The sequence below is a fragment of the Adiantum capillus-veneris genome, chromosome 26 (assembly GCF_014529385.1).
Source record: "Adiantum capillus-veneris isolate H3 chromosome 26, ASM1452938v2, whole genome shotgun sequence".
Classification (NCBI taxonomy): Eukaryota; Viridiplantae; Streptophyta; class Polypodiopsida; order Polypodiales; family Pteridaceae; genus Adiantum; species Adiantum capillus-veneris.
Genome location: NC_140956.1, coordinates 90481731 through 90553819, shown reverse-complemented (window position 1 = coordinate 90553819; position 72089 = coordinate 90481731).

Here is a 72089-nt window from a genome sequence, read left to right as displayed (position 1 = left end):
CAACAGCCACCTTTAGGTCTTCTAAACAACAATGCATTGCTGCATTTGACTAAAAATAGCATAATATCACAATTAACCCCAATGGCCACTCGAGCTTCATCCCACAGCAGCAAGCTCACTTTCGCAGGGGTTGTAGCAACACGCCCAAAGCAAGACAACATTGTCGGCCTCCAAAATGAAGTCGGAAAGCTTCACAAGGAGAATGAAGAGCTCAAGCAAAGACTTGCTGCCATCGAGATATGGCTTGCTGCAATGGAAAACTACAAGAAAGAAGATATGGAAGTCAAGTTCAACAAATCAAAGACGGAAGTGGAGACCATACTCACAAAGGAGGTCAAAAATCAAGTACACGAGGTAATCTTTCGCAAGGTCGAAGGCGGTGTGGAATCCACGCTACGCGAGCGACAACGACAAGAGGACATCTCCCTCAATGTTCATATCAGCGGGCTCCCAAGTGACTAGAAAGGGGAGGGAGATCACAAGTTTCACGAGTGCTTTGCCCGTATCCGAGTAGTAACCCCCTTGGTACAATGAGATCTAGCAACAATCACCTTTCTTACACATGAGCATCGCACCAATCATGCAATCCTCACTTTCAAGACCAAGGCGGATCGAATCAAACTCCTTGAGCAATTAAGGCTTCTCAAGGATACTAAAATTTGGTTTGCAGAAGATCTCACACCCACCCAACTCAAACAAAAAAAGGCAAAACTTCGGAAGATGCGAGATGCACGCTCAACAGGGAAATGGGCAGTCTATCGAGGAGGTAAAGCCATCATCCAAGAGTTTCGAACTCCCAAGCCGGCTCCCTCCTCACCTTCCCCTTATTAGTTTTGTTCATTTTAACTTTCCTTTTGACACCTCTTTGGACCCTCAATCCTTGACTGAGATGTTGTTGGAATTAGGGTTGCAGAGAAACACACACAGCTTGGAGAAGACGAAGGAAGCTCAAGGCACACAATAGAGAGTGTGTTACTTAGTGTGCAATGGAAAGATAGATAGCCCTAGAGTGATGGGCGTATATACAATGCATGGGGGAAAAAACCTCCTAAAGAGGGAAAAAATGCCCCGGCGGTCCTAGTGTGTTCACACACATCACTACCACATGTATATGGTAACAAATCCCCCCTGGAGTGATGCGCTGAACGAGAGCTGGCACATGAGTAAAGGGAAGTGCCATGCCCTGAGGACAGGATCAGTCCACAAAGGGGAGTAAGCCCAAAGCTTTGCGGAAAGCTTCAAGCTTCTCACGAGACAATGCCTTTGTGAAAAGATCTGCAAGGTTGTCCTGTGTTGGCACATAAGCCAAGCTGATCTCTCCTGCTGAGAGCCTCTCCCTGACATAGTGGTAATGCACCTCAATGTGCTTTGTGCGAGCATGAAAAACTGGGTTCCTCGCAACTGCCAATGCGCTCTGACTGTCAGTGTAGATAGTGTTGGCAGTGTCCTGTCCAACACCCAAGTCAGCCATAAGGCGTCTGAGCCATACACACTCAACCGTAGCTGTGAAGACTGCCCTGTACTCAGCCTCACAACTCGAAGTGGCCACAGTAGGTTGCTTCTTGCTCAACCATGATATATATGAACTGCCAAGCATGAAACAAAAACCACTTGTGGATACTCGCGTGTAAAAACAACCAGCCCAATCTGAGTCCGAAAAAGCATGTAAGTCTGGCGGCAATGATCCCCCCTTGGGATAAAACAAGCCAAGATGTAAAGTGCCACTAAGGTAGCGGAAAATCCTCTTGACAGCCTGCCAATGCTTAGACCCTGGGCTATGCATAAATCTGCTGACCTGCGAGACTGCAAACTGAATATCTGGCCTCGTGTTGCATACATAAATGAGGCAGCCAACAGCAGTTTGGTAAAGAGTGACATCAGCAGGATCGCCAACATCATGTAGACTCAACTTCAAACCTGTTTCCATGGGAGTGGCAATAGGTTTGCAATCCTCAAGTCCAAACTTACATAGCAATGTCTCTATGTAACTTTTCTGACACAAGGCAATACCACCATCACACTGCTTAAACTGTATACCCAAGTAATGATGCAACAACCCCAAATCTTTCATCTTGAAAGTAGCATTCAAATCAGCCTTAAATTCAGCAATATGTCTCTCATTTGGTCCAGTGATCAGCAAATCATCAACATAAAGAACCACAATGAGAAATACATCATCCTCACGCTTTACATACAATGTGCTTTCTGTTGGACTGTTACGAAAGCCTCGTTTAACCAAATGAGTGTCAGCTTTCTCATACCAAGCACGAGGAGATTGCTTCAACCCATACAAAGCCTTCTTACATTTGCACACTTTGTCCTCTTGTCCTTTTATGACAAAACCGCGAGGTTGCGTTACATAAACTTCCTCAAATATGTCACCATTCAAGAAAGCAGTAACAATGTCTGATTGATGTACATCCCAACCAAAATGAGCTGCCAATGCACATAGAAAACGTACAGTAGTCATACGACAAGTGGGAGCAAAAGTCTCTTCATAATCTATGCCTTTTTGTTGTGCATAACCCTTTGCAACAAGTCGAGCCTTATGGCGATCGATCTCACCATCCGGCTTGCGTTTCAACTTGTAAACCCACTTCGTACCAATGGCCTTTTTGCCAGGAGGCAAATCACATAAAGTCCATGTGTCATTCTCTATAAGTGCATCATATTCTGATTTCATGGCAGCAATCCAATTTTTTGAATTCTGTGCTTCATCAAAAGACAGAGGCTCCTCAACATCTTGTAAACTAGACACAGCCAAAGCATAACAATCTGATGCATAAGATGCATGGCGAGAGCCTGAACGAGTACGACTAGACAAAGGTGCATCCAATTTACTGTCACGCAAAGTGTGCACCAGCCATTTTGGCATACCTCTAGCCTGCTCATTTTCAGCCCTTTCCTCATCAAGTACATCATGTACATCTGCATCAGTAATAGGCTGTTCTAAAACATTTTCAGAAACCCCCATAGGCTGTACATTTGCCTCATTGGAACTTACATTCGTATTTCCACCACTGAAAAGAGGCAACAAAGTGTCATAAATGTCCTGTGAGCTTACATTACTGTCTCTAGTACATGACAGCAAGGGCTGAACAGAATCTTCCACAAACACTACATCCCGTGAAACCAGAATACGTTTTGTTTGCGGATGATACAACCTGTAACCTTTGCTTTCAGCACTATAACCAACAAAAATACATTTGACAGCCTTATCATCCAATTTTCTGCGCTGCACTTGTGGCACCAAAGCATATGCCAAACAGCCAAAAACACGCATGTGCTCAATAGAAGGTTTTCTATCATGCCATGCTTCATATGGAGTAATAGACTGCAAAGCTTTCGTAGGACACCTGTTAAGTACATAAGTGGCACACATGATGGCCTCAAGCCAAAAAGAATGCGGCAAAGCTTGACTTTTGACCATACATCGTGCCATTTCCGTTAGTGACCTGTTTTTCCTCTCAGCAACACCATTTTGCTGAGGTGTATAAGGCACTGTACATTGGTGTTTTATCCCACGACAAGCCAGAAATGCATTAAATTCATGAGACATATACTCCCCCCCTCGATAAGAACGGAGGGTGTCCATAGTACATTTTGAGACATTTTCAACCATAGCCAAAAATTGTTTGAAGCACATAAAAACTTCGGACTTTGCTTTAAGCGGAAATACCCATGCATGCCTGGAGTAATCATCAATGAAAGTCACGAAGTACAGGTAATTGCCCAAGGACGGAGTTTGCATGGGCCCACAAACATCACTATGCACAAGCTGCAACCTGCATGTGGCCCTAACTGAACCATCCTTTGGAAACTTAGAACGCTGCATTTTACCTAGAATACAGCCTTCACAAACATGTTTGACAGGTGCTTCAAGAGGCGGCAAAGAAGCAACCATATCAGATTTCTGCAAACGCAGCAAACTGGCAAAATTCAGATGACCAAAACGTGCATGCCAAAGTTTTGCATCTGAAATAGCCCTTGAATCTGCAACAGCATTTGCAAAATTTTGTCCACACTTGTCATACAAAGTGAGCTTATACAGCCCACGGCACAAAAGCCCAGATGCAACAATTTCATCACCAAAACTGAGATCATGAATTGTACATCTGTCATCCACAAATTTGACTACAAGTCCAAGTCTAGCAAGTGCGGATACAGACAAGAGATTCTTCTTGATCCCAGGTACATAAAGTGCATCAACAAGTGTGAAGGAACTGCCATTAGCAGCAGTGAGCACAATCTTTCCAACTCCCTGAACTGGATAAGAGGCGTTGTTGGCACAAGTGACTGAATTCCCATGAGGGACAGACTCGAGAGAGGTAAACAATTCACGATGTGAGGTAATGTGCTTTGTAGCACCACTGTCGAAATACCACACATGTGAATCTGCAGCAAATGACAAGCATGCATCATGGACAGCAGGATTGTAAGTGCACTCTGCGCTAAAAGCCCATTCTCCATCAACATCAGCATCACAATCTCCTTTCACAGAAGACTCAACAATGGCTGCATTTGTAGTGGAACCAGCATTTGCAGTGGAACCACCCTCTTTCTTCTTAGCCTCTTTGGCCTTCAACTTAGGACACGACTTGATCAAGTGATCATTGGCTTTACAATAATGGCAACGCATCTTCTTTTTGCCCTTATCACCAGAATTGCCAGACGAAGTGCTGCCAGCAGAAGCATTAGGAACAGAATTTTTGCCACTCGCAGCAGAACCATAAGAAGTGGCTTCATTACTGTTACCACCTTTTCTTTGAGAAGCAATAAAAGCCTGTTCAACTGCACGCTGCCTAGTCCTGTTTTTTCTAGAAAGTGACTATTGCAATAGCAATGTGCATAATGCATCAAACTTGACAACTTCAGGATTTCCTTGGGTCATGAGTCTCCAAGTAGTAGCAAAAGTCTGGTAGGAATCTGGTAAGGCATCAAGAACAGTCTGCACAAGGGAACTATCTGAAATGACTTCACCTGCAGAAATGAGTTGCTCATTGATATCCTTGACACTAGCAAGGAAAGTGTCCATATCATCTTCCTCATGCATAATCTTCGACTCTAGCTCTTTACGCAGCAAAGCAATTTTAGCCTCATTGCGGCTTGCATAAAGACCTGCTAGAATATCCCAAGCCTGTTTTGCAGATTTTGCTGAACGGATGTGAGGAATAATGGTGCGCTTCACAGACAACGCAATCAATGCATGAGCCTGTGCATCCTTAACATCCCAACGAGCTTGTTCTGCCGTAGGCAAAACAACTCTAACAGCTACAATCCTTGCAGCAAGACCTGCAACATCCTCAATATCGCCTACATCTTCAGAACCAGGACGTACATCAATGCCCTGCACAATGTTCCAGACACCTTTTGACACAAGAACATGTTGCATCATATAAGCCCACATAGGGTAGTTGTCCCCATCCAACCTGTCCTCAGCAGCAAACATCTTGAACACATCTGTGTTGTTGTTGTCAGCCATGGTAAATGCTGCACCTGATGTGATAACTGCCCGAAAATAGGAGAAATGGAGCGGGAACAACTTGTGCTATATAGCACAAACCGTAGAAGACTATAAGGCACCTATTATGCAGGAAACGGAACTGACAGAAAATCTGCACAAAATGACGAAATAGCCTGTGCAGTACTGCCCGTAGTGGAAACGGAGGCCGAAATGAGCCCAAATCAAAATTCTGAGCAGACCAAGCTCTTCGAGCAGTCCCAAAATATTTGTCGACCTGCGAACGCTTGCCAAAGCTCACTGAAATCGGAGAAAGTGAGCAGGCGTGAGCTGGAGCAGCTGGCGACTAAGCCCGGGAGGACGTGACCTGCTCTGATACCAATTGTTGGAATTATGGTTGCAGAGAAACACACACAGCTTGGAGAAGACGAAGGAAGCTCAAGGCACACAATAGAGAGTGTGTTACTTAGTGTGCAATGGAAAGATAGATAGCCCTAGAGTGATGGGCGTATATACAATGCACGGGGGAAAAAACCTCCTAAAGAGGGAAAAAATGCCCCGGCGGTCCTAGTGTGTTCACACACGTCACTACCACATGTATATGGTAACAGATGTATCTCACGATCCTCCTGTTTAGAAGAACTCCTTTGTAATATTCTGATTTCGGTCCCATGGGTCATATGTGACCTCCACAGACGATAATTCAATCTATCAATCTATCTCTCTATCTCTCTCTGTTTCTCTCTATGCGTGTGTGTGTGTGTCTGCACATGTATGTATGCATGCATTTGTGTGTGTGTGTGTGTGTGTGTGGGGTGCTTACACACTTGAGCTAGCGTTGTGAGCTTTGTCGTGGGAGTAGCAAATCATTGAAGCTCTCTCTCTCTCTCTCTCTCTCTCTCTCTCTCTCTCTCACACACACACACACACACACACACACACACACACACACACACACACACACACACACACATGCGCGCGTGCACACACACACAACAAAGTTGTGGGAGGAGCAAATGGCTCCCCACGGTTTCTTGCAAAATAAAATTTGAACTTATCGGCATCACTTATGCGACATCATCACTTAAGTGATGAAAGAGAGTTTGCAAATCTTGTTACAAGCGTCACAAAATTTGTGTCACTTAAGCAATACAATTTGTGATGCTGTTAGCAACACTTTTACGTTTTTGGTGGAAAATTATTGGGTGTTGTCCACACGTTGCTTATGTGATACCTGCTAATTTTTACAAGCATTACTACAAGCAAAGGCTACTTGTAGTGTCCTCTCAACCTTGAGGCGAATGAGAAGGTGATTGGACATTAAAGAGGCTAATGTCATCATCACTCATGAAGTATGCATATTCACACAAACCACCTAAGCAAGGGGACCAGGGAACATTCTTGCTTTATAGACCTGTTAACCTCAAAAGAGCCCACAATTTTGTCATTAAACAGGAGCTCTGATTGGCTGCCAACGCCTAGTGTGCGTATGAGGTGACAAAGGCAAGGCCCAAGGCCCAGAGCTCCCATGACTTCTTCTATATAAGACCATTCTATTCTATCATAGGCTTTGTCGAGGTCCTGCTGCAGCAAGATTCCCTCTTGCTTGGCGAAGGATGCATACTCTATTCCTACCATTGCTGCCAAGATATTGTCATATATAGATCTCCCTTTCATAAACCCTGTTGATGGGGAGAGATGATCCTATTCAGGAGGGGGGCAAGTCTAAGAGCTATCACCTTGGAAATAATTTTGTATGCTACTGAAATCATCGTAATGGGACACCAATGTTTAAGTTGAGAGTAGCAGATCTGTTTGAGGATGGGCTTGAAAAGCCCTCTCTTAACACTTGCATCCCATGACTCTTTGGAAACAGCTTGATTGGCCATCCGTGTGACTGGGCCCTTGAGATCATCCCAAAATTCATTGAAGAATTCAGCCGTTAGTCCATCCCAACCGGGGACTTTTCATTGCCAAAAGCTTTTACTGCCATTGAACATTCCTCCTTAGAGAAGGCCTTTTCCATGCAGTTGGCTTCCTCCTAGGGAACCTTCTTTTCAACACTCCCAAGCACTATAGAGAGTAATTCAAGCACTAGGTTTATTCTTTCTTGGTGATGCTTCTAAAGAGAGGGTCTTTGAATAGGTGTGTCCCTGTAACCAGAAGCTTTTTCTCCCCTCTCAGGGATTGCCCTCCCCCTTTATCTTTCTTGAGTTGTAAGTGTAATGGCATGTGATCGGAGAGGCTTTTTGTTGAGATTACCTTCATCTCTAGCGTCGATGAAATCCAGTTGGCTTGATGAGAGCAGTAGCATTTGTCCAGTGGAGAGGCAGCGCGGGCATACTGAAGGCTTGTGTAGGTGAATCCAAGCACGCTGGTCCAGGCGCCCACTTCCCACAAGTCTATCATAGCCCATTTCTCACATAAGCTCAACCATTTAGACTTTTCTGAGCCAGCCAGTATACTAGCAAAGCCTGTTCTGTCCTTGCTTTTCTCAACTATATTGAAATCTCCAACCATCAACCACTCCCCTTCGATCGGAGTATCCTTGAGCTGCATCCACAGTTTAGCTCTATGCTTTGCATTGCAAGGGCCGTAAACATTTACTATGGTGATAGGTTGATTGTCCCAACTGATTCTAACCCCAAAGACTTGTCCGGAGGGGTGGTTTAGAACCATCTTTGGCTCCAAATCATTGTCAACAATGAACAAGACACCACTAAAACCATCACTTCCTTCCCCATAAAAGGTAAGTTTTTTTTCTACAGCCTGTTTTCTATTGCTATGAGAATCCAAATGGTGCTCTTGGATGGTCCAGCAATTGACTGCATTTCTTTCTTTACTACTTCCCAGAAGAGAGTGCCCTTCTTCCGGGTTTTTAATCCCTTCATGTTCCAAGATTGAATAGAGAGAGTATCCATCATTGCGAAAGGGGGACAAATTCTTCTGCCTCCAAGAACTCTTCGACAGAGTTCCCATTCAGGTTGTCCTCTTCCATTGGCTCCTTTTCTGCTGGAATCTGCATGGTATCCAGCTTGGAAGTGAAAAGGTCCTCTTGATTCGTCTTCCCCAAAACTTTGAATATGTTGTCATATAGGAAAGGAGGCTTTGGAAAATCCGGCAGGAGACCTTTGATTTGTCCCAAGGCCCTAGCCTGCGCTTTGAATCATTTACGTGAAATATGAGATACTTGTTGCCAACCCTCATATTTTGACCTAAGAGTTGGAGACATCATGATATTCTGGATTACTGGGGTGGCCATTCTTTGCTCAGCGGTGGATGAAAAGCGGTAGCTTTGGATAGTCTTGCCCTTACCCCGGTTGCCATGATCTTGTTTCTCCACCTCTTTATTTGAGTTGACTTTATTTTGACCACCCTCTACCTTGCCAAGATTTTCAGTAGGCTTCTTTGTTGGATCTACTGTATTTGTGCCACCTTGTGGGGTAGCCTATAATTTGCTTCTCTCCATCACGTGGTCTGTAGGCTTTAGCACCTCAGTGGGACATGCCCTCACATAATGCCCAAATTTGTTGCATTTGAAGCATGCCCTGAAGAAGGTGTTAAAGTTCAGAAGAATGATCTTTAGTCTTGCCCCAACATTGACCACCAAGTTCTTTGACTGTGGCTTTCACAGATCCCACCAGATACAGACCTTGTTTGCTGCTACACCCGAGGCTCTGGCACATGGGACAAAAAGTGGATCACCAAGCGAACCTGCGAGGTCCTTCAAGTTCTTTCTAAGCCATACGGGGAGGTTGAAAAACTCCACCCATACTGGACAGAGATCCTTGAATGCCTCGTTACATTCAACAAAGGGTCCCAAGGGAGCACGCATACCGGCGCATGATTGAAGGACAACAAGATTTTTGCCAAAACCCTCTCAACCATTGCATTGTCGTTGAATTGAATTGACACCAATCCTTTTGCTATATATTGGGTGAACATTATCGAGCTGTGCTGATTCAAGACCAGTGGGTTGCAGAGCCAGTACTGAGCTCAATTCTATTGGGAACTCTCCCCATAAACCCAAAGACCAGAGTGGAATTTGCAACCTCCACAAATTGTCTTTTCACAATGGCAGGGGGAACAACCACCATAACGGCATCTTCCACCTTGACATGCTAGGGGAGCGCCTTCTTGAGTGCTTGGAAAGCTCTATCCTCTTTGGCCACTTCAGTAGCATCCTCCTGCATCACCGAATCTTTGTTCGGCGACCTTTTGTTCAATGATAATGCATAGAGGATTGACACTAGGTCTTTTTCCACCGCTATCATCGGAGCTCGATTTTGCAAAGTTGATAGCCTTCAGAGCGTTGGGCTACTCTTTGCTTGCCACTGCTTTGGTGAAGGATGACTTAGAGGATCTCGCCATGGCGTGGTGAAAGGCCTCACCGACACCCTCCCTTCTATTCAAAACTTAAACCAAATACAAAAAGTAGGTTGCTCACACAACCAACACTTTTGCTTTGCCAAAAAGTAAATAAAATGGAAGCCTGAGAAGAAGCTTTGAAAAAACGATTATTTACTTTAGATCTTGTTGCTAAAGCAATTAGTAAATGGGCTACTCTTCTAAGTGATTATTAACTATGAGCGTGCAGCACATGAAGATGGCGATGGCGATGGCGATTGTCCTTTGCTTTAATGCCAAGCTAATCAAGCTTTGGGGTTTGACACACATGTGCCGATAAGCTCAAGCAGGGGAGCACGAACGGAGGTGAAACCCAGGTGATGCCACACTCAAGCAGTGAAGCTGAGGGTGATGCCTACAAAATGAACCTTCCTCACCCAGCGAGAGCAGTCACTCTTCACCAACCCGACAGAGCGCTCCCAAGGCCGAAACCCCTACTCACCTAGCTCACCATCGCTCTGTTTCTTCACCTAGCTCGTTGTTAAAGTTGATTTGCTTCCATTTCCTCGCAGCAACACTAGAAGGAAAAAAGTTCTTCTCACCTTCATAAAAAGGTTGGGCTAGTTGTCATCTTCTCCATTTTTCTATATGGGATGTCACTATTGATAATTAGCTATAGTTGCCTTATCATAGCTTTGGAGAATGATCTTATTTAATAATGAAGTATCGAAGATATATTTGGCACTACCTTATCCATGCATAGAGAACATTTGCACATGTTGCCATAGAGCGAAACTTTGCTTCTAATTAACTGCAACAACGTGTCAGTCACATATTAGTAACATTTAAAAGGCTATAACTTCTTTCCATTCACAAGGCTTTTAAGTCCCTTAGAGACACTTGTCTAGCACCTAAAATTGAACGACCTTCACCCTTGGGATACTAAAGCCTTTAGCAAGCCAAAAGGTATGGTTTTGAATACTTTTGAGGGATAATGGTATTTTGTATTTCCTAAGGTTTAAATTCTCAGCTTCTCTTGGTAGTCAAAGCTAAATGCTATTGGTTATGTCTATGATTCCCATGGTTCACATGAATGGATGAGATGAACATAGCTGATGTAAATATGCACACAAGTTACCTAAAAGCATCTTCTCGGATCATGCATTGACTCTACGGAGAGTCTCAAAAAATTCTTTTCCATCACCTCACACAATTCCTTTTGGTGAGTCTTTCAAATTTTATTTTTTCAAATTTGAGCTAATTTTTAAAAAACATTTCACTATTTTACTCATAATCTAAGCACGGTTCTTCCTTTTCCTCTTTCTCTCAAGTGGTAGTTTTGAATTTCAAAGTGATGATTGTAAGTCGAGACACACTTTTCATGAACATTGTCAATGTCAAGGCTTGTTGTCAAAGATAGATTTTGTACATCCAAATTCCATGGAATGTTGTCATTCCTGTCCTATGGGATGCCTCTTTCCCCTCCTTTGAAGCAAATGTAAACTTTTTTTTCTATTTTAAAGTATTTTCTGCCATTTTAAAAAAAAGACATCAATTGTAAGTTCACCACCTCTCCTTCACAAACTATTTTTGAGTTTGAGAACCTTCACGAATCACATGAATAATTTAGATTCCAATATAGCCATGGCTTGTCAACATGTGTTTTCAAGGCTATAAAAAGCAAGGGTGAAGGTTCACATTGGAATTTCGGCATTCTAAAACATTTAAACTGAAAGGAAAATCAAGTGACGGATCTATGTAAAGTTATGAAATGAAAGGACCCAAGTGTACAATTGACAAATTGAAGCTTAAAGACGACTAATATGTGACCCGCGTGTTGTTGCGGTCAAGAAAAGCATGGTTATTGGATCTCTCTCTCTCTCTCTCTCTCACACACACACACACACACACACACACACACACACACACACACACATACAAAGTCATATATAGGTAGGTGTGTGTGTATCTAGGTGCCCACATGTGAGGAGAATGAACTTGTAGTGCTCGGAATCACTCTAGAAAGATAACAATGTCTCTCTCTCTCTCTCTCTCTCTCTCTCTCTCTCTCTCTCTCTCTCTCACACACACACACACACACACACACACACACACACACACACCAATGTCCCTTTTTGGATTGTTCCTATGTTGCTAAAGTATATGTTTCTCTCTCTCTCTCTCTCTCTCTCTCTCTCTCTCTCTCTCTCTCTCTCTCACACACACACACACACACACACACATGTCTTGGGATAGATGTAAAACATCTATAGCTTCTTCAAATATGTGAAGCTAAAGTAGTCGGCGGCAATGGCTCCTAGGAGTTAAAACAACATTGCTAGCCATAGAAGATACCCAAATGCATCCAATGCTAACATGCTTTGCATCCTGCATTCCCAATTAAGGTCTTTTCGTATTCACCATTGCAAGAAAAGGACCCATTTTAACTTTTTTCTTCAATTACTACATCACCATTATAACTTGTAGCTCTCAATACGTCAGTCCCCTACAATGCTCTAATGTACATGGAAGTGCCATCGCTACTGATGGAGGGGTACGAGAGAGCATGGAGAAGAACGCGTTCCCTAAGTTTGGACAATGGAATGGGCTCCTACATCTCTCTCTCTCTCTCTCTCTCTCTCTCTCTCATACACACACACAAAGTCTGTTCGAGTTGTGTCTACAACTGCTCCCACCTAAGCCATTAGCTCTTTACTCTCTTGCTACCAGAATAAACTCCTAGTGGATCAAGCAAACCCATGCACACCTATTGCCTTGAGCATCCATCTTCTACTACCAAGCACTTCCGACCAATGGACAATGATTGTCTCTTGTTCACCTCTACATGATCATTAGTAGCTATCTCGATCAAGGTCTTGGTCTTGGTTCCGATGACCACCTCACTCTTTCTCTTTCTCTGTCTACTTGCTAGTGGCAGAGTGCTCTCTCTCTCTCTCTCTCTCTCTCTCTCTCTCTCTTTCCGTCTCTCTCTCTCTCTCTCTCTCTCTCTCTCTATATATATATATATATATATATATATATATATATATATATATATATCAACATGTCAACACCCACACACATCAACACCCACCCACACACACACACACATACACACACATAGCCTGACAATAGGTTGTCAGGCAAACAATTTTAACTATTTGCAAGTCATTGAAAAAGGATGCAATCGCATAGAATATGAACTAATTTACTCAATTTTCAAAGGCTCTTTAATGTGTCTACGGTAAGGAGGAAGACCCAATAGGGACTCAACAACTCCATTTCGGCGTTTATCCAACAGGCCATGCAAATCAACCAAAAAACAATGCGTGAAGGCCCTCTCCTTTAATTTTTCAAACCGCATTATACATAGCATAGATAATGGACTATTGAATAATAAACAAAAATCTATTATGTACCCCAATGCTCAAGAATAACCTAAGTTTAGTATAATCCCACCTAATAATTTTCTCAACTACATCAAATGCACCTTGGCGACCCTTGCCCACGTGAAATAAGGAAAGGGCTTGGAAGAGAGAGAGAGAGAGAGAGAGAGAGAGAGAGAGAGAGAGAGAGAGACCCTTTTCTGGCTACCCAATCCACTCTTTTTCGAGACCCTTTTCTGGCTACCCAATCCACTCTTTTTCTTTCTTTGCCTTGGTCTCTCTCTCTCTCTCTCTCTCTCTCTCTCTCTCTCTCAAAAAACGTAGCCCTTTTTTGACCTAGTAGACAGCAGTCCACTCTTTTGATCATAACTTCTTCATCCGAACTCCGATTTAAGTGATCTATAGCCTCAATCGAAGAGCACAAAGTCCTCTACGCATTGATGTAAAGATAGAAATTTTCAGAGTTATGGAAGGCGTTTTTGTAGCAGCATTTTCGAAGTGATCAGGTTCAACAAAATTGATTCTCATCTCCTATTTTACATACAATGTCTTCCGGCACTCGCAAGGGTTCTTATTCTTCAACAAGGTCCACAAACATTGTGGAAAATGATCCAAAATCTCCTAAGTGTGGAGATAGCAACACAACCACCCAACCAACGACATCGGAAACCATGATCATGGCGTACTTGGTATCATTGCAAGAGACCGTAAACAAACAAGGCGAAGACTTACGAGCACTTGCAATGGAGAATGGCACACTAAGGGTACTTGTGGTTGAGAATGAGAATCTCAAGAGGACACTTGAGATGCAAACAACACGTTTGATGAAACTTGAAGAGGAAGTCAAGGAATGTAAACGCTCTCTTGTGGACTTGAATGCTTTGAAGGAGCGGATGAGCAAAGTAGAGCATGACCATGTATTGAAAGAGGTTTGACACTATGAGCCCTGATGTATGCGACATGAAAAATGTATGCACAAACAAGTCTTGGGCTGATGTATGTGGTAGCAATGTGGTTTCTAATTCCTCACTCATGCAAGCTATGGTTCAAACAAAGAATGTTGAGAATGTGGATGTGGAGGAGTTGAAGGAACGGGAGCGACGTTCCAAGAACATTGTTATTCGTGGAATTCCCGAAGAGAAGTTAGAGACACCTCCTTCTCTTGCCATTGTTATTGAAGATTTCTTCAAAACCCACTTTGGCATGTCCGGAGTTATGGTCTATGGAGCACATAGAGTGGGGAAGCAAGGAGCTCCTCGCTCGGGAGAACGGTCAATTGTATGCACCATGCCGGATGAGACCAAGAGGAAGATTATCCTTGATAATAGTTGGATCTATTTGAGGGATACAAAATGTTTTGTATGTGAAGATCCCACTATTAAGCAACAAAATATGCGTCGCAAGGCATATGAGGAAAAGAATAATAAAAACAAGGAGATCTCTCATGAAGAAAATGTGCCCAAGGAGGAGGCAAGTCTCTCAAGAAAATAGGGATGCGTGACCTATGAGACCGAGTTACAATTGAAAATATGCTTTTGGAATTGTAATGGATACCCATGGAATGCGGGGGTTGGCATTGATGAACTAATAAGCAAAGCCGATGTTGTACTTCTTGTTGAAACTTGGGAGCATGATACACAAAGGATTAACGGCTTGGAGGATTACAATGTACATTCATTGATGTGGTCAAAGAATCTCAAGCAACGAAGAGGACAAGGAGGGTTAGCATGTATGGTTAAGAAAGGATTGGAAGATTTTGTATCAATTGTGAAAGATGACAAGTACAAACGTTATGTATGGCTGAAAATTATGACACCAAAAAGAGCACCCATTTTTGTAGCCGGTTGCTACATTCCTCATCATGATTCTCCCTTTTATGCTTGCATGGATAGAGATCAACCATTTTCTGATTTGGAAGAGGACATTGCTTATTTCAAAGGTGAAGGTGATGTTATTGTATTTGGGGATATGAATGCTCGCACAAAAACATTGCAACATGATACTCAACAATTTGATATGCCATAAATTTCAAGGGAGTTGGAGGAAGTTCTCTTGTATGATCGTACTTCAATGGATGAGAAAGAGCCGGATCGCTATGGAAAGTTACTTTTACACATGTGTAATAGCACGGGTATGCTCATTGCCAATGGTGTATCTTTGTGGAGTGGAACCAATGGATTTACATGTAGGAGACATAATGGGGATAGTGTGATTGACTATATGTTACTCTCTGAAGCCATCATGTATCGCATAAAGAGTTTTATGTTTGGTCAATGGACCCCGGAATCCGACCATCGCACCTTATGTATTGACCTTTCATGTGGAGAAGCAACTAAGCATGATAATCTCAGCCAAAGGAAAGAGAAGTTATCACTATGTATGGATTTCAAACGGGCACCAATGTACATTGAAATGGTTGAGCAAAAATTATGGATGACAAAGCTTCAATGTGATGCACCATTGGAAACTAAATGGGAAGCTTTCAAGAAAGCTATTTGTTCTTGTGCGGAAGAATGCTTTGCCATAAAGCATCTCCATGGTATCAACAAAGATAGATCACGCAAAAGGTGGTTTGATAAAGAATGTCAAGATGCTCGAAAGTCCTTGATAAAGCTTGATGCAACTATGGACAAAGACAACTATCAAAGTCATTTGCATACATACAAGGCATTGATTCAAAAGAAGAGAAGAAGATGGGAAGTAAAGCAACAAGAATTTCAAGTCCAAGAAAAGGCACATGCATGTGGAAGATTTTGGAGAAACTTGAGAGGCAAGTGGGTTAAGAATTTTGGTAACTTGAGTCTAGTGGATATGTACACACATTGTAGGCAATTATATGAGCAAGTAAATACTGAAAAAATGCCATTTTATGGTTCACTCCCATGTATGCCGTCTTTTTTTACTATTGAGGATGTATGCGGTGGGCTTGAAAAGTTGGCCACTCGCAAAGCGGGAGATCTTCAAGGTATCAAGCCGGAGATGATCAAATGGATGGGAGATTTTACCCATGAGTGGATGTGTGATATGTTCAACCTTGCACTTCAACATGGTATGCCTTATGATTGGAGTACTAATTGGGTTAAGCCTTTGCATAAAGGAGGGGATGTAAAGAATGTAAGCAATTACCGGACTATAATGATTGGGTCTCTTATGGCAAAGTTGTTTGGGTGCATAATGGAGATGAAATCGAGTGATTGGGCTGAAGAGAATGACAAGCGTGCAAAGGGACAAGCGGGTTTTCGTCGATGCCATAGCACCATTGGTCATCTTGTCACTCTTCGTGTTCTCATGGAGGAAAGTCGGTTGAAAGGCAAGCGATTGTATTGTTGTTTTGTGGACGTTAAGAAAGCCTTTGATATGATTCCACGTAACAATTTGTGGAGAAGGATGGAAGAACTCCAAGTGCCAAGTGAGTTTATGCTTGCGGTTTCTCGAATCTATGAGAAGGTGATTTGTCAATTGCGCATGGGAAGAGAAATTTCAGAAATTTTTGTAAGCACTATTGGGGTTAAACAAGGATGTCCATTGTCACCAACTCTCTTTGGTCTATGCATCGATCAATTGGAACAAATGATACTTGACTTTATGCAAGAAGAAGGCATTGAAGAGGTCACTATTTGCAATGCGGTAATCATGCTTTTGTTGTATGCGGATGATGTAGTGCTTCTAGCACACACTTTAGAAGATACACAAAAGCTTATGGTTGTCCTTGAGAACTTTTGCTTGCATAGTGGGCTGACTGTAAATGAATCCAAAACAAAGGTTATGCTTGTGAAAACCAACCATAAGGAGAAGCCATGCATTGTGTACAACAACGAGACACTTGAAGTTGTTGAGAGCTTTAAGTACCTTGGCCTTGAGGTTCCATCCAATCACAAGTGGCATGAATGTGCTATGCGTCATTTGGAAGCGGGAAAGAGAGCATATTATGCATTTGAGAACATGTGTAATGCGGGAAACATCAAGTGTTGGGTTCTCAAGAAGTATCTTTTTGATGCATTGGTGACACCGGTTCTTCTTTATGGAGTTGAAGTGTGGGGCAGGAGCATCTCAAAGTCTACTTGGAAAGAGTTTGAGAATGTCCAAAAGCATTTTCTTACAAACTTTCTCCAAGTTAAGACACAAACACCATATATGCTCCTACTTCTTGAGTCGGGATCTCTTCCAATTGAGGTTATGGGCATGGAAAGGGTTGTGGAGTACATGATAAAGATGCGTCAAAACCCCTCACATCGACTTCCTACAATTGCATGGGAAGCAAGCAAAAAAGTTCAAAAGACACATAAAAGCAAGATCTTGAGCACGGGATGGATGCAAGACATAAAGAAGTGGTTTGGGAGATGGGATGCATTACACTTGCTACATGATGCTTCAATTGACTCTCAAGTGAATGAAGCTTTTCTACAACGCCAATGTATTACGGCTTGGGAGAAATCCAATGGGTCACGCTTCATACATTACACCACCTATATTGCCCCCAACTACAAAACCATGTTCTTCGCTGAGAGAGGAAACCGTACTCACACTTACATGCTTGAGCCTATTCCCTTGTCCGCGATATGAACTATTGCAGCAATTCGGCTTAGCTCCCATTTACTTCGATGCGAGATAGGGCGTTGGGGCAATGGAGAAGAGTCAAATTGATTGTGCACATTATGCTCACTGCAAGTTCGAGAGTGTGAGTACCACACACTACTAGAGTGCTCAGCTTTTGATCACATCCGAACTTTCTTCTCTCACATTTTCAGCCATAACTTAGACCTACACACTTTCCTCTCCCAGCCAAAGTGTGGGCTCTCCATTGCGACTCTCATCACTACAATTTTGGAGCATCGAGAGTCACTCATTAGCCATACACATACTACATCACATGTAACTTTGGTCCCATAGGTCATATTTGACCTCCGAGGACGATAATAAAATCTCTCTCTCTCTCTCTCTCTCTCTCTCTCTCTCTCTCTCTCTCTCTCTCCAAGATTTAATTTCAATGTTAGGACCCCCACAACAATTGGAGGGAAAAGCTTCGGTTTAGTATAATCCGATCTAAAATTTTGAGATTTATCTCTAATTGCGAATGGCTTTTATCAAGGAAGAGGAAGCGTCTTGTCGAGAAGAAGAACTCAATAGAAATATAGTGTACTTGCAAAAATGTTCGGGTATGTTTTGGGTCATAGTGTGCATATGTTGTATTGGTTGGAGACCCTTGTGCAAAGGATATGCCGAGGTCTACATGTATTCTCTTTTAGTTAATTCCAATCAAGCTCTTAAGAGCTTTTAAAAGAAAAAAGACTACAAAGGTTAGAGAACATAAATTAAAGTTTAATGGATCTAAAAAGTGCAGAGAAGTTTAGTGCAAAAACCTTCAAATATAGTAAATTTTCCTCTAAAATGTTTGAAAAGAGGTATGGTATAGCCAAATGCTTGAAAAATCCTCAATTTAATGTAATCCCACATGCAGATTTTGAAATTTATCTATAAATTATAGATTTGAAGGTGAGGAAACCTACAAAGTATAGAGAAATTGAGTGTAAAAGCCTTCAAATATCATCAAGTTGCCCCTAAAATTTCCCATATGCAAGTTTTCTAAGTTTTCAAGAGAAGGAGAAAGCAGTATCCCTCAACATGATTTAAGGTGGGTCCTTGGGATACTTAAGCCTTTAGTAGGCCAAAAAGTATGGCCTTGAATACTTTTGAGGGCTAATGGTGATCTGCATTTCCTAAGGTTATTATGTATCAGCTTCTCTTGGTAATCAAAGCTAAATGCTATTGGTATGATTGTAAGTTGAGACACATTTTCACGAACATTGTCAATGTCAAGGTTTGTTGTGAAAGATAGATTTTGTACATCCAAATTCCATGGACTGTTCTCATTCATGTCTTATGGGATGCCTCTTTCCCCTCCTTCCAAGAAAATGTAACCTTTTTTTCCATTTTAGAGTACTTTTTGTCATTAAAAAAAAAAGACATCGATTGTAAGTTCACCACCTCTCCTTCACAAACTATTTATCAATTTGAGAACCTTCACGAATCACATGAATCATTTAGATTCCAATATAGCCATAGCTTGTCAACATGTGTTTTCAAGGCTATAAAAAGCAAGGGTGAAGGTTCGCATTGGAATTTCGGCATTCTAAAACATTTAAACTGAAAGGAAAATCAAGTGACGGATCTATGTAAAGTTATGAAATTAGAGGACCGAAGTGTACAATTGACAAATTGAAACTTAAAGAAGACTAATATGTGACTCGCGCGTTGCTGGGGTGCAAGAAAGCATGGTTATTGATCTCTCTCTCTCTCTCTCTCACACACACACACACACACACACACACACACACACACACACACACGAAGTTATATACAGGTAGGTGTGTGTGTATCTAGGTGCCCACATGTGAGGAGAATGAAACTGTAGTGCTTGGAATCACTCTAAGAAGATAACAATGTCTCTCTCTCTCTCTCTCTCTCTCACACACACACACACACACACAGAGAGACCAATTTCCTTTTTGGGTTGTTTCCATGTTGTTTAAAATTTTGCTCTCTCTCTCTCTCTCTCTCTCTCTCACACACACACACACACACACACACACACACACACACACACACACACATGCCTTGGGATAGATGTAAAACATCTATAGATTCTCCAGATATGTGAAGCTAAAGTAGTCAGCGACAATGGCTCCTAGGAGTTAAAACAACATTGCTAGCCATAGAAGATACCCAAATGCATCCAATGCTAAGATGCTCTGCATCCTTCATTCCCAATTATGGTCTTTTCGTATTCACCATTGCAAGAAAAGGACCCATTTTAACTTTTTGCTTCAATTACTACATCACCATCATAACTTGCAGATAAATATCTCTCAATACGTCAGTCCCCTACAACGCTCTAATGTACATGGAAGTGCCATTGCTATTGATGGAGGGGTGAGAGAGAGCATGGAGAAGAATGTGTTCCCTAAGTTTGGACAATGGAATGGGCTCCTACATCTCTCTCTCTCTCTCTCTCATACACACACAGACACACACACACACACACACACACACACACACACACACACACACACACACACACAGTCTGTTCGAGTTGTGTCTACAACTGCTCCCACCTAAGCCATTAACTCTTTACTCTCTTGCTACCAGAATAAACTCCTAGTGGATCAAGCAAACCCATGCACACCTATTGCCTTGAGCATCCATCTTCTACTACCAAGCACTTCCCACCAATGGACAATGATTGTCTCTTGTTCGCCTCTACATGATCATTAGTAGCTATCTCGATCAAGGTCTTGGTCTTGGTTCTGATGACCCACCTCACTCTTTCTCTTTCTCTGTCTACTTGCTAGTGGCAGAGTGCTCTCTCTCTCTCTCTCTCTCTCTCTATATATATATATATATATATATATATATATATATATATATATATATATATCAACACATCAACACCCACACACCCACACACCCACACATAGCCTGACAATAGGTTGTCACGCAAACAATTTTGACTATTTGCAAGTCATTGAAAAAGGATGCACTGGCATAGAATATGAACTAATTTACTCAATTTTCAAAGGCTCTTGAATGTGTCTATGGTAAGGAGGACGACCCAACAAGGACTCAACAACTCCATTTCGGTGTTGATCCAACAGGCCATGCAAATCAACCAAAAAACAACGCGTGGAGGCCCTCTCCTTTAATTTTTCAAACCACATTATACAGAGCATAGATAATGGACTATTGAATAATAACAAAAATCTATTATGTATCCCAGTGCTCAAGAATAACCTAAGTTTAGTATAATCCCACGTAATAATTTTGTCAACTACATTTAATGCACCTTGGAGGCCCTTGCCCACGTGACATAAGGAAAGGGCTTGGAAGGTGGAAAGAGAGAGAGAGAGAGAGAGAGAGAGAGAGAGAGAGAGAGAGTGGATTGGGTAGCCAGAAAGAGTGGCTTGGAAGGTGGAGAGAGAGAGAGAGAGAGAGAGAGAGAGAGAGAGAGAGAAAGAGTGGATTGAGTGGCTTGGAAGGTGGAAAGAGAGAGAGAGAGAGACCCTTTTCTGGCTACCCAATCCACTCTCTCTCTCTCTCTCTCTCTCTCTCTCTCTCTCTCTCTCTCCATCCATAGGAAGAGCCACACACCCGTAAGATTTAATTTCAATGTTAGGACACCCACAACAATTGGAGGAAAAAGCTTAGGTTTAGTATAATCCGATCTAAAATTTTGAGATTTATCTCTAATTGCGAATGGCTTTTATCAAGCAAGAGGAAACGTTTTGTCGAGAAGAAGAATTCGATAGAAATATAGTGTACTTGCAAAAATATTCGGGTATGTTTTGGGTCATAGTGTGCATATGTTATATTGGTTGGAGACCCCTGTGCAAAGGATATGCCGAGGTCTGCATGTATTCTTTTTTAGTTAATTCCAATCAAGCTCTTAAGAGCTTTTTAAAAAAAAAAGACTACAAAAGTTAGAGAACATAAATTAAAGTTTAATGGATCTAAAAAGTATAGTAAATTCTTAATTTTAGTGTAATATAGTAAATTTTCCTCTCAAATGTTTGAAAAGAGATATGATATAGCCAAATGCTTGAAAAATTCTTAATTTTAGTGTAATCTCACATGCAAATTTTGAAATTTATCTTTAAATTATAGATTTGAAGGTGAGAAACCTACAAAGTATAAAAAAGTTGAGTATAAAAGCCTTAAAATATAATCAAGTTGCCCTAAACTTTCTCTTATGCAAGTTTTTTAAGTTTTCGGGAGAATGCAGTATGCCTCAACATGATTTAGGGATACTACCGCCTTTAGAGGCCAAAAAGTATGGCCTTGAATACTTTTGAGGGCTAACGGTGATGTGCATTTCCTAAGGTTATTATGTCTCAGCTTCTCTTGGTAGTCATGTGTGTGATTCACATGAATGGATGAGATGAACATAGCTGATGTAAATATGCACACAAGTTACCTAAAAGCATCTTCTTGGATCGTCAATTGAGTCTATTGAGAGTCTGAAAAAATCTTTTCCATTACCTTACACAATTCCTTTTGATGAGTGTTCGGAAAAAATGTGTCTGAGATTAATATTGTGTCGTTTTCAATTCCAAAATGCCCGTTCAGGGCAAAGGGGAAAGGAGAAATTCCACCCCAAACTAGAGAAAAATAACTTAATTTTTTAAAATTTCCTCCTTGCAAATTCAAGAAAGGGAATTTTGTGGGGGAGGGAATCCGGCTCCCCCCTGCCACATGGCATTATTTCCTTGCTCAAGCCAGTGTGCCTTGCAACGTGCGAACGAGAGCAGGCCGGTGACAGGCTCATGCCTTGAGTGCGAACCAGAGACACACACTCACACACACACACACACACACACACACACACACACACTGAGCGAACGCAAAGAGAGAGAAACAAAGCGAGAGAGTGAAAGAGCCAGGCTGAGGCCGTCGACAGTGCCCTCTGAGACAGAACAATAGAGAGAGTTCCGGCTTGAGGCTCTAAGCACTGCACAGAATACAGAGAGAGCGGCGAGATATCCAAGAGCTACGTGCTCAGGCCCTGAGTGCGTGCGTGCACGAGAGAGAGAGAGAGAGAGAGAGAGAGAGTCCGGTGAATAGCGAACCTCAGGAGTTAGATCTATGCTCGAAAAAAACCTAGGCTTAGTGTAATACCACCTACAAAATTGATGGTAGGTAATGAAAACTATAAAATTTAAAGAAATTTAATGTACTTTAGTGTAAAAACCTTCAAATTTAGTCATTTTACCTCTAAACTTTCTCATATGTAGGTTTGCCAAGCTTTTGGAAAAAAGTTTTTTTTAAGAGCACAAGTCAAGATGCGAACACAAAGAGGGATAATGAGAGAGAGTCAACAGCGGTTCCCTAGGTTTATGCGAGTTGTGTACGAATGTCGAGAGCGAGGGAGAAAAAACTTGAAGAAGAGAGAGAGAGAGAGAGAGAGAGAGAGAGAGAGAGATGTACGGGTCGGGCCAAGCGTGCGGCCTCAGGCCTAGACAGTGTTCGAGAAAAATGTGTCTCAGCTTAATATCGTGTTGTTTTCAATTCCAAAAATGCATGTTCAAGGCAAAGGGAAAAGGAGAAATTCCACCCCAAGATAGAGAAAAATAACCTAATTTTTTAAAATTTCCTCTTCGTAAATTCAAGAAAGGGAATTTTGTATGTTTAGGAGAATGCTTTTTCTTTTTTGAATTTCCTCTTAGCAAATTCAAGAAAGAGAATTTTGTATGTTTGGAAAAACTGTTTTTCTCGAACACTAGGCTCGGGCAAGGGGAAAAGGAGAAACTCCATCCCGAAATAGAGAAAAGTAGTGAAAAAATTTGAGAAAAGAACCTAATTGCTTAAAATTTCCTCTTTGCAAATTCAACAAAGGGAATTTTCGATGTTTAGGAAAATGGTTTTGCTTGAATATTGGGCCCGGGCAATGGGAAAAGGAGAAATTCCACCCCCAAATAGAGATTAATAACCTAATCTTTTAAAATTTCCCCTTTGCAAATCAAGAAAGGGAATTTTGTATGTTTGGAAAAATGGTTTTTCTTTTTTTAAATTTCCTCTTCGCAAATTCAAGAAAGGAAATTTTGTATGTTTGGAAAAATGGTTTTTCTTGAACACTGTGCCCGAACAAAGGGAAAGGGAGAAATTCCACAACAAAATGGAGAAAAATAGTGACGGAACGGGACAATTACATGGCCTCATGCTCGGGCAGTGTTCGGGAAAAATGTGTTTCAGCGTAATATCGTGTCGTTTGCAATTCCAAAAATGCATGTTGAGGGCAAGGGGAAAAGGAGAAATTCCTGCCCAAACTAGAGAAAAATAACCTAATTTTTTAAATTTCCATTTTGTATGTATGGAAAAATGGTTTTCCTCGAACATTAGGCCCGGGCAAGGGGAAAAGGAGAAATTCCATCCCAAAATAGAAAAAAATAGTGTAAAATTTCCTCTTCGCAAATTCAAGAAAGGGAATTTGAATGGTTGGGAAAATGGTTTTCCTCAAACACTTGGCCTGGGCAAGGGGAAAAGGATAAATTCCACCTCAAAATAGAGAAAAATAGTATAAAAGTTTCAAAAAATAACATTATTTTTTTTAAAAAAATCTTTGCAAATTCAAGAAAGGGATTTTTGTTTGTTTGGAAAAATGGTAACATTGGGCTAGGGAAAGGGGAAAAATTGAAATTCAACCCCAAAATAGAGAAAAATAGTGACGGGTCAAGACAATCCCGCGGCCTCAGGCACGGGCAGTGTTTGGAAAAAATGTGTCTGAGCTTAATATCGTGTCGTTTTCAATTCCAAAATGCCTGTTGAGGGCAAGGGGGAAAGGAGAAATTCCACCCCAAAATAGAGAAAAATAACCTAATTTTTTAAAATTTCCTCTTTGCAAATTCAAGAAAGGGAATTTTGTATGTTTGGCGAAATGGTTTTTCTCAAACATTGGGCCCGGGCAAGGGGAAAAGGAGAAATTCCAAACCAAAATAGAGAAAAATCTATACTATTATAAAGGGGGAGGGACCCCCTCCCCCCCCTTCTCCCCTACACGTCGTTACCTCTGTGTGTGTGTGTGTGTGTGTGTGTGTGTGTGTGTGTGTGTGTGTGTGTCGATGACCCTCGTAGTCGTGGGCGTCTGGATCTCCCAAGCTCAGTGGCCCTGTCAGTTAGTGTACCTATGGTACAGGTGGACTCTAAAGTCTACTGTGATTCATGCTCATTTGAATGCCGGGTATGCATTGTGAAAGAAATCAGTGATCTCCCTCTATGAGTGTCTCCTTCTGTATGGTCTCCTCAAGTGGCTCTCCCTATGTTTGCGAACTCCAATAAAAATAGCCCAAGGCATGTATGATTCTGGTATCTCATAACTTTGGCCAGTGGTCTTAAACCCTCTCTGAATAGGCAGTGGAAGCAAGGGGTTTGAGGGTAAGAGGGACCATGCCGCCACCGAAGGTGGCACCGTTTTACTAGTCCCACCTAATGATTTTCTCAACTACAACTAATGCACCTTGGAGGCCCTTGCCCACGTGACATAAGGAAAGGGCTTGGAAGGGGGAGAGAGAGAGAGAGAAAGAGAGAGAGAGAGAGAGAGAGAAAGGCAAAGAAAGAAAGCGAGTGGATTGGGTAGCCAAAAAAGGGTCTCTCTCTCTCTCTCTCTCTCTCTCTCTCTCTCTCTCTCCATAGGAAGGGCCACACACCCGTAAGATTTAATTTGAATGCTAGGACACCCACAATAATTGGAGGGAAAAACTTAGGTTGAGTATAATCCGATCTAAAATTTTGAGATTTATCTCTAATTGCGAATGGCTTTTATCAAGCAAGAGGAAGCATCTTGTCAAGAAGAAGAACTCAATAGAAATATAGTGTACTTGCAAAAATGTTCGGGTATGTTTTGGGTCACAGTGTGCATATGTTGTATTGGTTAGAGACCCCTTTGCAAAGGATATGCCGAGGTCTCCATGTATTCTTTTTTAGTTAATTCCAATCAAGCTCCTAAGATCTTTTTTTAATAAAATAAACTTAAAAGGTTAGAGAACATAAATTAAGGTTTAGAGGATCTACAAAGTGCGAAGAAGTTTAGTGCAAAAACCTTCAAATATAGTAAATTTTCCTCTAAAATGTTCGAAAAGAGATATGGTATAGCCAAATGCTTGAAAAATCCTCAATTTAATGTAATCCCACATGCAGATTTTGAAATTTATCTCTAAATTATAGATTTGAAGGTGAGGAAACCTACAGAGTATAGAGAAATTAAGTGTAAAAGCCTTCAAATATAATCAAGTTGCCCCTAAAATTTCCCATATGCAAGTTTTCTAAGTTTCAAGAGAAGGAGAAAGCAGTATCCCTCAACATGATTTAAGGTGGGTCCTTGGGATACTAAAGCCTTTAGTAGGCCAAAAAGTATGGCCTTGAATACTTTTGAGGGCTAATGGCGATCTGCATTTCCTAAGGTTATTATGTATCAGCTTCTCTTGGTAATCAAAGCTAAATGCTATTGGTCATGTCTGTGATTCACATGGTTCACATGAATGGATGAGATGAACATAGCTGATGTAAATATGCACACAAGTTACCTAAAAGCATCTTCTTGGATCATGCATTGAGTCGATTGAGAGTCTGAGAAAATTATTTTCCATCACCTTACACAATTCCTTTTGGTGAGTCTTCCAAATTTTACTTTTCAAAATTGAGTTAATTTTTAAAAACATTTCACTATTTTTCACATAATCTAAGCCCGGTTCTTCCTTTTCCTCTTTCTCTCAAGTGGTAGTTTTGAATTGCAGAGCTATGATTGTAAGTTGAGACACACTTTTCACGAACATTGTCAATGTCAAGGCTTGTTGTGAAAGATAGATTTTGTACATCCAAATTCCATGGACTGTTCTCATTCATGTCTTATGGGATGCCTCTTCCCCCTCCTTCCAAGAAAATGTAACCTTTTTTTCCATTTTAGAGTACTTTCTGTCATTAAAAAAAAAAGACATCGATTGTAAGTTCACCACCTCTCCTTCACAAACTATTTATCAATTTGAGAACCTTCACGAATCACATGAATCATTTAGATTCCAATATAGCCATAGCTTGTCAACATGTTTTCATGGCTATAAAAAGCAAGGGTGAAGGTTCGCATTGGAATTTCGGCATTCTAAAACATTTAAACTGAAAGGAAAATCAAGTGACGGATCTATGTAAAGTTATGAAATGAGAGGACCCAAGTGTACAATTGACAAATTGAAGCTTAAAGAAGACTAATATATGACCCGTGCGTTGCTGCAGCCAAGAAAAGCATGGTTATTGGATCTCTCTCTCTCTCTCTCTCTCTCTCTCGCACTCTCTCTCTCTCTCTCTCACACACACACACACACACACACGAAGTCATATATAGGTAGGTGTGTGTGTATCTAGGTGCCCACATGTGAGGAGAATAAAATTGTAGTGCTTGGAATCACTCTAGGAAGATATCTCTCTCTCTCTCTCTCTCTCTCTCTCTCTCACACACACACACACACACACACACACACACACACACACACACACGCACGCACGCACGCACGCATGCGCGCGTGCGCACACACACACACACACACACCCACACACACACACACACCAATGTCCCTTTTTGGATTGTTCCTATGTTGTTTAAAATTATGTTCTCTCTCTCTCTCTCACACTCACACACACACACACACACACACATGCCTTGGGATAGATGTAAAACATCTATTGATTCTCCAAATATGTGAAGCTAAAGTAGTCAACGGAAATGGCTCCTAGGAGTTAAAACCAGATACCCAAATGCATCCAATCCTAAGATGCTCTGCATCCTGCATTCCCAATTAAGGTCTTTTCGTATTCACCATTGCAAGAAAAGGACCCATTTTAACTTTTTGCTTCAATTACTACATCACCATCATAACTTGCAGATAAATATCTCTCAATATGTCAGTCCCCTACAATGCTCTAATGTACATGGAAGTGCCATCGCTACTGATGGAGGGGTGAGAGAGAGCATGGAGAAGAATGCGTCTTTTAAGTTTGGACAATGGAATGGGCTCCTACATCTCTCTCTCTCTCTCTCTCTCTCTCTCTCATACACACACACACACACACACAGTCTGTTCGAGTTGTGGATACAACTTCTCCCACCTAAGCCATTAGCTCTTTACTCTCTTGCTACCAGAATAGACTCCTAGTGGATCAAGCAAACCCATGCACACCTATTGCCTTGAATCCATCTTCTACTACCAAGCACTTCCCACCAATGGACAATGACTATCCCTTGTTCGCCTGTACATGATCATTAGTAGCTATCTCGATCAAGGTCTTGGTCTTGGTCCCGATGACCCACCTCACTCTTTCTCTTTCTCTGTCTACTTGCTAGTGACAGAGTGCTCTCTCTCTCTCTCTCTCTCTCTCTCTCTCTCTCTCTCTATATATATATATATATATATATATCACACACACACATCAACACCCACACACACACACATAGGCTGACAGTAGGTTGTCAGGCAAACAATCTTGACTATTTGCAAGTCATTGAAACAGGATGGAATCGCATAGAATCTGAACTAATTTACTCAATTTTCAAAGGCTCTTAAATGTGTCTATGGTAAGGAGGATGACCCAACAGGGAGTCAACAACCCCATTTCGGTGTTGATCCAATAGGCCATGCAAATCAACCAAAAAACAACGCGTGGAGGCCCTCTCCTTTAATTTTTCAAACCCCATTATACAGAGCATAGATAATGGAATATTGAATAATAACAAAATTCTATAATGTACCACAGTGCTCAAGAATAACCTAAGTTTAGTATAGTCTATACTAAGGATAATGGGGGAGGGAATTCCGGCTCCCCCTTGCCACATGGCATTATTTCCTTGCCTAGGCCAGTGTGCCCTGCAACGTGCGAACGAGAGCGGGCTGGTGACAGGCTCAGGCCTTGAGTGAGAACCAGAGAGAGAGAGAGAGAGAGAGAGAGAGAGAGAGAGAGAGAGAGAGAGAGAGAGAGAGAGAGAGAGAGAGAGAGAGTGAACGCAAAGAGAGAGAAACAGAGCGAGAGAGTGAAAGAGCCAGGCTGAGGCCGTTGTGCGCATCTATCGCATGTGTCAATGCAAGGAACTTGCCAATACACTGTGTGCAAGCCACAAATGGCTCCAAGCACACAACTAGCATAAACTAGTAAGCTCAAAAATGACGATGGTGTGTCACTTACCGCTCTACGCTTCCTGTCATGGAGGATTCCTTGCCATGAAGAAGAAGGAGCCGCTGCTGCGCAACGCTCAACCGCTTCACCACCATGGTGCTGTCGTCGCAATGCTCGATCACACGCTCTCTCTCTCAGGCATACACACACACACACAAGGAGATGGAGAAGAAGAAGATGGAGATGGAGCAAGAGCATTCTTCAATTACACACACGAAAGTATGGAGTGAGTATTAGGTTTAGTTGACTTTTATATGAGCTCGCCCCATTCACACTTGGGTGCCCCGTCTTAGCGATCACTCTTACCCTTTTTCTATTGGACCGACAAGCCCGGTACCTTGACTTTACCAAATAAATAATACGGCCTCCGTCTTAGGTGATAGGAATGTGCGTGAGGGTTAACATGCCCCCCTTCCTGATGTAGATTCCGTCCTCGGAAGCTATTGAGTTGAAGCTCGCTCGTCGAGGTGGGAGAGCATTTGAGATGAATGTCCTTAGCCTTCTTCAATCACTGCAAAATCAACAACATTGGCACAATAATTGCATTCTCATATACATTTTAAAATCATATGCAGTTGTAGGCAGACAATTTGATTGGTAACAAAATTTTAAACCATTTGTCAGCAATAAACATTAAATTGCAATATAATCAACCCATAAACAGTTGTAAAGGTGGAAAATTAAACAAGTTCGGGGTCGCTAATTTACCGATCGAAAGGCACTAAAGGTCGACTATTAATACCATGGGTAAGCTTCTGAATTTTCTTTGGTCAATTAAGTTGTTTAATCGCTAGAGCCATGTATTTCATGTCCGAGGGCTGACTAGAGTCTATACTTAGAAGGCCTTGTAGTTAAGCTACGATAAAAGGAATTGTCATGAAATCATCGCCTAACTTGTTTCCTTTTCTTTGACCCCCCAAAGTCTTTTCACATTGTTCCAATTTTGATGTGTGTGCTTATTTTGTATTCCTTGGGTTTTTTGATTTTCAAGGAAAAGCGCCCACACTGGGAACCTCTAGGGCTCTAGTACCATAGGTGATACATGTGAGTGAAGTACCTAATCAAGCTGAGATTTCTCTTCCAGCTTAAGATTTTACATTGTGGCACTTTGATTTTTTTTTTTGTTAGTTTTCAGCATTTTAATTTTGTAACTTTGGGGGGGTCATATAACACTGTTACACCTCCCCAAACTCATCACACTAGTAAACTCCCTTTAGAATACTTAAGCTAAATGTTAATAGGGACTAAGCCCACTAGAAAGCCCTAGTAAATTTCACACAATGCTGCTTAAATCGGATTAAGAACCTAAGTAACCATTGATTATTAGGAAGTCATTCCCCATGGTATTAAGAGAATATCTCTAACACCAAGCTTGGTCAAACTAGCTTAGTCGGACTGCTTGATTTTTAAACCTAGACAAGCGACTACGACAAAAATTACATTGAATTTAATGCTTGATACTAAGCAAATGCGTTGGATATTATGCTACCAATCACAAGTAAAGCAGACAAACATGGATGCAAAAAGATAAGGGGAAATGCTAATGGACAAGAAACACCTGTTTGTATTGATGGTCGCACTTGATTTGAAGTGTGAACGAGAGAAAGGTTCCATGAAGGTCCAAATCCTAACAACAGCAACACGTTCCTGTACACACTATGAAATACAAAGAATACCTCTAGGAGGCACAACATTGGGAAAAGGTACCAACACTTATTGAACACAATTAAAAAACATAAGGAATCCTAACCTAATTATTTGCACCCCCCCTAGAGAGTCAAGGGAACAGGATATTGTAGAGATTGGGGGGAAACCCTAAGGCTAAACTCCTATCCTCATCGTTGAGAAAAACAAATTCATCATCCATGAGACCATATGTGCCATCCGTGTACTCATGTGAATCTTCTTCTCCATCAGAGGCACCCATGTTTACTAAGAAGGTCACTAGACGCCTATAGTCATCTTGGTCAAAAGGGTACGCTTGTGCAATGGAAGCAACATTCTCTACTAAGTATGGATCAGTCGTGGTCAAGAGACGTATCAGCCATTCTAACTCCTCAAAATTCCTCTCACATGCTAGCATACCTACCAAATCCCATTCACAGGCAAGCACCGGAAAGACCATGTAAAACATTTGTGAAAAGTAACGAGGGTACCTCTCACCCAAGGCAAAAATGGATGACTCTAGCATGACGTATCAGCCAATCTAACTCCTCAAAATTCCTCTCACATGCTAGCATACCTACCAAATCCCATTCACAGGCAAGCACCGGAAAGACCATGTGAAACATTTGTGAAAAGTAACGAGGGTACCTCTCACCCAAGGAAAAAGTGGATGACTCTAGCATACCAGCCACATCTGTACACGCAAATAGATGACGGTTAGAGTGCAAATATTACAAGGGTCGTGTTCTTATGCATAATGTGTTTTTGTGATTTTGTGTTATGACTCTTGCTCTTTTATTATCTTGTTTTTGTGAGTATAAGGATAATATATACATTCCCTTATATTGGAGATTGAGAGGTCAGGGAGGAAGGTTGAGGGGAAGCAAGTGAATGAAGGATGTCAACAAACACTCCCCCCTTCCTTGGGTAGATCATACCTTTTGGAATGATGTCGTCACCTTTTGAAACCAATTGTTCCAAGTTGTTATGGGTGAAGGCTTTACCCAATAGTTTTCGACCGCCCTATGTGTTTCATCTAGTTGCAAGGGTGGAAAGGTACTCTCTCATGATTTTATTTGCAACGTTGTTGTAGGTTGTGAACTTACAACGGGAGGTGCAAACTCTTTCTTGCTTGTATGGATATGTACAATGGTAGGTGGAGGTTGTGTCAAAGCTTCTATTTACATATAGGAATTACATGAAGAGCAAGAAGCTTCATTTGATTTCCCTGTTCCTGAGCTAGGTGGAACAAATCGTTCTTTCTTTGGTACCCAAACTAACTCTGGAGCAGGTATGTAGCATTCTGTGATTTTTTCCTTTTGCGATCTTCAATCTGTTTTGGAGCCACAGGATTGAGCTCACATGGGCCCGGTGACAAGTAAGAGCACAATTTACATTTTGACACCCAGATTTGATCATTTCCTTTATAGTAGCCTTGGGACTCCAATAGTTTTTTAGGAATCCAACACAACGTTTCTTTATATTTCTTGGGGCAAATAGGACGTCTCTTACCAGGCTCTTGTCTTTTAGCACTGGCTATGGTCGCTAAAGAAGCTTTAGGGACCCACTTGTATGTTTTCTTTGTTATATTGGGATGGGTCTTGTGTGTCTCAAGCTTTATTTCCACTACATCAGTTGAAGCTCTAGAGAGTTGGGCTATGGGGACATATGGTTCAACCTCTTGGACATGCAATGTTTTGGGTTTTATTTCCTTAAGAGGCAATATCTCAGGGACTATGGCTTGAGTGGCAGGTCTAAGAGTTGGTTTCTGTTTTGTGACACCCCCTGTCCCCCAATCAATAGTGCATTTGATGGCTATCATCCACGTGCATCCTAGGTTTATATTACCCTCCATAGTTCCAACAGGCATGACCAAAAAGTCTTGAGCTACAACCCCATTGTCATAACTGACAGAAGTGTGTCAGATTCCAAAAACCGTAGTTTTTATCTTGTTGACACCCCTGACTTGGATAATACTCTCAGATAGAGGTGGCTTCCCTAACTGACACCACACCCCATATGAGAGTAGATTATATTTAGCACCCATGTCCAATAAGGCTTATATAGCACTTTTCCATAGGTGTTATTTAGCTCAATAGGGTATCGTAGAGGTGTGTCAGAGTCTAACCAATCCTCGTCGGTTTCAACGTGGAATGCATGTGTAACTCCAAGGTTAGCCTCATGTTTTTGTCTTATGCATTGTTGTCGCTCCTTAGCCTCAACTTGAGCTTGTATCTTCTTCAATTTTGTTTGTGCCTTGGCTACCTTTTTTGTATGGATGGCATGTAGTTCCTCTTGGCTTAAAGGATCGTAATATCTTTTAAATTTTCTCCCATTGAGGAATCCAATGGTTTCAACTCCATCAAGAGTCTCCACACAAATAGTTCCTTGTGGGGTGATCTCACATACTCTATATGGTCCTTTTCTCGCATATTTCAACTTTTTCTTTTTGTTACACACTCCATACATAAGGATTTTATCACCAACATTGATATCTTTGTTTTTTAGATGACGGTCAAAGCATTTCTTCCTCCTATCTTTCTCCACACGTGCATTTTGCATAGATATTTGCCTCTCTTCATCTAGCCTTTCAAGGATATATAATTGCTCAACTAAGGGGTTACTATCCCAACCTTCTTGAGAAGCTACTTGAAGACTAGGAACAGCAAACTCCCATGGCATAACCGCTTCTTGGCCATACACCATCTTAAACGGTGTGCAATTAATGACAACTTTGTACGCAGTACGATAAGCCCATAGAGCTGATGTAAGCTTTAAATCCCAATCTGTACGATGAGATTCCACCGTTCTCATCGAGCTAGAGATTAAGTTCTTGTTGGTGCTCTCAGCTTGGCCATTTGCTTGTGGATAATAAGGTGTGGACTTATGGTGAGCTATCATAAAGTTGGTAGTGAGTTCTTTTATTACTCCATTTATAAAATGAGTACCATTGTCACTCACAATCTCAAAGGGACAACCAAATCTTGTAATAATGTTCTTAAAGAGAAACTTGGCAGTTGACCTTGCATCGGCCTTACGTATCGCCCTGGCTTCCTCCCACTTTGTCACATAGTCACTGGCAATGATAATATATCGAGATTGGGTGCTACAAGCTGTCGGACTAGTTGGGACTACAAAGTCCAAACCCCATTTTTCAAATGGTTGAGTCACTTTCATAGGATGTAAGGGCATCTTATCCTTTCATTGTGTGATCTTGTAACATTGGCATTCATCACATCCTTTTGTAAAAAGTGATGCATCCTTGAATAAGGTAGGCCACCAATAGCCTGATTGCAGCACCTTTCTAGTTGTTAGTTTCCCTGAGAAATGTCCTCCGGCTATACCCATGTGGGCTTCTTGCAGTATGTATAAATACTCATCCTCACGAGCACAACGTCTAAGAATATCATCCTTCCCTAACCTGTAGAGAGTTCCTGCAATGAGAGAGTAAGGTTCACATTCTTTTAACAGTTTTTGAGCTATGTCCTTACGAAGCTCTTTGGGTGGAAAACCATTAACTAGAAAGTTCACAATCTTCTCACTCCATTCAGGTATGGTTTCGACTAGGAATAGAGAAGTATCGGGCAACTCATCCTTGATTCCAGTAGGGGCTTCACCATTGGGTATACGAGACAAATGATCCACCCGACATGTCTTTTACTAGGTCTCACCACAACGGTAAAATCAAACTCAAGGAGAATTAACAACCATCGCGTAATTCTCTCCGTGGAACAAGGTTTATTTACTAGATACAACAAGGCTTGATGATCAACATAAAAACAAACTTGTTGGCCAGAAGGTAGTAGCAAAATTTCTTCACTGCATAAATCATACCTAAACCTTCTCGCTCTGTAGTGGTGTAGTTTCTCTTGGCATCATTCAATTGACGACTTGAAAAGCTAATAGGGTAGTCCAGTTTATGTTCCCCTGGTTGAGCTAGAACACACCCAATAGCAAAGTTCGATGCATCAATATGCACATGGAAAATTACATTCCATTCGGACACTCGTAGAATAGGAATTCTAGTCAAGGTCTTTTTCAATGACTCATAAGCATGGTCACACTCCACGATCCATTGGAACTCAATAACAAGTTTGTACAAAGGATGAGCTATCTTGGCAAAGTTTAAAATAAACTGTCGGTAATAACCAACATGGCTCATGAACCTTTGAACTCCTTTATAGTTTGTAGGTGGTGGCAATTCAGCAATGGCTTTGATTTGGCTCTCATATGTGGAGATCCCATTTTTGGACACTATATGCCCTAAAATGACTCCATGTTTAACCCAAAATTGGCATTTGAAAGGGTTTAAGGAGATGCAATATAATCCGCACTTCTCAAACACTTTTCATAAGCATGATAGATGTTCTTTCCAAGAGGAATAAACACAAAGGTCATCTAAGAAAGCTTCCCAAAACTCCCTCAAATATTCTCTAAAAGCAGTGTTTATTAATCTTTGAAAAGTAGTAGGGGCATTGGTTAAGCCAAAAGCCATAACACAAAATGCAAACACTCTAAATTTGGTTATAAAGGTTGTTTTAGCTTGGTCTCCAGCGCAATTGTGATTTGATTGTAGCCAGAGTACCCATCTAAAAAGCTATAAGCTTCCTTCCATGCAACTCTTTCAAGCACATGTTCTGAATATGGCAAGGGGTAATGGTCCCTCCTAGTGGCGGAATTGACCTTCTTGAGATCCACGCACACTCTGAGTTTCCCATTATTTTTTGGCACAATCACTATTGGAGACACCCATTCTGAGTGCTCAATAGGGTATATGAATCCGCATTTCACAAGCTTTTCAATCTCTTCTTGAACAATTTTTGCATATTTAGGATTCATTGGGTAGGGTCGTTGCTGAACTAGTTTAGCCATGCTATTCATGGGAATTGTGTGTTGCACCATGGAAGGTGGAACACCTTTCATATCATGATATGTCCAGGCAAATATATCCTTGAATTCCTTGAGAAGTTCTTTAAGTACACACTCCTCAGTCTCTGTTAGATCTTGGGCAATGAAAATGGGTTTGGACTCTTCTCCTGGGTCTGCTAACTCTATTTCCTTAACTATTGTTGGACCATCATAGACTCCATTGCTTCCATCGATAGGTTTTCTTTGAGTCTTTGTATACACAACCTTACATTCCTCTGTAGGATTTGGATAAGTTCGTATCTTCTTCTTGGATCCCTGCCATTGTGGCTCATGAAAATCTTCCTTGTTGGTTTCTATCTTAGTGGTTGTTTTGGTTTCCATGGTTTCACCTGAATCAGAATCCTCTTCAGCGGCGTTCATATATACGAGGTCGTCACCAGTCCCTTTGTTGGTCTTTGAACTGGGGTTTGGCTTCGCTGCTTTTTGAGATCTCTTCCTTCGTGTTTTCTTCTTTTTCTGAGATTGGGCAATTGATGCTGCGCCTCTTTCCTTAGAAATATAATTTTGTTTTTGGAGCATCGATCGTGTGAGTATGTTTACTAGTACCACAGGTGTACTCTGTGATGGCTCCTTGGTAACCTCAATCAAGTTTAATGGCGTGATCATCGGTGCATTTGGATTATTTGGACATTGGGCAATCAAATGATCTATGCCACATCGATTACACATGAGTATCGACATTGTCGACATGCGCGCTTGATAGGTTTGCATTAGTGTGGCGTTCTTTTGTAGCCTAATAGGACACTTGGCCACACAATGTGGACCTCCACACTCATAGAATTGAAGAGGTGGTCTCTTGGCAGTGTAATTGATATTTTGGCCTCTTGCAACAAGAGCAGCTACTTGATAGACAGGTTTGACTTGCCCCCAATAGTCCTCCATGTAGTATTGTGGACTTTCTTCAAGCGCATCCATCCCATAGGCAATATTAGGGTCTATATCTTCCTCACAACCTTCCAAACAAGCAATAGATGACTCATAACCCACTTGATTCACATAAGTGATTCTCGGATGTGGTGGTTATGGTCCTAGCACTGGAGGTGGTAAGGGTGTTGTTTGAATAACATTTTGGGCCCTAGGGAGCATGTGTTGTGATGTTTGTTCAAGAGGTGTGTCTGTCCATGATAAGGTTGGTCTATTGGCCATCGCACGCTTAAATACTATGCAATCCTTAGCTTGATGACCATACCTCCCATAGGCATTGCAGTTCCCATTGAATTTTACTCTAAAAGTAGGGCATTCATTGGTACTATGCGGTCCATAGCATATTGACCACCATTGTTGCTCCCTTCTTGGATACATGTGATTGTTTTGCGGAGCACAATTGTCTCTAAGACTCTCTTGAATAGCCTTGGTGAGATCTGCTAAAGTCATCTCAGATATCTTTGGCTCCTTAGCAATAGGATTTAGAGTCAATGACTGATGCCCCGATGCTTGCGAGCTAATAGATTTAGGCTCAACAGACACTCTTTCTCCTTGAATCATTAAATTATCCTCCAATTGGATCGCATTGGTGGTGACTGCTTCCCAAGTGGTGATACCTCTAATGACTAGGCCATTGTAGATATCCTCATGTCGTAATCCCCTAATGAATCTATCAAGCAATTGATTATTATTGAAGCACTCATTTGGATTACAATGAGAATTCAAATGCTTCAGGCGACAATAATGTCTCTTACCGACTCTCCTTCCTCTCGTTGGGATTTCTGGAGCTGAGAGGTTACACCCCAAAGCACTCCCTCTCGTATGTATTCTTTCAAGAATAGTCTCCTAAGAGTAGGGTAAATCGTTTTTTCTTCCACCCTTAGGGTTCTATACCAATACCCAGCCTTCCCACTCAAGGTTAGAGGCTTAAAGCATTACTCTTATGCAGGTAATTGTGTTCGCCTAGAGAATCACATATTTGTTCAAACACTTCGATATACTTTCTCACATCCCCGTCTCCATTAAAGTTTTGTGTGAGCTTGGCTATTTGTACTACCTTACTTCTAGGTTCTCTATCAAGCGTGTTACGCATATTCTCAGCAATAGATCGACCGATAGCTTGAGCAAATATTGCCAAGTCACCAGCAGGCACCGCGGGTGGAGGTGCTCTAGAGACTACATGTCAAATAGATATTGGCATTGGGCTTGGCGAGTAGGAAGACTTTGGGTTCCATGTTTGGTATGGTGTTGTGCCATGTTGCGGTCCAAAGTTCATATGTGTGGCCCTAGGCATAGCAGACGTCGGATGTGACATGCTAATGCTAGCATGGTCCAATGGAAATAAGAAGTAGTTGAAACAATCGGAGGGGTAGGGGCTACATGAGTACGAGGACCCATGGGTGTATACGATTGGTACACACTTGTAGGTACTGTTTTCGGCATGGAGCTACTATATAGCGGTGCTTTACTAACAAATGAGGTCCATGGCGTGTTTCTTGGCATGCCCATCATTGGAGTAGGCATGGTAGTCGTGGTGTCATCAAGAGAAAGATGAGCTAGACTTGGAAAAGTAAAGCTATCACTTGTAGGCTCAGATTGCACTGAGACCCCTGGCAAAACAATATATGGAGGATCCGTCGGACTTACTGAGGGAGTCTCCATTTGCGATAAGGTCGGTTGTTTAGCCTTCCCTGTATCCAAGAATCTCATGAGACCCGTTGAAGGCATGTGGATTCCCTTGTTTTGTCTCTCTAGCTCAATAACCCTATGGATGACCTCACAAACTCTTTGTTGATCCTCCACACTAGTATCACCTGTTGTGGATTGTAGAACATCTAACCAACCCACGTGATAGGTGTGACCTGTGTATAGGTCAGTTAGAGTTTCCATTTGTAGTTCGTACTCCTAGTTCTCATTTAGGAACGCTTCATCTAAGCTTGAGGTGCTAGGGGGATCCTTTGAACTAGATGCAATGGGGCTCTCTATGGGTTGAACCTTAGTGGTTACTAATTCGGGAGCACTCGATTACTCTCCTAGCAAAGATATTTACATAGGAGTTTTTGCTTTTAAATCTCTTTGTTAATCCGCCTTGCGTAAGCTCTCGATTTCCTTTTCCGTAGCCGCACTGATATATCGCTCAACTTCCCTCGGCAAGGCTTCTACCATCAGGTAATATAACCTCAGAGGGGAGTACTTTGAAGAGTCGGGGGGTGCAATGAATGGAGTATTCACATGCACATTCTCTAAGGGCATAGGGTCTACGTTGGTCATGAATGGCAAATTTACTTCGCCACCCCCCTCATTTAGATCGTTAGTTCCATGTTCGGAGCGAGTGGCTCTACTAAAGGTTTCCTTCAAGCGGGTAAGCACGCTCGGCCCGGACCGCGGGCCCGTGGCATGCATGTCTTGGCTTGAGCTATCAAGATTAGGAATTGGGTAACCCTCCATGACGTTGTAGTCAGAGGAAGAGTCACTAGATGCTATATGCGGGTCATGAATGGTACTACCTTGGGTTCCCGCTGAGGGCCTAGAGCCTAAGGTAGAGGAATAATGAGTGCATGCGTAAACAGAAACACTCTCAATGTGCTCGTCCTCTAGCACACACCCAGAGCGTAGGTGCATGTGACCTTGACACTCTAGAGGTATGGTGAGTGCCTCTAGATGCCGCTCACCTAGTTGTTTTTTTTTTCGGTGTTTATAACCCAAAGTTTTTGGTTCCTTTTTTAATAGAGCCATAGAATATGACGTTCAATAGCTCAAAACGAGCGTCTTGGCTAGAGGGACGTGCCGTGATTTACAGCCTCCAGTTCAGTTACGTACACCCCTCAGAATCCTAAAACTAGTCTTTTCCTAGGTGAGGAGAGGGCTAGAACTAGTAAGTCCAAGGGGTGAGTGTGAAGGGGATGGTGGAGGACTTGAGGAACTTATCCCACATGCCCTTATTCCCTCTTGTGGAAGTAGGGTATATATAGAAGAGCGAGTCTAGTATATATCATAGGACTAAGGCTTGGGCTTGGGCTTGGGAAAATGATCTCGATCCTGATCCAAATTTTTTGTAGAACACCCTCACGCCTCACGCTTAAATATTTTTAGTTTTTTTTCCTTCGTTTTTTGTGGTCGCCGTGCGCGCGGTTTTGGTGGCCTTTTTGGGCCACACACACAAAACTTTTTGCCTACACTAACCTAACCTTATCTCTTCTACAACTAACTACTCTGCTAATTACTAACTGACAGTGGATCTATCTACTCTGCTAACTGTTTATTCCTTCACTAGCTAGCACACCAACTATGCAAACAAATCTGTGTGAGCAGCCATTGACAGAAAACACTCTTTCACTACTAACACATTAACTGCTAACTGTGCTAACAGGCATTGAGAGAAAACAGAGATTATGCAGGAAAAAACTTGCACAAATTAACTTCTTCTTCTTCCTCTTCCTTCCTAACTCAAAGACTCACAGCAGAAGCACATAGTGCCTCTTAAGCTTAGTGTCAGGTGACTCCCCGACAACGGCGTCAAAAATGTGCACGTTTGTAGCACGTGTCAATGCAAGGAACTTGCCAATACACTGTGTGCAAGCCACAAATGGCTCCAAGCACGCAACTAGCCTAAACTAATAACCTCAAAGATGACGATGGTGTGTCACTCACCGCTCTAGGCTTGCTGTCGTGGAGGATTCCTTGCCGTGAAGAAGAAGGAGCCGCCACTATGCTGTGCTCAACCGCTTCACCACCACCATGCCGTCGTCGCAATGCTCGATCACACACTCACTCTCTCTCTCTCTCATACACACAAACAAGGAGATGGAGAAGAAGAAGATGGAGATGGAGCAAGAGCACTCTTCAATTGCACACATGAAAGAATGCGTGAAATTTAGGTTTAGTTGACTTTTATATGAGCTCGCCCCATTCACACTTGGGCGCCCATGCTTAGCTAGCTAATCCCTTGAATGTTCCAGTTAGAGTGCGCCTCTCATCGGCGATCACTCTTACCCTTTTCCTATTGGACCAACAAGCCCGGTACCTTGACTCTACCAAATAAATAGTACGGTGTTTGTCTTTGGTGATAGGAATGTGCGTGAGGGTTAACAGCCATTGGCAGTGCTCTCTGAGGTAGAACAGTAGAGAGAGTTCCGGCTTGAGGCTTTGAGCATTGCACATAACATAGAGAGAGCGGCGAGAGATCCGGCAGCTGCGTGCTCAGACCCTGAGAGAGAGAGAGAGAGAGAGAGAGAGAGAGAGAGAGAGAGAGAGAGAGAGAGAGAGAGAGAGAGAGAGAGAGAGAGCGTCCGGTAAATAGCGAACCTCACGAATCAGATCTGTGCTAAAAAGAAACCTAGGCTTAGTGTAATACCACCTACGAAATTGAAGGTAGGTAAGAAAAACTATAAAATCTAAAGAAATTTAATGTACTTTAGTGTAAAAACCTTCAAATTTAGTCATTTTTCCTCTAAACTTTCTCATATGTAGGTTTGACAAGTTTTTGGAAAAAAGTTTCTTTCGAGCACTGGTCAGGATGCAAACGCAAAGAGCGAGAATGAGAGAGAGTCGATGGCGGCTCTCCAGGTTTATGCGAGTTGTGTATGAATGTCGAGAGCCAGGGGGGAAGAACTTGAAGAAGAGAGAGAGAGAGAGAGAGAGAGAGAGAGAGAGAGAGAGAGAGAGAGAGAGAGATGTAAAGGCCGGGCCAAGCGTGCGGCCTCAGGCCCGGGTAGTGTTCGGGAAAATGTTAATATCGTGTCGTTTTCAATTCCAAAAATGCATGTTCAGGGCAAGGGGAAAAGGAGAAACTCCACCCCAAGATAGAGAAAAATAACCTAGTTTTGTAAAATTTCCTTTTCGTAAATTCAAGAAAGGGAATTTTGTATGTTTGGGAGAATGGTTTTTCTTTTTTAAAATTTACTCTTAGCAAATTCAAGAAAGAGAATTTTGTATGTTTGGAAAAATTGTTTTTCTCGAACACTAGGCCCGGGCAAGGGGAAAAGGAGAAATTCCACCCCAAAATAGAGAAAAATAGTAAAAATTTGAGAAAAAAACCTAATTTTTTAAAATTTCCTCTTTGCAAATCCAAGAAAGGGAATTTTCAATGTTTAGAAAAATGGTTTTCCTCGAACATTGGGCCCAAGCAAGGGAAAAAGAAGAAATTCCACCCCAAAATAGAGATTAATAACCTAATCTTTTAAATTTTCCCCTTTGCAAATCAAGAAAGTGAATTTTGTACGTTTGGGAAAATGGTTTTTCTTTTTTAAAATTTCCTGTTCGGAAATTCAAGAAAGGAAATTTTGGGTTCGCGATTTCTGGGCGAGCAATTTCTGGCGAGCGCTTTTTAAGAATCGGACGAGCGAATTCCCAAAAGAAGGGACAATCTACCCATCTCTCTCTCTCTCTCTCTCTCTCTCCAACTAAAATTTGATTGTCATTTCACGACCAACTTACATTCAAACAAAAAACACCTTGGAATCATTCAATACACTATTAATAAGAGAAAGTTCCTTACACACAATTACGGTCTATTTCAAATAGCAAACCCCAAATCTATGAGTTCCATTGCATCCAAAGTAAATACATATGGGGGTTGATACATCATGGGTGACGTGGAGGAAAGAAGGGAGGTGGGGGGCCATATCCTCTGGGAGGAAACAAAGGTCGTGCCAACGGGGGTAGTGCACCAAATGGTGGGGGAACTACTCCAAATGGCAAAGGGTGTGAACTATATGTGGGGGGGGGGCTGCAGGTAGTGAAAGAGGCAATGGATCAACCCCGGGTGGGGCCTCAGATGTGGAGGCAATGAATGCACCAGTTGCACGCCATGCCAAAAATGGGGCTGTGAAAGTGGGATATGGTGCTGCTACTGCCCCGCCCTGACTGCTGAGTGGTGTCGGGAACGGTGGGTCAAGCGGATGAAGCTGCTCGGACACCTGTTGCAGTTGCTCAGTTACATGAGCTCTGACACTCCTATGAAACATCAATGTCGAGCCTAAATCGGAAGTTAGGCGTTGAGCTGGCTCCAAACAAGCACTGAAAATTGCCCAATCCTTCTCACAACTGATGCAATGTCTACGTAGTAGTAAACATTGTGCTGCCAATGTCCCAACTCCTGCAAAACAATCCAACACAGCATCTCCCATGTCTGTGAAGGTACCTAGTAGCCATCTACACAAAAAAAGTTACCTTAAGATTTATTATACCTATAATTTTATAGGAACAATAAAAACAGCTAAAAAAAAAGTTCTACCACCTGGCAAACGCTGGACTCCTCTCAACACCTCTACGAAAAGGCCGGCCCATACGATCAAGCGTCCACTATGTGGAATCTGATCCTGGTAGCTTCTCCCACAACATGTCGTCATCTGCAGAGAAGCCACGTACATTTGCTGCAATCTCTCCATCCGCTCGATCGTACCTCGGAAGCCGACACCCACCAGTTCTAGGGGGTGAAAAAATGGCTAGCAACAAAGTACCAACCTACGGGGAGCAAGTAAAACATTATTTTTTGACCCACGAACATCAAAGTTACTATTCATTATTGTGCGCTCCTTGCCGCACTGTCCAAGCAACGGACTTGCCAATACACCGTGTGCGAGCCACGAACGGCTCTAAGCACACAACAAGCCTAAACTAGCAAGCTCAAGAGAACAAAGGGTGTGTCACTCACCGCTCTACGCTCGCCTTTGTGGTGGATTCCTCGCCGCGATGAAGAAGAAGCTGCAGTCGTGCCGCGCTCAACCGCTTCGCCACCGTCGTGCCTTCGTAATGCTCGATCGCACACACACTCTCCCTCTCTCTCTCTCTCTCACACACACACACACAAGGAGGTGAAGAAGAAGAAGATGGAGATGGAGCAAGAGCACTCTTCTATTGCACAAATGAGAGAATGAGTAAAAATTAGGTTTAGTTGGCTTTTATAGGAGCTCACCCCATTCACACTTGGGCGCCCATGCTTAACCAACTAGTCCCTTGAATGTCCAAGTTAAAGTGCGCCTCTCATCGGCGATCACTCTACCTTTCCCTATTGGTCCGACAAGCCCGGTACCTGACTCTACTTAAATAAATAATATGGTTACAGTGTCCGTCGTAGGCGATAGGGTGTCCGTGAGCCGTGAGGGTTAACATGCCCCCCTTCCTGATGTAGATTCCGTCCTCGGAAGCTATTGAGTTGAAGCTAGTTCGTCGAGGTGGAAGAGCATTTGAGATGAATGTCCTTAGCCTTCTTCAGTCACTGCAAAATCAAACAACATTGGCACAGTAATTGCATTCTCTTAAAAAGCATATGCAGTTTTAGGTAGACAAATTGATTGGTAAAAGAATGTCAAACAATTTGGTAGCAATGAACGCTAATTAAATTGCAATGTAATCAAATGCATAAACAGATGTAAAGGTAAAAAATTAAACAAGTCTGGGGTCGCTAATTTAACGGTCAAAAGGCACTAGAGATCGAATATTAATACCATGGGTAAGCTTCTTAATTTTTTGTGGTCAATTAAGTTGTTTAATCGCGAGAGCCAAGTATTCATGTTCGAGGACTGACTAGAGGCTATACCTAGAAAACCTTGTAGTTAAGCTACCATAAAAGGAATTTCTCATGAAATCATCGCCTGACTGATTACTTTTTCTTTGACCCCCCAAGGTCTTTTCACATTGATTCAATTTTGATGTGTGTGCTTATTTTGTATGCCTTGGGTTTTTTTCTTTTCAAAGAAAAGCGCCCACACTGGGAACCTCTAGGGTTCTAGTACCATAGACAATACATGTGAGTGAAGTACCAAATCAAGCTGAGATTTCTCTTCCAGCTTAAAATTTTACATTGTGGCACTTTGATTTTTTGTTTGTTCATTTTCAACATTTAAATTTTGTAACTTTGGGGGGTCATATAACACTGTTACCCTCCCCAGGCTCATCACATTAGTAAACTCCCTTTATAATACTTAAGCTAAAGGTCAATAGGGTCAAGCCCACTAGAAAGCCCTAGTACATTTCATACAATGCTGCCTAAATCGGATTAAGAACCTAAGTAACCATTGCTTATTAGGAAGTCATTCCCCATGGTATTAAGAGAAGATTTCTAATACCTAGCTTGGTCAAACTAGCTTAGTCGGACTGCTTGATTTTTATACCTAGACAAGTGATTATGACAAAACATTACATTGAATTAAATGTTTGTTACTAAGCAAATGCACTGAATATTATGCTACCAATCACAATCAAAGCAGACAAACATAGATGCAAAAAGATAAGGGGCAATGCTAATGGACATAAAACACCTGTTTGTGTTGATGGTCGCGCTTGATTTGAAGTGTGAACGAGAGAAAGGTTCCATGAAGGTCCAAATCCTATCAATAGCAACACACTCCTGTACACACTATGAAACACAAACAATACCTCTAGGAGGCACATTAGTGGGAAAAGAGAACTTTGCGAATCACTCATCCTATCGTACTAATCTTACCTACCCTCCATCACTCAAGTGATGAGGATCAAAGGTGTTTTATGGCATAGGTTTCTGTTTCACTGTACCAGATGTGAATGTGTAGGTCTGAGTCAATGTTTTGACTTTTAAGGTGCATACTCGTTTGCTAATTGCTCTTGCTCTTTATTTTTTTGTTTTTTGTGAGTATAAAGCTTTATATGTACATTCCCTAAGATCGGAGATTAAGAGGTCAGGGAAAAAGGTTGAGAGGGAAACAAGTGAATGATGGATGTCCACAAACACTCCCCCCTTCCTTGGGTAGATCATACCGTTTGAAATGAGCTTGTCACCCTTTGAAACCAATTGTTCTAGTTGGTAATAGGTGAGGATTTTTGCCAGTAGTTTTCTATTACCCTAGGTGCCTCGTCAAGTTGCAAGGGTGGTAAGGTACTCTCCCAGGATCGAACTTGAAGTGGTTCATCAGGTGATTCTTGAACACTGGGAGGTGTGGATTCTTTTGTAGCTTCATGGAGGTCCACTACTATAGATGGAGGCTGTGTAGAAGCTTTTACCTCTATGGATGTATTACATGATGAGCTAGAATCTTCATGGGACTCCCCCCTTCCTGAGCTCGGTGGAACAAATCGTTCTTTCTTTGGTACCCAAACTAGCTCGGGAGCGGGTGTGTAGCGTTCTGTGATTTTTCCCTTTCCACGATCATTGATTCATTTTGGAGCTACGGGATTGGGCTCACATGGGTCAGGTGATAGGTAAGAGCACAATCTACGTTTTGGCACCCAGATTTGATCATTTCCTTGATAGTATCCTTGGGCTTCCAATAGTCGTTTAGAGATCCATCGCAACATTTTCTTACTTTTCTTGGAGCGAGTGGTACGTTTCTTACAAGGCTTCTATTTTTTAGCACTAGCTATGGTCACTAAAGAAGCTTTAGGGACCCACTTGTATGTTTTCTTCGTTACATTAGGATGAGTCTTGTCGGAAGCGATATGCATTGCTTGTAGCATATTTAAGGGTACATGCATTTCATCCCCCTCAGGTGTTACCCAGGTCGTCCCCCTATTTCCCCAAGTGTTTATGGTTGATGCTAGGTGGACCCAATCCACATTGTCCGACTCAGTCATCCCAGGTAGGATATCCATATAAGGAGAATCTTGGCCAATGTCTGTATCCTTCTTACAAGTGTAACAATATTGTAGTGGGGCCGAGTGACCTATGGTGTCAGAGCGATGATCAATAATGGTTTTACTCCCTAAGGGGTGTACCTTACCAGTCACCAAATCCACTCTAAGGACAGAGTCTTGGAATTGCAAATAGACATGATTTTTAGACCAATCATGAACCATTTGTGCTTCCCTGATGAATGGTCATCCTAAAATCATTTCATATGACATAAGGTGTTTAGAGAAATCCATTACAATGAACGTATGTCGTACCTTGTATCCTAGAACTTTGATCTTAAGATCCTTGAGCATCCCCATAGGTTTGGCTATGGTACCATTTGCCATCTTTACCACAATGTTAGTAACACTGAGGCGGGGTTTTCCCATGGATTCCCAACAATCTTTTGTAACGATGCTAACTCCTGCACCACCATCAAGAATTCCCTTTATAGTTAATCCCTTGGTAGTGATGGGTAGGGTCGCATTAGACTCGTCGCCTTCAAAATACTGCCCTAATTCGTTAATGGGTACCTCAATCACAGACTCGTGTCCATCTAAGTCAAGTGATTGCACATGATTTTCCTCATCAATCATAATCGAGTCAGGCCTATTTGGTTGCGCAAACTGCGGTAATCCCGTTCGTAGCTCTCCGTTAAGGAATGCTCGAAGTGCAAGGAATAACTCAGGATCTCCATACAGCTTTGCTATGATCGTGGTTCGGACCTCAGAAGACATGAAGTCCACTAGTTTGGCAACATTCATTGGCATTTTGCAGGGTGTAGGTCCTTGACTAGGAACTGGTGAGGATGGAATCTCATATTCCTCAATGGGATCTGGTATTCCTTCGTTAAACATCCTTTCCAACAAGAAGGGTGTATGCTCACTTTCTGATGTCCCGTCCTCACTCCCTTCTTGGATGATACTAGATATGGCTAACGGTCTATGGTTCATGTGGGGTGGATGAACTTGCGTGGGAAACACTGTGTCATGAATTTTGACCTGCATGGGTTCTGGTTCTAGTTTCCTTTGAGTCTCCTCCACTAAACCTCTTAGATGTTTCACCTGCTCAATCTCGTCTACTGGGTTTGGGTACGTCCCAATCTTCTTTTTACGATTCTTCCCTCTTTGCCCCTGCGGTTTATCTTGGGGGTCTTGGATTGGATTTGGAAACACTTGTGGTGTTTTCAAAGGCTCTTTATGATTTTCTCTTATTCGGTTTTCATTTGGTTCCATGTTACGGTTTTCTTTGTCGGTCTTTCTCTTTGTGGTATTGGTTCTAGTCTCCATTGTCTCGACTGAATCTGAATCATCCTCGAGGTCATTCATATACACGGGGTCATCTCCTGTTCCTATGTTTTTTTTGGAACTTGGCTTTGAATTTCCCGTATTCTGCGACTTCTTCCTTCGTGTCTTCTTTTTCTTTGCTTGGATAACTGACGCGGTATCTCTCTCTTCGAGGATATGGCCTGGCCCTTGAAGCATGGACCGTGTAATCGCATAAGCGGGTGCGACGGGTGGTATTGGCGATGTCACACTAGCAATTTCGACCAAATTCAGGGGTGTGATTTTAGGCGCATTTGGGTTATAGGGGCATTGGGCAATCAAGTGATCTATGCCACAACGATTACATGTGAGTATTGGCATTGCAGACGTGCTCCCTTGATTCATTTGCATCTGTGCAGCATTCTTTTGCAGCCTAATAGGGCACTCCGCTGCCCGATGTGGTCCACCACACTCGTAGCATTGAAGAGGTGGCCTCCTAGCCTGGGTGTTGATATTTTGACCTCTGGATGCGAGAGCAGCAGCTTGATAAACCGGCTTGACTTGCCCCCAACAATCTTCCATGTAGTATATAGGACACTCTTCCAATGTATCAAGTCCGTAGGCAATACTAGTGTCTATTTCCTCCTCACAGCCATCTGGATAAGCATTTGATGGCTCGCAACCCACTTGGTTCATAGGGGCGACTCTTGGATGCGGGGGCTGCGGTCCTAGCACAGGACCGGTGGTAGAGGTGTAGCTTGTACAACATTTTGAGATCTAGGGACCATGTGTTGCGGTAGTTGCTCAACAGGTGGAGCAGGCATCAATACAGGAGCTCGAGGCGCATCCGTCCAGGCTACAGGTGGTCTATTTGCCATCATACGTTTGATCATTAAACAATCCTTAGCTTGGTGACCATACCTACCACATGCGTTGCAAGTTCCATTAAATTTTACTCTAAACGTAGGGCACTCACTAGTGCTATGTGGACCTAAGCAAATGGAACACCATTGTTGCTCCCTTCTTGGATACATGTGACTATTTTGAGGGGGTCGATTATCCTTAAAAGACTCTTGGATTGCCTTGGTGAGGTCTGTCAAGAATGTCTCAAATACCTTTGGCTCATTGGCCATGGGCTTTGCAGTCATGGGTTCATACTCAATGGCTTGTGAGCTAGTGGATCTCGTGTCAGTAGACACCCTCATGCCTGCTATCATCAAGTTGTCCTCTAATTGGATTGCATTGGCAGTGACATCTTCCCAGGTTGTGATACCTCTAATCACTAGTCCATTATAGATTCCTTCATTCCTCAACCCTCGAATGAATCGATCAAGCAGTTGGTTATTGTTGAAGTGCTCATTTACAGGGCAGCGAGAGTTTAAGTGCTTTAGACGACTAATGAAGTCCCTTACTGACTCTCCTTCCTTACGTTCGGCCTTCTGTAGCTGAGATGCTACACCCCAAAGCACACCTTCTCGTATGTACTCCTTTAGAAACAACCTTCGAAGGGTAGGGTAGATTGTTTTCTCGTCCACCCTTAGGGTCCTATACCAATCTCCAGCCTTCCCACTTAATGTCAAGCTTAAGGCATTGCACTTATGTAGTTCGTTGCGTTCCCCTAAGGAATCACATACTTGTTCAAACACTTCAATGTGTTTCCTAGCATCTTCGTCCCCATTGAATTTTTGCGTGAGTTTGGCAATTTGTACTGCCTTACTTCTAGGCTCTCTATCAGATGCGTGACGCATATTTTCCGCGATAGATCGACCTATGGTTTGAGCAAACGCTGCCAAGTCACCTATGTGAGGAGGCAGGGCCGGTGGAGGTACTCTTGGAATCATATGTGGGAGAGGGACGGGTGCCGGTCTTGGCATATGTGTGGATGATGCAGGATATGGAACATAACCGGGCATAGGTCCACTCGGATAAGGGCTAGGGAGCGGCACTCGAGGAGCATAAGCAAGTGGTACCATTGGAGGTGTGGGGGCCATGTGTGCATAAGGGGCTAGAGGCACATACGGTCGAGGCCCCATATTAGGTACTACGACACTAGGTAGTGGCACTGCGCTAACCGTAGATGTCATCGGTACATTCTCTGTCAGGCTTATCCCTAGAGTGAGCACTGTGTTTTCCTTGATAGAGGGTTGAGCCAAGTTAGGGAAGCTAAAGTTTTCGCTCGGAGGCTCAGATTGCATAGAGACCCCAGGTGAAATGACGTAAGATGGGTCCATGGGGCTCATTAGAGGAGTCTCCATTTGTGATAGAGTAGGCTGTTGAGCCTTGCTCGTATCCAGAAATCTCATGGGGCCAGTCGAGAGTATATTTACCCCTCGGTTTTGCCTTTCTGATTGAATAATGCCATGGATAACATTATAGATCATTTTCTGTTGATCTTCGATGCTCGTGGCACTAGAGGTGGATTGTACAATCTCTATCCATCCTACATGGTAGGCGTGGCCAGAGTGTAGATCCGTCAACACCTCAGTGTGGAGGTCGTATGTCCAATGATCATTAATGAACAATCCTTCTAGAGTCGACGTGTTAACGGTTTCTTGTGAGGTAGAAGCAATGTTGCTCCCCGTGGTTTTACTTGTCATCAACGGTACTCTAGAGGGAACTTCTGAAGGAGGCAGCTCAACAGGGCCTTCTTGGTAAGAAGTTGGCAGGATATCCACATGGACACTCTTTGGGGGTGTGGGGTCTACGTGCGATGTGAAAGGAGAGTCCACTTCCCCACCCCCTTCGTGTGCTTCATTTGCATCAGGTTCCGAGCGAGTAGCTCTACCTAATGTTTCCATGAAACGGCTAAACATACTAGTACTAGGCTGTGGAGCTTCGGGAGGTGCATGGCCTTCTCTCTCAGTGTTTTGGGTAGGGTATGCTTCCATGATTTCTGAGTCGGAGGAGGAATCACTAGCGGCTATTTTAGGGTCTTGGGTGGTGCTACCTTGTGTCCCCGCTGAGGGTCTAGATCCTATCATGGATGGGTAATGGGTGTCCGTATGAACAGAGGCACCCTCAATATGCTCGTGTTCTAGCACCCGCCCAGAGCGTAAGTGCATGTGCTTTTGATACCCTAAGGTGTCAAAAAGCTGCTCTAGGAGGCCTTGTGACTAGTTTTTAGCGTGTTTTTTGTTTGTTTTTTTGCTAGATTTTTTAGAGCGTGTCGTGGAATGGGCCGTGTGATAGCTCGAAACGAGCGTATCGGCCAGAGGGTCGTGCCGTGCTTTACAGCCCTCCGTTTGGTCACTCTATGTCCTCGGAATCCCTAAAACTGTTAATTTCCAGTAGGGAACTAGGCCCAAACTAGAAAGTCTAAGGGTGCAAGTGGGAAGAGAAAGGAGGAGAGTGGAGGACTTGTCCCACATGCTCTCATTCTCTCTTGAGGGAGTAGGGTATATATATAAGAGTGAGTCTAGTATATATCATAAGACTGAGGCCTGGGCTTGGGCTTTGGGCTTGGGCTTGGGCTTGGGGAAATGATCCCGATCCCGATCTATCTTTTAGACAAACCAACCCGTACGTTGCTCACTCGCGTTTTTATTTTCCGATTTTTTTTTTCGGAATATTTTTTTTCCAGAATTTTTTTTAAATTTATTGCAGAAAATACAGAAATTGAAAACGCAGAAATTGAAAATGCAGAAAATTACAGAAATTGAAAACGCAGAAATTGAAAATGCAAAAATTGCAGAAATTGAAAAAACGCAAGAAATGCAAAAAATTAAAAAAACGCAAAAATTGCAGAAATTGGAACTTGACAGAAAATTTAACACAGAAAACGCAGAAATTGCAGAAATTGAAACTTTACAGAACCAGAAAATGTAGAAAACGCAAAAAACAGAAATCTCCACACAACTACACACACTCCTTCCCTGCCTTTCCTATGATAGAGATTGCACCACAAGAAAGCGTAAAGTGCTAACCGAGCTTAGTGTAGGACATATCCCCGACAGCGGTGCCAAAAATGTGCGCTCCTTGCCGCACTGTCGAAGCAAGGGACTTGCCAATACACCGTGTGCGAGCCACGAATGGCTCTAAGCACACAACAAGCCTAAACTAGCAAGCTCAAGAGAACAAAGGGTGTGTCACTCACCGCTCTACGCTCGCCTTTGTGGTGGATTCCTCGCCGCGATGAAGAAGAAGCTGCAGTCGTGCCGCGCTCAACCGCTTCGCCGCCGTCGTGCCTTCGTAATGCTCGATCGCACACACACTCTCCCTCTCTCTCTCTCTCTCACACACACACACACACAGAAGGAGGTGAAGAAGAAGAAGATGGAGATGGAGCAAGAGCACTCTTCTATTGCACAAATGAGAGAATGAGTAAAAATTAGGTTTAGTTGGCTTTTATAGGAGCTCACCCCATTCACACTTGGGCGCCCATGCTTAACCAACTAGTCCCTTGAATGTCCAAGTTAAAGTGCGCCTCTCATCGACGATCACTCTACCTTTCCCTATTGGTCCGACAAGCCCGGTACCTGACTCTACTTAAATAAATAATATGGTTACAGTGTCCGTCGTAGGCAATAGGGTGTCCGTGAGCCGTGAGGGTTAACAATTATCAAAAAAAAAAAACAACATACCCTCTCTAAATAGTCCTGAACAGTCGTACAACTAGCCTCCGGTAGCTGTAAGTACAATATCCTCAACAGCTGGAAACCAGCTCCCCCTGCCTTCGAAGTGACGATAGAAATATGTTATGCACGACATGTCGCCACAATCATGGCATCCACCAAAAGAAACTCGGATGCCAGAAGGAATGCAGCATCCACAAGGTCACTATCCCATTGGTTCCATATAGGAACCCTACCCGTGCTAGCTGCATGTGGCCTAGTGTGTAAGAGAAAGGCCATGTACACCAAACGTACGCCACCTAATCTCAAGCTGGGGTTCATCTGCCCTGTGCCTGATAGAGAGCCCAAGAATCTACGTAGTGACTGCATAGAACTGCATGCAGTTTTTGTTAGCACTATAAGTGTGCACATAACTATGATTGTAAATAAGCGCGGCTTACCTGTCATTGCACAACACATCTGGAATAGCTTTTGCCAACTCTTTGGCACTAGCATGCAGTGCAAGGTGGCGTGGCTCTACATGCATATCTGTATATAGCAACATAAGATCAAATATATCTTTCAAGAAATGCTAAAGAGAACAACACAACATTAAGCATTTTCACGTACCTGGATGGTTATCTCCCACAACTCTGGCCATGTCTGATAAGTCGTCTGCAGCCCTACCATGTGATGGTGAACATGGAGGGGACTCCTGGATGCCCCCCACTGGTCTGGGAGTGAAGGATAGTGTCAGTACACTGTGACTCATAGCACCAAGGCTATGAGCACTATCACTAACTTCTACAGAATACTCCACAACCACATGCTCGCTCTCACTGTCGCTAGAAACTACAGCCCTCTTCTTTCTCTTCCCACGTTGCTTGTCATCTTGTTGTGCTTGCGAGTCTTTCCTTGAGGTCTGTTTCTTCCTCTCTGGTTTCTTTGATGTGTTTGGAGATAGAGCATCCTCTATCACAACCGCTTTCTTCCGTGACGCACTATGCTCCGCTATTAAGTAAAAGAAGACGAGTTATTGAGCCCATATTCTATTGCTTCATGGCAAAGGTAAAAACTACATAGAGGCATACCTATGTATAGCTCTTCCTCTTTGGGTGGGTACTCCTTGTCCGGGTAGTCCAGCCACCAAGGACACTTGAGCCATGCTCCCTTTGGCCGCAAGTCATCTATCCACTCGTCAGGATATAAGCCCGTCTCGTCTCTCTCCGACCTGCACCATGCATCACTGGGGTGCTCGGGAATGGGAAAGACAAGAGAATCTCTCCACCATCTACAAGACAGACCACAAAGTTTTCATTTGCATAGAACAAGATTAGTGTATCCTACTACAGTCTTAATTTGTCAATTAAAGATGTCGAACATGTACAACAAGCGTTGTGCCGTACAAGCAAAATGGGGTTGCTCTTCGGGTTCATGTGTGGATTTGATCCGAGCACTCCACTTCTTGAAGGCCTTCTCAAAGTGCTTGCGTCTGTATGTCAATAATGTGTGGGCAAGCGTGCAACCATGCCTACCTTCAGCCTTCTCATGTTGGATAGCAACATCATGATTCTCGGCCTCCATTTTCTCGGCCATCTCAAGCACTCTCCTGCAGCACCAAATAATAAGTCACAAGTTACATAACAAACTGCTAGCTGGTGCAAATGTTTGAGAAATCTAACCTTTCCAACTGCCACCAGTACACGTGATATCGAAGCCACTGGATCCAGGCCTTCTCCATCAAACCGATGCCCTTCTCCTTCAAGGATGCATCACCGGCTTGGAGCAAATCAAGCAATCGACACTTCCTATCAAAGGAAATGCGAGACTTATTTTTTATTGTTACATAATAAAAAAAGAAATATATCCAATGATTTAAACGACTATTACTTACTCTGTTGGGCTAATGCGTGCGCGCGCTACCTCTGCCACTCTCGAGGGTGTCATTTTCGTGGTCTTGTCGCCCCAACCAGTAAATGAAATACATTTTTGGAAGAAATCGCTGCCATTTTCTGGATTTGCAATGGTGGCTATCTCTAGCCCTTTGCGCGTAAAGTATTGCTGCGCTTGAGAAAGCGCTAGATTGATGCTTTCCTCGTAAGCGTCAGGTGCCAACTCGTAGTCAAAACTCCCTTTTGATGGCAGCCCTTCTGTTTTACCACTAAACATATGATCGAACTCTTCCTATTATTTTCAAAAGACTCAATCAAAATACAATTAATAAAATTTCGTAATCAAAACATATTCTCATATACAATTGGTTTGAAGTATACCTTCCAAAGTAGTTGCGCAAGGACAGCCATTGGCAATTTTAGCCACTTAGACTTATTTGGACCTCTAAAATTCAAAGCCCTTTCGGCTGCCAAACGCGCTCTTTCGGGGAATTTTTGCAGAAGTGATGTAGGGTCCGCCAACCCTAGCTTTCTCATCATGAAAATATCATGAGCAGTTGTATGAGGCATTGAAACCCTCGTGGCCCTGTTTAACAATAGATTTTAATTTATATAGTTTACAAGTAAGATGCATTTAAATTAGCAAAAAAACAAAGGGCTCACCTATTGATCATACCCAAAACCAATAGAAACTCCGCTGCCTCATGTGGCTGAAAGTCAACTAGAACGCACTCCACCTTTGGCGGTTTCTCAATTGGAATGTCATTCTCGTTCATCCACCGCATCCATGCCTCCAATCGGTGATTACCATCCCAAACCACAAAGTACCTCTCGACCATGTGACTAAGCTCCGGGATTTGGCAAAGCTCTTCGTCCAAATCATATGACATTGCAAGATCCCTCGCAGCGTGACCACGGCGAGTAAATTTTTTGTGATCCTCCCCAGGGATTCGTTCACTAACAATAAATCTTGCCATCGTTGGTTGGTAGCTTTTGTTTGCAATAGACTTGTGCAAATCGGTCACATGGTCATCATGCGTGCAGATGGCGGGGTTTGAGAGAAGTCGACAAAGAGGCAATCATGGAAGTTTCCCATCGTATGGTACTCTGTGAGAATCCACCCAACCCAAAGAAATGTGTTTGTCGACAACATTTCCAAACACTTCGTCTTTGACATTCTCAATAGCGGTACATGTTTCCACAAGATGACTGGGTCTGGCGCTTGATTGTGATGTCCCAGCCACTCCAGTTACAATGGATACAATACGATCCAAAGAACTGAATGCCTGAGATTGTTGGGTATCCTGTGTGCCTAACGGAGGGACTTCTTGTGAGGTAGTAACATCCACCTCATCAATTGCACCAGTATTTTTTGTTTGGTTTCTTGTTCTCATGGTTGCAAGAAAGAAGAATAATGTATAAGAAATAGATACAGGATTATGAGAATTTGTAGGTTGGAAGTTTGAGATGTGAACTTGAGAGAAAGAGAGAGACAGAGAGATCTGTGTAGCACAAGAGAATAGAGAAGAAGAAAAATGAACAGGAGAAGGTCACTTTATAAAGCTTTTAATTTTTTATTAATTTTAATTTTAATTAAATTTTTTTAATGACTGTGTGTGTGAGAGAAAGGAATGTGTCTCTCTCTGTGTGTGTGTTGCCATGTCCGCGCGTGTATGCATGTGCTTTTGTGTGTACGTGCAGCGTGTGTGTGTATGTGTATGTGCAGCGTGTGTGCGTGTGTGCAGCGTGTGCGCGTGCGCGTGCATGTGTGTGTGTGCGTACGTGCGTGTGTGTGTGTGCAGCGTGTGCGTGTGTGTGTGCGTGCAACGTGTGTGTGTGTGTGTGCGCGTGCACATGCGTGTGTACGTGTGTGTGTGTGTGCACACACACACACACGCTACACACAGGCGCACGTGTGTGTGCGCCACACACACACACGCTGCACTGAGGCATGTGTGTGTGGTGCACACACGCACGCCAGCATGTGTGTGTGTAGACACACACGCGCCCGTGTGTGTGTGCGCATTTAAGTTGGTGTGTGTGTTCACACACACACACACACGTGGCTAGCCACGTGGACACGCAACGCAGGTGGCCGTTGTGTGTCCATGTGGTCTGGCCACGTGTATCGTCGCCAACCGACGGTACACGTGGCTCGCCACATGGTCACCCGCAATGCCACGGAGGCAGTAACGTGGCCACGTGTCCTGCCCCCAACCCAACCTGCGGCCCCGCCCCTGCCTTTGCTCCTACGCCCACGGCCCCCTCCCCCAAACATGCGCCCACCCCCCCCCCCCCGCCAAACCCAACCTGTGGCCTCCGCCCGCCCCCACCTCATCCCGCCCCCGCCTCTGCTCCTGCGCCCACGGCCATGGGCGAGTCCGCTCCTCCCCCTCCCCCCCTTATCTCACCCCCGCCTGCACCCATGGCCCCCCTCCCCCAACCCAACCTGCGGCCCCGCCCCCACCCCCACCCCCGCCTCCGCTCCTACGCCCCCCCCCCCCCAAACCCAACCTACGGCCTCCGCCCGCCCCTGTCTCATCCCGCCCCCTCAAGTTTTCCAACCAGTAGATGGATTTCATAAATAAAGCTGGCTGACTTTGTGTAGCATACCTAATTAAAATTGGGCTCAAAATTGGAGACGCCTACTACAGAGAATCATTTTCTCAAATTTCGTAGAGATAAAACAAAGCTTACACTGCGTACTCAATCAAGAGGACATTCACATTGGCAACAGTTAACATGACTTCAACAAACTTTTTTGGGTGGGTTGTAACTCTACTGATTTTGGTGGAATTACGAACCCTTCTCTTCTACGCCTGCCTCTTTCTAGGCGAATGCAACAACAAAAGGATCATCTTGCGTTAGTACCTTGCTTTCGTCCACGCAAAACGCTCCAGCCCGGGATCACACACACAGTCACAAACAAATATTTTGTAATTTTTTTTTATTTTCATATTTTTTAATATTAATATTTTAATTTAATAAAATAATATTAATTTTAAATTTATAACGGCTACTTATTAAACGTGAGTATATAATCAATTTGTTTTAGCTTATACAATGTGATCTTGTGCTTAATTATGTGCTTAGCATATTATTATGGCTTGCTCTTTATATTTCTTGGGTAAAGAGTTTTCTTATCCTTTTTACAATGGTAAATTCATAATATCTGAATCATTTCTTTTAGAATTAATTTCTCCGATACAATTTACAACTTTAGATGTTGTTATCGAAGTAGGTGATATTGAAATGAATTTGCCTCTTGAGAGGACTCTCAACAATTTGGGTGAATTCATCTATGGATTGGATGAGTAGCTTTCACGTAAATACAAAGTCAACGTATCTCATCAGACACAGTATGCCGGCTCACCTAGCATGATTCCTATTTCCATTGTGGATAGTCCGTCAAAGATGCAATTCAGTCCGAAAGAGTTAATAGATCTATGTACCCCCCCTCGAGTTTTGCCCTTAAACAGCTTCAAAAGGAGTACAAGACAAAAGCTCTTACAGGCCGAGAAGAAGGGCACATTGACAAAGCTGTTAATGCAAATCAAAGTAGTGGAACAAGTTACAGAGATTCCAAGGTCTTACAATGGCGATCTCGTTCTAGAATTTCCACCTACCATGGGAAAGTTGCACCATATGGATGTGATGGAGCATAAGTATGATCCTCATTTGTGGTTGAAGCCTACTACATCCAATATTGTATTTGCAGGTGTAGTGCGTCTTAGTCATTGCATAGGATCTCTCAAGTGCATGAATGAACAATGTGTCCACTTGGTTAATTACCATATTCCCAATACAAGTCATTTCAACGGGTACATACAAAAAGCAACTGGACCTGGGGAATATTGTAAGATTGGAGATAAGAGCCTTACATGCCATTTTTGTAAGGCAATTGCTTTTTGTATTGCAACATGTGATTGTGTAGTATACTATGTCATGCCATCCGATGAGACTGCCACTAGAGTCATGATTCATCGTGGCACACATCGACACAATGTGCGTAGCGGCACATCCAAAACACTAAAGGAAAACACCAAGCTGATGGTGCAAAGGATTTTGACTGTTGACCCACATGCAGGAGCCAGGAAGGTTCAAATGTGTTTGGCAAAAGAAATTATAAGTACAACACTTCTTTGCAACAACACCAACGAAGGTATTTTAGGCGAGCAACAGCTATTTGCAATCGCTGAGGAGTTGGGCCCGTTGGTGCAAGATAACTGGTATGAGCATTTCGTAGATTCTTATTTCGATGCAAAACGCTATGCTAAATTATTTTTTAATCTAAACACTTTTAACATTGGCAGGTTTCGGAGGTCAGTATCTATTTTACGTAGAGGGGTTGACAAAGAATCTTTTGGCATTGATGCACTCCTAAAACTGAAGCGAGACTGCACATATGAGTTTTTCCATGGAAGCCGGTTTCCTGGTCAAGGTATGGAGGGGGGAGAAATGTTATGTCTTCAAAATGTCCACAATTGGTCCGGCATCCCCCGGTGTGGACCTAGTCAACCGAATGAGACAAGACCGGGATGGTGATCTTCGACATGCGTGGATCCAATTTGATCACATCAGACGTGTTAACGATTGGGTGACTATGGCCTGTCATGTCTATGATCCAAGGTACATGGCCTATCTTAAGAGCTTTGTGGCTTTCCATTTACTCTCTCTAAAACAATTTGTTTGCAGCATGGAGGACCTTTTGACTATTGCAACTTTTGAAATGAAACACGAAGACATGGAAACGCAATGTTTTTTTTGGGAGTTCCTTAATGATGTAATGATATCATGTGGGTGTGACAAAGCAAATTTCTTTGGCTACATGGATGATGAAGCTCAAACAAATTGGAATGCAATTCAAATTGTTTTCAATGGTGGTGACAAGACCAATACAATGAGCGGGCGAGAGCGTTCTTGTCTTCCATTGGAAGCAAAGCTTGAATCAACACACAATGAAATATGTGGTGCAAGCTTCTCAACACACACACAAAGAAATGTGTGAGAAGTGGAGGCAAGCACCAACAAAAGAGGCTGCAGCAGCAGAGGCTTGTCTGATACGACAATGGTGGCGTAACGGTCATGGCATAGACCGTAACATTCCATACATGGATTCATGGCTTCGTTGGTGGGAAATTCGTATTGCACATTGGGGTGGCATTATGACATGCATAGAAAGTAGCTCTGATGGACCAAACACTCCACGCACTAACCTTTCGGAGAGCAAGCATGGCAGCTGGCTAGCAGGGGAGGGTTTCCGTAAACGCATATCATTATATGATGCATGTACAACCAACCTTGCAAATTCCATCTTACAGAGCACAAAGGCCATTTCATACAGCCATGGAAAACACATTGGGAAGGGTCCATCAATACAAAAGCTTACGGAACGCCATGAAAAACGTCCTAGCCAAGTGATTAGAGCAGTGAATGCGGCTATTGAGGGCGCTCCAATGTATAAACAACCAACTCTATTAATAGGAGATAAGGAGACATCAAGGCAAAAACGGAAGCCAAACGAGGTTATCAATGTGGAAGATGATGCATCACATAGGCCTGAGTACAACTCGGTCACCAAAGATCGCAAGAAGTGTGGAAGACCACGTAAGATCAACTTTTGCAGAAGAAGGGATATCACAAACCCCAAACGAAGTATAGGTTCTAGTGGGCAGTATGTAGTTGAGTGCAAGGTCAATGAGGCAATGTGGGCCATACGTCGAACTCCACAAGGTAGTAGGGTCACATGTAGCGGCACACCAAGAGGCGGACGCAGGTGTGGATGCAGTATAGCAGGTTCTAGCCTTGGTATACCAACCCCATCGTTTGAAGGATATCGAAAACATCCAAATGGTGTGGTGCGTCAATGGTTTTGGTTTTGTCCGGATCATGTCTTGCATTGTCATATAGTAGACCAGAACATTGAGCCGCAGCCTCTTCATCCACCACACAGTTGGCCCGTGCATGTGGGCACCAACCTATTGGAGGATGAGGTGCAAATATTTCATGAAGGGGGGTATCAAGTGGAGCTAAGCAAAGAAGGAGTATGTAATGTAGCGCCAGTTGCTCAAGATCAAAATATGACAAACTCTCCTTTCAAGTCAAAAGATGCATCCACTCCTGAAGGCAGTGCAAGAGACACAGTGCGAGATGGTCTACGTGTACGGTATCGGACTTCCATTTTCGAGGATGCTCCTCGCAAGATCAGTCTAGCACTAGCCCTGAGAGCGAAAGTCGTAGAAGAGATATGTGCAGCAGATGGTGTTAGTGAGGTCTTCAAACTAGAGACGAACAGTGAAGATGGTCATGTCGGGATGTACAAAGTTTGTATTAGCAACCAGCCATCGTGCACATGCCCATACTTCATGGAACGGGTGTCAGAGCAAAAACCATATCTTGCATGTAAACATTTGTATTTTATTTATCTACGTGTGCTAGGGCTAAGCCAAAATGAGAACATGTTTATCCATCAACCAATCCTGGCAGATGTTGATATCTTCAGGGCACTAAGTCGAAGCCGGACTTATCCACGCATGGATGCATAGCATTTGACAATGCTCACTTCTTCTTAGTATGGTTTACCTAAACAATTGTACTACTTTCTAATTTTATCTTAGGATGGTCACATTGGGATACATTCATTTGCAACTTTTTTTCATGTTTGATGAGTACTGGTTGTTTATGTGTCAAATCGTGTATAAAATAATATAATATTACCACAATGGCTATAAATTGCCATAACTTGAGTTATTTTTTGTGAAAGCGTCCACTAGCTTCCTAGCACACCTCTCCTTCTTTCACTATGTCTGACGATCTTGCGAGTAAAATAAAGTCTGCCTGGGATGCCATGGAAGCCATTCCAAATGGAGAGGCATTGTATGGAGCCGACTGGTTTCGTCAGGATCTCAAGGCAACCATCAACGTGTATCGCCTCTATCAATGCCACAACGAACTCAATATGCAGAGCTTAATCAATTTGAACGAGACAGGACAACTAGCTTTCTCTTGCTGGAAGAAAATTGGGCTCATCACAGAGGAGGATGAGGAGGAAATGAGGCAGCAGCTAAGCAACGTGGTGAATCTTAATATGCCAATCGAAGGTAGCACATCAACAACTAAAACCGGGCCTTCCAACAGATGAACACTTCTTGTTTATGTAATGCAAGTTTAATAAAATGTAACTTTTTTATTTTTAATGGGAGTTCTTGTTTTAAGTACCCCTGTCTATATTGTTTTTGAAACAATTTTTCTAGCTTACATACCTATAGTTCTCTCTCTCTCTCTCTCTCTCTCTTTGAGAGAGAGAGAGAGAGAGAGAGAGAGAGAGAGAGAGAGAGAGAGAGAGAGATAGTCCACAAAGAGGAAGGGAGAATATTTTTTGGAATCTGCTCACCCAATTCCTAAAAAGCGCTCGCTGAAAACTGCTCGCCCATAAATATCCCCCTGGGACAATCACATGGCCTCGTGCTCGGGTAGTGTTCGGGAAAAATGTGTTTCAGCTTAATATTGTGTCGTTTTCAATTCCAAAAATGCATGTTGAGGGCAAGAGGAAAAGGAGAAATTACAGCCCAAACTAGAGAAAAATAACGTAATTTTTTAAAATTTCCATTTTGTATGTTTGGAAAAATGGTTTTCCTCAACCATTAGGCCCAGGCAAGGGGAAAAAGAGAAATTTCATCCCAAAATAGAGAAAAATAGTGTAGAATTTTAAAATTTCCTCTTCGCAAATTCAAGAAAGGGAATTTGAATGGTTGGGAAAATGGTTTTCCTCAAACACTTGGCTTGGGCAAGGGAGAAAGGATAAATTCCATCCCAAAATAAAGAAAAATAGTATAAAAATTTGAGAAAATAACATTATTTAAAAAAATATATTCGCAAATTCAAGAAAGGGATTTTTGTATGTTGGGAAAAATGGTAACATTGGGCCAGGGAAAGGGGAAAAATTGAAATTCCACCCCAAAATAGAGAAAAATAGTGACGGGTCGGGACAATCATGAGGCCTCAGGCTCGGGCAGTGTTCGGAAAAAATGTGTCTGAGCTTAATATTATGTCGTTTTCAATTCCAAAATGCCTGTTGAGGTCAAGGGGGTCATAATAAGATGCTCTAGGACACCATGATTAGATCTATATACGGTACTTAATCACTTCAACTGATAAGAAGTTGTTGGATTATGGTCTAGAAAATGGTCACTTGGTGACCATTACCGATAATGTAGGCGATTGCATGGCGATCGGTGGAGCTGAGAGCCATGTGGGAGCTTGCATTGTGGGAAATGGTCACCAGGAGGGCTATTGGCTCAGCTGGTCAGACCCAGGCAAGCAAGGAATTCTAGGGTGATGTGTCAAAATTTTGTGCTTTTTGCATGCTGAGCTAGAGGCAACGGATTGGCGTGAAGACTATGTCTGGCTCTCTCTCTCTCTCTCTCTCTCTCTCTCTCTCTCTTTCATACACATACACAGACACACACATAGTCTGTTCGAGTTGTGGCTACAATTGTCCCACCTAAGCCATTAGCTCTTTACTCTCTTGCTACCAGAATAAACTCCTAGTGGATCAAGCAAACCCATGCACACCTATTGCCTTGAGCATCCATCTTCTACTACCAATCACTTCCCACCAATGGACAATGATTATCCCTTGTTTGCCTCTACATGATCATCAATAGCTATCTCGATCAAGGTCTTGGTCTTGGTCCCGATGACCCACCTCACTCTTTCTCTTTCTCTTTCTCTGTCTACTTGTTAGTGGTAGAGTGCTCTCTCTCTCTCTCTCTCTCTCTCTCTCTCTCTCACACACACACACACACACACACACACACACACACACACACACACACACACACACACACACACACATAGAGAGAGAGAGACCACGTAGATTGTGCAAATCACATTTTGTGTGTGTGTGTGTGCTATATATATATATATATATATATATATATATATATATATATATATATATATATAGCGAGAGAGAGAGAGAGAGAGAGAGAGAGAGAGAGAGAGAGAAAGAGAGAGAGAGAGACCACGTAGATTGTGAAAATCACATTTTGTGTGTGTGTGTGTGTGTGAGAGAGAGAGAGAGAGAGAGAGAGAGAGAGAGAGAGAGAGAGAGAGAGACCACGTAGATTGGGCAAAAAAGGAGGACGACCCAAAGGGTTTAGGATTTAGGGTTTGCAAGGAGGACAAAAAAATGTGATTTGCCCAATCTACGAGGTCTCTCTCTCTCTCTCTCTCTCTCTCTCTCTCTCTATATATATATATATCTATATATATATATATATATAGATATATATATATGACGACCCAAAGAGACTCAACAACTCCATTTTGGCGTTGATCCAACATGCCATGCAAATCAACCAAAAAACAACGCGTGGAGGCCCTTTCCTTCCTTTAATTTTTCAAACACCATTATACAGAGCATAGATAATGGACTATTGAATAATAACAAAAATCTTTTATGTACCCGAGTGCTCAAGAATAACCTAAGTTTAGTATAATCCCACCTAATAATTTTATCAACTACATCTAATGCACCTTGGAGGCCATTGCCCATGTGACATAAGGAAAGGGCTTGGAAAGGGGAAGGAGGGGGGGGGGGGGGGGGGGGGGGGGGGGGGGGGGGGGGGGGGGAGAGGGGTTGGGGTGGGGTCAGGGGGGGACAGAGAGAGAGAGAGAGAGAGAGAGAGAGAGAGAGAGAGAGAGAGACTAAGGCAAAGAAATAAAGAGAGTGGATTGGGTAGCCAGACAAGGGTCTCTCTCTCCCTCCCTCTCTCTCTCTCTCTCTCTCTCTCTCTCTCTCTCTCTCTCTCCCCCCCCCCCCCAATAGGAAGGGCCACACACCCGTAAGATTTAATTTGAATATTAGTACACCCACAACAATTGGAGAGAAAAACTTAGGTTTAGTATAATCCAATCTAAAATGTTGAGATTTTTCTCTAATTGCGAATGGTTTTTATCAAGCAAGAGTAAGCGGCTTGTCAAGAAGAGGAACTCGATAGAAATATAGTATACTTGCAAAAATGTTTGGGTATGTTTTCGGTCATAGTGTGCATATGTTGTATTGGTTGGAGACCCCTCTGAAAAGGATATGCCAAGGTCTCCATGTATTCTTTTTTAGTTAGTTCAAATCAAGCTCTTAAGAGCTTAAAAAAAAAAAACTACAAATGTTAGAGAACATAAATTAAGGTTTAGAGGATCTACAAAGTACGGAGAAGTTTAGTGCAAAAACTTTCAAATATAGTAATGTTTTTGAAAAGAGGTATGTTATAGCCAATGCTTGAAAAATCCTCAATTTAGTGTAACCCCACATGCATATTTTGAACTTTTTCTCTGTAATTATAGATTTGAAGGTGAGAAAACCCACAAAGTATAGAGAAATTGAGTGTAAAAGCCTTCAAATATAATCAAGCTGCCTCTAAAATTTCTCATATGCAAGTTTTCTAAGTTTTTAGGAGAAAGCAATATGCCTCAACTTGATTTAGTGTCACCCTTGGGATACTAAAGCCTTTAGCAGGCCAAAAAGTATGGCCTTAAATACTTTTGAGAGATAATGGTATTTTGCATTTCCTAAGGTTATTATTTCTCAGCTTCTCTTGGTCATGTCTCTGATTCACATGGTTCACATGAATCCTAATCTAAGCACGGTTCTTCCTTTTCCTCTTTTTCTCAAGTGGTAGTTTTGAATTTCAGAGTGATGATTGTAAGTTGAGACACACTTTTCCCGAACATTGTCAATGTCAAGGCTTGTTGTCAAAGATAGATTTTGTACATCCAAATTCCATGGACCGTTGTCATTCGTGTCTTATGGGACGCCTCTTTCCCCTCCTTTGAAGCAAATATAAACTTTTTTTTTCATTTGAAATACATTCTATCATTTAAGAAAAAAGACATCAATTGTAAGTTCACCACCTCTCCTTCACAGACTATTTGTCAGTTTGAGAACCTTCACAAATCGTATGAATCATTTAGATTCCTTAAATACTTGGTACAATATAGCCATGGCTTGTCAACATGTGTTTTCAAGGCTGTAAAAAGCAAGGATGAAGGTTCACATTGGAATTTGGGCATTCTAAGCTGAAAGGAAAATCAAGAGACAGACCTATGTAAAGTTATGAAATGAAAGGAGCCAAGTGTACAAGTGTACAATTGTATAAAGAGAATTGTTATGGATTAGCTCTCCCTCCCTCCACTAACTACAACTCAATGGACATGTTTGCAGCATTCAATTTGTAATATTCAACACCTCAAGGCTCTACATGCTGAGCTTGAGGTTGTTTTGTAATTTTGTCACTGTGATTAATACAATTCACTCACAAATTGTGAGTTTTGCAAAAAAAAAAAAAGGCATGTGACATCTCTTGCATGTATGTGCGTGCACGCGTGCACACACATATGTGAGTTTGTCTTGTCACGTCGTGTATTGTAACAAAACTTTCAAAGTTGTCATTCACAAACTATTTATCGATTTGAGAGCCTTCAAGAATCAAGCACTTAGATTCCACAAGTACTTGAAAACCACAAAAAGCAAGGTGAAGGCTCACATTGGCAATGGGCAATCAAGTCATGTAGCTATGGCTAAAACATCTATTCTTTACTATATATAATGCAACTTAAAAATTTCAAGGCTCTACCTGCTGAGCTTGAGGTTGTTTTGTAATTTTGTCACTGTGATTAATACAATTCACTCACAAATTGTGAGTTTTGAAAAAAAAAAAAAAAGGCATGTGACATCTCTTGCGTGTATGTGCATGCACGCGTGCACACATGTGTGTGAGTTTGTCTTGTCACGTCGTGTATTGTAACAAAACTTTCAAAGTTGTCATTCACAAACTATTTATCGATTTGAGAGCCTTCAAGAATCAAGCACTTAGATTCCATAAGTACTTGAAAACCACAAAAAGCAAGGTGAAGGCTCACATTGGCAATGGGCAATCAAGTCATGTAGCTATGGCTAAAACATCTATTCTTTACTATATATAATGCAACTTAAAAATTTCAAGGCCAAAGAAGCCCTCCGTGTGTCATTTTGGTGAAGTTCGAAAGGTGTGCACATTTTCAACTTTCAACCTTTAAAATTTCAAAAAGAGGTTGACAGTACCTTTGCTTTTGAAGGCAGGTTTTACGTTTCTTTTGAATGTCAATTGAAGGGAGACTAAGCTTTTGCTTTTGAAGGCCAATGCCATAAAAGTTAAAAATTTATTGAGATTTTTAACTTAAAATTTTCAAGGAAAGAGAGACCTTCCATGTGTCACATTGTGCTTCATGTAGAAAGAACCTTTAGAAAATATTTAATTGAAAATGCAAAAGTAAAGGGTAAGTACTAAGATGGTAGAAAACGAAAAGACTTCTGAGGGAGTCTTGAGATTGGAAAGTCAAAAAGACCTAGTACTTAAGTCATTTCACTCCATACCTCAATTTCAAGGCTGACCAGTAACTAATTTTATTTTTGAAAAGCATTTGAACTGTGGCTTTCCTTTACATTTAAGAATTTTTCTCCATGTGTTGCTTAATGAACTTCCCTTTGGAGGTTTGCACAGACCTTCTATGTTCTAAATGACTTTTGATTTCGATGCTCAAAGTTCAAAAGCTAGATGCATGTATTCATGTGTGTGTGTGTGTAAGAGAGAGAGAGAGATGCATGTATTCGTGTGTGTGTGTGTGTGTGTGTGTGAGAGAGAGAGAGAGAGAGAGAGAGAGACTCATTCTCTTGTTGTATGTGAATATAAGAGACAAAGTCGACGTGCTGCTCCTCGAGGTGTTGGCACATTGTACGAAGGATTTCCCCATTTGCATTGCATTAATGAAGTACATTGAGCTCGACAATTCAACGAACAGAAGTGCAACAATTTGTTATGGATGTCCTACATGCAATGTGTGTGTGTGTGTAAGTGTGTGTCTGAGAGAGAGAGTGTGTGTATGTGTAAGTGAGTGAGAGAGAGAGAGCACCATTCACTACACCCTGTGTAAGTGAGTGTGTGTGTGTGTGTCTATGAGAGAGAGAGAGAGAGAGAGAGGGTGAGAGGGATCTCACACCGGCACTATAGAGAGAGAGGGGAGCAAGAATAAGCATTGGTTTTATAATAAAAAATTGACAAAGCGACAATTGACAAAATATACAATCAAATAAAAAATCGACATCGACATCTACAAAATTAAGGATTAACCAAATTTGAAAAGTTTAATCCAACAAATCCAAGGCAGAAGATGTGCAAACCCAAGGTAGGAGGAGCAGACCTCAAAAAATGGCAGAGGTGGATGACGAGAGGGAACTTTGAAAATTCTCGACTATTTTTGAAGGTTTCTACTACGCTAGATTTATTTGAGCTTTGTCAGTGCTCTTGCCTTTGGGTTGACTTGGAATTCAAAGGTGAATCTCAAAGTTTGTAAGTGAGATTGCACTAAATCTAGCTTTTCCCAGCGTCTGAAGGCAAATTAGAATTTTTGAGACAAATCTCAAAATTTTGTAAGGGGGGTTACACTAAATTGAGTTGAGGCATAGTGCTTTCTCCTAAAAATCTAGAAAACTCGCATATGAGAAATTTTAGGGTCAGTTTGATTATATTTGAAGGCTTTTACACTCAATTTCTCTACACTTCGTAGATTTCCTCACCTTCAAATCTATAGTCTAGAGATAAATTTTAAAATCTACAGGTGGGATTACACTAAAGTGAAGATTTTTCACGCATTTGGCTATACCATACCTTTTTTCAAGCATTTTAGAGGAAATTTTACTATATTTGAAGATTTATGCACTAAACTTATCTGCACTTTGTAGATTCTCTAAACATTAATTTATGTTCTCTAACCTTTGTAGTTTTTCTTATTATATATATGCTCATAAGAGCTTAATTTGAATTAACTAAAAAAGAATACATGCAGACCTTGGCATATCCTTTGGACAGGGGTCTCCAACCAATACAACATATGCACATTGTGAACCAAAATATACCCGACATTTTTTGCAAGTACACTATATTTCTATCAAGGACCTATCTTCTTCTTCTCAGCAAGCCGCTTCCTCCTGCTTGATATAAGCCATTCGCAATTAGAGATAAATCTCAAATTTTTTAGATAGAATTATATTAAACCTAAGTTTTTTTCTCTAATCATTGTGGGTGTCCTAACATTCAAATTAGATCTTACGAGTGTGTGGCCCCAAAAGATGGTCCTCATGATGACCTTTCTGCATAATTATCACAAGAAAACACCCACGTTGTGTCCGTACTTATCCACGTGCAAAAGTTGACCACATTCGACCTCCTGATGCCACTAGATGCCATCTGACGCACCCGCTTACCTCATGTCGTCGACCAGCGGATAGCTTCCTTGAGAATTTTTACGTGCTATCAACTCCTCATTATTATAGAAAAACCACAGTGGTATTGGTAATAGTGAAAATCGATGCACTATGTACATGTTGTTCTACCTATACACATGTGGGCCCCACGTAACCACCTGGCTCTGGAAAATGGGCAATTATTTATTTGATGCACCATGCATGTGTATATACATATGCGCAATCCCTTGATCCAAAAAACTCCTGGCATAATTTGCCCATCCTCTAGCCTGCTAGATCATTCTTGATCAGCAGCTGCAAAAAGCGATATGAGACTCGTAGCGTCACAAGCCGCCTCATCCTTCACCAGCACTGCTTGATCCACAAACAACTCATCTTTCTCGACCATCATTAACCTGGCATGATATAATTTAAGATGCAATCCATTTACCCTTGAGTTATGTAGAACCCCATCCAGGTTAGCCAACTGATATGTACCATTCGGAAAAAACTCCACTACCTTGAAAGGGCCTTCCCGCTTAATTTGAAACTTCTTTGGGAAGGTGTTGTCCAGCTTACTGTTGTAGCGCAAAACGAAGTCATGCTTCTTGATACCCTTACTTTTGAACTTTTCATTTATCTTTGCCAAAGCCCTATCCTGCATCTGCCCATAATGTTCCAATGCACTCATCCTATCCAACTGAACCTTCTGTAACTGTAAAAGCCTCTCTTTGAATGCATCACTAGGTGGCCCAAGCAACTTCTCTAGCATCTTTACTGCAGGCAACTCTACCTCCACAGGAAATAGTGCTTCCTTTCTGTATACCAAATGAAATGGAGTAAACCCTATACCTGTCTTCACTGAAGTACAGTAAGCCCATAATGCACTAGGCAATTCCAAATCCCAATTCTTTCCTTGGTGCTTTGTCACTTTTGAAAGGATTTGTACCAACTCACCATTGAATCTTTCATTTAAGCCATTACACTGTGGGTAATAAGGAGTGGTATGCTGGTGCCTAATCTTCATCTTTGCGCATAAAAAGTCTAGCAGTTTAGCTCTAAATCCTGGTCCCTTATCCAAAAGTAGCTCTAGTGGCCCCCCAAACTTGCAACATATTTCATCGTACACAAATTTTGCCACATCCTTTGCAGTGATCTGTTTTACTGTTATAGCCTCTGCCCATCTAGATAGATATTCCACTGCAGTCAAAGTATAGATTTTGCCCCTGCTTGTGATAGGTAACGGGCCTATTGCATCAATCCCCCACTTTTCAAACACATCAAACGCCATAATGGATTTTTGTTCCTCTGGCTTCAACACTCTCTTCCCAAATGCTTGACACCGTTTGCAAGACCTACACCAATGGTGAACATCTTTGTGCAAACTAGGCCATACATACCCTTCTTGCAAGATCTTATGCAAGGTGATCTTTAGAGAAAAATGGCCGCCACATGCACCTTCATGATTCTCTTCCAACACTCTATAAAGCTCCTCTCGTCAAGGTACACGTCTCAACACGAGATCAGCCCCTTTCATGTATAAGACATCACCAATCAATTTGTACGTATATGCTCTATGCACAAAACCATACTTCTTAGACTTCTGAATGTCCTTTGGAATAATTCCTGTTAGCAAAAACTCCTCTTCTTGAGCTAAACTTTCCCGGCCATGATAAAGAGGTAAATTGGTCCTCAACAAAAATAGCTCCCCAATCATGCTTTGAGCTGCTTCATGTGCCTCGCCATTTAGAGAACGTTCAATGTGTCTGATGCTCCATGCTTTAAACTTTTGTAATAGGACTTTCATTCTAAAATACATTTCCTTCAATGAGGTGTTCTTGCTCTTCCACACACCCAACACTTGCTTCACAACTAACAAGGCATCACCTTTTACGCTCAACCTTCTAACCCCATGCTTCAAACAAATGTGTAATCCGGCTTCCCAAGTAGCATATTCAGCATCATTGTTACTATGTGCATTCAACTTGAATCCTCTCTTGCATACTAGCTTCCCCTCTGGATCCTTGGGGGGTTCACTATATGTAAAACTACCATATCACGTGTGTTCAAGACATGTTTCTAAAACCCCTTATCTGTGAATTTTGTTAAGAATATAATGTACCCTTTTCTTTTGAAATATGTAAGTTTTTTTCAAATTTGAAAAAATAATGCCCTTCTGTATATATATTTATAAAGTGCTATACCCCCTGAAGCCGCATCATGGCTCTTTATGTATGAACCATCAAAGAACAAAACATGTGCATTGCTGATTTGTGTCACTTCTTCAACTACCTTTCTCACCACCTCTTCCTTAACAAGGAGGGGATTCTCCTTGTAGGTCAACAAATCGTCTAGGGTAGCCCTTGTACTGTCTTCCACTAGAAAAGAGAATTCAAACTCTTGCAGCTCAATTACCCATTTCTTCACCACATTTGACATGTTAGTGCCATTAATTAACTGTGGCAAAAAGGCGTAACTCGTCAAGAAAACAAAGGGTCGTGGTAGCAAGTAATGACGAAATCGTCGACAAGCACATATTACACTGGCCATCACTAGCTCTTCTTCTAAGAATTTTCTCTCCACTACCAACTTCACTCGACTTGCACAATACACTCGCCTCATATAATGTCTGCTCTTCCCCTTTTGCAATAGCATGGCTCCAATGGCATCATCCCCTAGTGATGGATTTACATAAAACGCTTTCTCCCAATTAGGAGCCTGCATGGCTGACAACCCCCTTAACACCTCTTTCACCTCTTGAAACACTTCTTCACATTTGTCATCCCATTGCAATGGATCATGCTTTGCCACTTGTTGTAATGGATAAAGGAGCTGTGAAGACAATGGAATAAACCGCGCCATGTACTTCACTTTGTGTATAAAGGTTTCCAATTGCTTTGTACTCGTAGGTGATGGAAGAATAATAATAGACTTAACCTTGTCTGGATCAGACTCAATGCCATTTTCTGACACCATATGGCCCAATAACTTCACCCTTTGCTGTGCAAGATGACATTTCTTTGGATTTAGTTGTCCTCCACATTCATCATATCGATCCAATACCATCTGCAGCTTCTCATGGTGCTCAACTCTACTGCTGTATACATAGAAGTCATCCATAAAAGCTTTAACACAACTTCCAATGAATGGTTCCAATGCCCAATTTTCTCTCTCTTGATAGAAGGAAGGTCCATTTGTCAACCCAAATGGCAATACCATGTAGCAATAGTAGCCCCATGGCGTAATGAAAGTTGTCTTTGTGCGGTCTTTAAGAGCAATCTTCAATTGGAAATAGCTTGAAAAACCATCACACACACTGTACCTCTCATAACCTACCACTGAATCCAAGATTTGATCTATGAATGGAAGAGGATATGGGTTCTTCTTAGTGGCTGCATTTAAGGGTTTAAAATCTACACAAATCCTCCACTTCCCATCCTTCTTTGGACTGACTACTACTGGACTCACCCATTCTGTGGTCTCCACCCACTGGGACTATGAACCCTGCCTTCAATAGCTTGTCCACCTCTTCCCGCAAGGCTTCCATCTGCTCTTGGACCATCCTTCTTATCCTTTGTCGCACAGTCTTAGAACCTTATTTCAGCTCTATATGCATCTCTTCTCCCTTGAACCCTCTGATCTCTTCATATGAAGTAATGAACAAATCAGGAAAACTAGCCAGCATGTGCAAATATATCTCCTTCTCCATAGTTGAGAGGTCTCCACTGATCATTTTTGTCATCAATTCCTGCTTTTTAGACAATTCAACCTTGGTTTTCATAAGCCCTTCAATCACTTCATAAGGCACTTAACTTTCATCTTCAACCTCATTTGCAAATGCGACTAAACCAGACTCCTGGATTCCTTTGTCCATCAAAATAAATGCAACATCAGCATCCTCATCACTGCTGATAGTGCTATCACTGTCCTCATATGTCAGTGTGGAATAGTCTTCATCACTAGACTCATCCTCATCTTCATACACAGGATTTGACAATTTCTGTAATTTGGTCATAACTTACAACTTTAACATTTATTTCTCCCTAGAAGCATCAGGACATGTTGAGGACTACTAAAGATAGTTTTTTAGCATTATAG